The sequence below is a fragment of the Piliocolobus tephrosceles genome, chromosome 10 (genome assembly GCF_002776525.5).
Source record: "Piliocolobus tephrosceles isolate RC106 chromosome 10, ASM277652v3, whole genome shotgun sequence".
Lineage (NCBI taxonomy): Eukaryota > Metazoa > Chordata > Mammalia > Primates > Cercopithecidae > Piliocolobus > Piliocolobus tephrosceles.
The window spans coordinates 45,485,609-45,548,055 of NC_045443.1; the positions used below are offsets into that span (position 1 = coordinate 45,485,609).

Genomic DNA, 62,447 nt, shown 5'->3' on the forward strand with positions numbered 1-62,447 from the left:
GAAAGAATTCCCTATCTAATAAATGGTGCTGGGAAAATTGGCTAGCCATAAGTAGAAAGCTGAAACTGGATCCTTTCCTTACTCCTTATACGAAAATTAATTCAAGATGGATTAGAGACTTAAATGTTAGACCTAAAACCATAAAAACCCTAGAAGAAAACCTAGGGAATACCATTCAGGACATAGGCACGGGCAAGGACTTCATGTCTAAAACACCAAAAGCAACGGCAACAAAAGCCAAAATTGACAAATGGGATCTATTTAAAGTAAAGAGCTTCTGCACAGCAAAAGAAACTACCATCAGAGTGAACAGGCAACCTACAGAATGGGAGAAAATTTTTGCAATCTACTCATCTGACAAAGGGCTAATATCCAGAACCTACAAAGAACTCAGTCAAATTTACAAGAAAAAAACAACCCCATCAAAAAGTGGGCAAAGGATATGAACAGACACTTCTCAAAAGAAGACATTCATACAGCCAACAGACACATGAAGAAATGCTCATCATCACTTGCCATCAGAGAAATGCAAATCAAAACCACAATGAGATACCATCTCACACCAGTTAGAATGGCAATCATTAAAAAATCAGGAAACAACAGGTGCTGGAGAGGATGTGGAGAAATAGGAACACTTTTACACTGTTGGTTGGACTGTAAACTAGTTCCACCATTGTGGAAAACAGTGTGGCGATTCCTCAAGGATCTAGAACTAGAAATACCATTTGACCCAGCCATCCCATTACTGGGTATATACCCAAAGGATTATAAGTCATGCTGCTATAAAGACACATGCACACGAATGTTTATTGTGGCACTATTCACAATAGCAAAGACTTGGAATCAACCCAAATGTCCATCAGTGACAGACTGGATTAAGAAAATGTGGCACATATACACCATGGAATACTATGCAGCCATAAAAAAGGATGAGTTCATGTCCTTTGTAGGGACATGGATGCAGCTGGAAACCATCATTCTCAGCAAACTATCGCAAGAACAGAAAACCACACACCGCATGTTCTCATAGGTGGGAATTGAACACTGATATCACTTGGACACAGGAAAGGGAACATCACACACTGGGTCCTATTGTGGGGAGGGGGTCGGGGGGAGGTATAGCATTAGGAGATATACCTAACGTAAATGACGAGTTAATGGGTGCAGCACACCAACATGGCACATGTATACATATGTAACAAACCTGCACGTTGTGCACATGTACCATAGAACTTAAAGTATAATAAAAATAATAATAATAATAAAAAGCTGTTAGCAGTCAGACATCAAAAAATTGATTATTTGATACATAGCTTTTTAATAGAGATTGCTTCCTGTCGAGGAATTCCTTACCCAGAAAAGGAAGTGCAACAATGAGCTCTTGCCCTTGGATATAACTGGGCTTACCACATACCCCATCAACCAGAGACGACTGAACTAACTGAAAGGTTGAATGGGCTTCCTGAAGGCTCAGTTATGGTACCAGTTGGGAAACTACACCCCAAAATATAGGGTCCTGTGTTAGAGGATGCAAGACATTATTTGAATCAAACTATTATATGTTATTATCTCTCCCATATATCGGCCTGAGAATCAAGGGGAGAAAGAGTGAGTTGTTCTCTAACTACCATTACCAATAACCCATTCCAGCAAACTTGAGGTTGGAGGTCTTATTCCCCAAGAGGAAGTGCTTCAACGAGAGACATATCAGTGGTTCCAGTGAATTGTAAGATGAGACAGCCACCTGGCCATTTTGGATTCCTCATGCCTCTGAATCAACAGACAAAAAAAAAGCGGGGGTTATTCAAATGGCTGATGTGACTAATCCTGATTATCAAGGGGAAATCAGGTGGTTGCCACTAAGTGAGGGCAAGTATGACTATACCTGGAACTCTGGGAATCCTATGGAGTTCCTCTTAGTCCATCCATGCCCAGTAGTAAAGGTTAACAGAAAACTATACATGCTCCCCTCCTAATCAAAGGCAGAACAGTTGAGGACTCACACGCTTCAGGATTGAAGACTTGGGATACTTCACAGGTAAATAATTCTGGCCAGATTCTGGCTGAGGGAAGGGGAAATATGAAATGAGTAATGAAGAAGAAAGCCATCGACATCAATTATGGCTTCATGACCAATTAGAGAAACGAGGACTGCAGTAAGTTTGCATATTTCCTCTTTGCTTATTGATGTATATATTTATTTGCATATGCTAACAAATTTTCCTTCTTTTTTTCTCTTCTGTTTTTTATTTTGTATATAGGTTGTCATAAATAGCTCTTATTATTTTGAGCTGCATTCCATCAATACCTAGTTTACTGAGAGTTCTTAGCATGAAGCCGTGTTGAATTTTATCGAAGGCCTTTTCTGCATCTATTGAGATAATCGTGTGGTTTTTGTCATTGGTTCTGTTTATGTGATGGATTATGTTTATGATTTGCATATGTTGGACCAGCTTTGCATCCCAGGGATGAAGCCAACTTGGTCATGGTGGATAAGCTTTTTGATGTGCTGCTGGATTCGGTTTGCCAGTATTTTATTAAGGATTGTCACATCGATGTTCATCAGGGATATTGGCCTGAAGCTTTCTTTTTTTGTCGTGTCTCTGCCAGGTTTTTGTATCAGGATGATGCTGGCCTCATAAAATTAGTTAGGGAGGAGTCACTCTTTTTCTATTATTTGGAATAATTTCAGAAGAAATGGTACCAGCTCCTCTTTGTACCTCTGGTAGAATGCAGCTGTGAATCCATCTGGTCCTGGGCCTTTTTTGGTTGGCAGGCTATTAATTAGTGCCTCAATTTCAGAACTTGTTGTCTATTCAGGGATTCTGCTTCTTCCTGGTTTAGTCTTGGGAGGGTGTATGTGTCCAGGAATTTATTCATTTCTTCTAGATTTTCTAGTTTATTTGCATAGAGGTGTTTATACTATTCTCTGACAGTAGTTTGTATTTCTGTGGTGTCAGTGGTGATATCCCCTTTATCATTTTTTATTGTCTACTTGATTCTTCTCTCTTTTCTTCTTTATTAGTCTGGCTAATGAGCTATCTATTCTGTTAATCTTTTCAAAAATCCTGGATTCATTGATTTTTTTTAAAGGATTTCTTGTGTCTCTATCTCCTTCAGTTCTGCTCTGATCTTAGTTATTTCTTGTCTTCTGCTAGCTTTTGAATTTGCTCTTGCTTCTCTAGTTCTTTTAATTGTGATGTTTGGGTATTTAGATCTTTTCCACTTTCTCCTGTGGGCATGTGGTGCTATAAAATTTCCCTCTAAACACTGCTTTGTCTGTGTCCCAGAGATTCTGGTATGTTGTGTCTTTGTTTTCACTGGTTTCAAATAACTTATTTATTTCTGCCTTCATTTTGTTACTTACCCAGTAGTCACTCGGGAGCAGGTTGTTCAGTTTCCATATAGTTATGCGGTTTTGAATGAGTTTCTTAATCCTGAGTTCTAATTTGATTGCACTGTATTCTGAGAGACTGTTTGTTATGATTTCCATTCTTTTGCATTTGCTGAGGAGTATTTTACTTCCAATTATGTGGTCAATTTTAGAATAAGTGTGATGTGGTACTGAGAAGAATGTATATTCTGTTGATTTGGGGTGGAGAGTTCTGTAGATGTCTATTAGGTCTGCTTGGACCAGAGCAGAGTTCAAGTCCTATTCTTGTTAATTTTATGTCTCATCGATCTGTCTAATATTGACAGTGGGGTGTTAAAGTCTCCCACTATTATTGTGTGGGAGTCTAAGTATCTCCATAGGTCTCTAAGGACTCGCTTTATGAATCTGGGTGCTCCTGTACTGGGTTCATATATATTTAGGATAATTAGCTCTTCTTGTTGCATTTTTCCCTTTACCATTATCTAATGCCCTTCTGTATCTTTTTTGATCTTTGTTTAAAGTCTGTTTTATCAGAGACTAGGATTGCAACCTCTGCTTTTTTATTTTTTCTTTCCATTTGCTTAGTAAATATTCCTCCATCCCTTTATTTTGTGCCTATGTGTATCTTTGCATGTGAGATGGGTCTTCTGAATACAGCACACTGATGGGTCTTGACTCTTTATCCAATTTGCCAGTCTGTGTCTTTTAATTGGGGCATTTAGCCCATTTACATGTAAGGGTAATATTGTTATGTGTGAATTTTATCCTGTCATTATGATGCTAGCTGGTTATTTTGCCCATTAGTTGATGCAGTTCGTTCATAGTATCGGTAATCTTTACAGTTTGGTATATTTTTGCAGTGGCTGGTACCAGTTTTTCCTTTCCATGTTTAGTGTTTCCTTTGGGAGCTCTTGTAAGGCAGGCCTGGTGGTGACAAAATCTCAGCATTTGCTTCTCTGAAAAGGATTTTATTTCTCCTTCACTTATGAAGCTTAGTTTGGCTGAATATGAAATTCTGGGTTGAAAATTCTTTTCTTTAAGAATGTTGAATATTGGCCCCCACTCTCTTCTGGCTTGTAGGGTTTCTGCAGAGAGATCCACTGTTAGTCTAATGGGCTTGCCTTTCTGGGTAACCTGACCTTTCTCTCTGGCTGCCCTTAACATTTTTCCTTCATTTCAACCTTGGTGAATCTGATGATTATGTGTCTTGGGTTGCTCTTCTCAAGGAATATCTTTGTGGTGTTCTCTGTATTTCCTGAAATTGAATGTTGGCCTGTCTTGCTAGTTTGGGGAAGTTCTCCTGGATAATATCCTAGAGAGTGTTTTCCAACTCGGTTCCATTCTCCCCATCACTTTCAGGTACACCAATCAAATGTAGATTTGGTCTTTTCACATAATCCCATATTTATTGGAGGCTTTCTTCATTTTGGAGTTTAGCACTACAGTTTAATCTTTAAGGAACAGGTATTCAGTGGGACTATGACAGAATATGAGGAGTAATTAATACAACAGCAGTGGATACAATGACTGTTGGAACTGGTACAACTTTTAATTTTAGGGAAAGGGTAAAAACTTCACTTATAAGAAGGATAAGGTTTTAAAATGTGCATGACCATTTTATGGTTCTTATTACATATACCTAGATTTGTTTCTGAGATAATTTAACTAATATAAATTGTGGTCAAATAACTCGTAGTCAAATAAATTGTGGTCAAATAACTAATATAAATTGTGATCAAAATGTGTATATTTCTTTGCCCATTTTATCATTGTATTTAAAGATATTTATTATTTTAACCTTGCATAACTCTTTTTTTGTATTTTGGCATACTTTTACTTCAAGCCTTTTGGGGGGTGCATATACCTTTTTTGTTTTTTTTCTATTGAGATGGAGTTTTGCTCTTGTTGGCCAGGCTGCAGTGCAATGGCGTGATCTTGGCTCACTGCAACCTCCACCTCCCAGGTTCAAGTGATTCTCCTGCCTCAACCTCCCAAGTAGCTGGAATTACAGTTGCCCGCCACCACGCCCAGCTAATTTTGTTGTATTTTTAGTAGAGGCAGGGTTTCACCATGTTGGCCAGGCTGGTCTTGAACTCCTGACCTCAGGTTATCCTCACTCCTCAGTCTCCCAAAGTGCTGGGATTACAGGCATGAGCCACCACATGCAGCCCGCATATACCTTTTAAAGAAAGTTTAGCTTTTCGAGTTTGCACAGTTTCATGTCCTGATTTTAAATTTATTTATTAATTTAATTTTTTTACTTTTGTTTTAGGTTTGGGAGTACATGTGAAGGTTTGTTACATAGATGAATTTGTGTCACGCGGATTTGTTGTACAGATTATTTCATTATCCAGGTATTAAGCCCAGTACCAAATAGTTATCTTTTCTGTTCTGCGTGACTGAAACTGTATACCCATGAACAGCAACTACCATTTCCATTCTATGTTCTGCTTCTATCATGTTGCCTATTTTAGATATATTGGTTTTGGTTTTGGGGTTTTTTTTTTTTGAGACTGAGTCTCTCTCTGTCTCCCAGGCTGGAGTGCAGTGGGGCGATCTCGGCTCACTGCAGCCTCTGCCTCCCAGGTTCAAGCGATTCTCCTGCCTCAGCCTGCAGAGTAGCTGGGATTACAGGCGTGCACCACCACGCCCAGCTAATTTTTGTACTGTTAGTAGGGATTGGGGTTCATGATGTTGACCAGGGTGGTCTTGAACTCCTGACCTCGTGAGCTGCACTCCTTGGCCTCCCAAAGTGTTGGGATTACAGGTGTGAGCCACTGCGCCTGGCCCACATATACCTTTTAAAGAAAGTTTAGCTCTTCAGGTTTGCACAATTTCATGTCCTGATTTTAAATTTATTAATTTATTCCTTTTAACTTTTATTTTAGGTTTGGGAGTACACGTGAAGGTTTGTTCCATAGGTGTCACAAGGTTTTGTTGTACAGATTATTTCATTACCCAGGTATTAAGCACAGTACCCAATAGTTATCTTTTCTGTTCTGCATGTCTGAAACTCTGTACCTGTTGAACAGTAACTACCATTTTCATTCTACATTCTGCTTCTATCAGTTTGCTTATTTTACATACATTGTATAATTGGAATCACACAGAATGTGTTTTTTTGTGATTAACTTATTTTACTTAGCATAATATCCTCACGGTTCCTCCATGTTGTAGCAGACAGGATTTTCTTCTTTTTTAAGACTAAATACTACTACATTGTATGTATATACATTGGATTTTCTTTTCTTTCCTTTTCTTTTTCTTATTTATTTATTTAGAGACAGAGTCTCACTCTGTCACCCACGCTGGAGTACAGTAGCACGACCATGGCTTACTGCTGCCTCGACCCCTTGGGCTTAAGTGATCCTTTTGTCTCAGCTTCCTGTGTAGCTGTGACTAAAGGTACATGCCACCATGCCCACCTAATTTTCTAGTTTTTCATTTTTGTAGAGCTGGGATCTCACTATGTTGCCCAAGCTGGTCTTGAACTCCTGGGCTCAAGTGATCCTCTTACCTCAGCCTCCAGAAGTGCTTGGATTATAGGTGTGAGCCGCCACAGCTGACCCAATACTACATTTTCTTTATCCATTCATCTGTCAATGGACATTTAATATGTTCATTCTTTGTTTTCACTATTCCTTGACCGTTGGCAGGCACATGTGCCATTTGTTGCCTATGTTCAAAGTGAACAGCCTTCACTTCCTGTTTCTTGAGGCTATAGATGAGGGGGTTCAGCAAGGAGGTGATCACACCTCTATATAGTATGCAAGTATGAGATTGTGCATACTGTATAGAGACCGCTTGCTCCAGAACTGATCCTAAAGGTGGACTGATGTGCTTGAGTAGAGCTGTCCCATAGAACAGAAGCACCATGGTGAGGTGGGAGGAGCAGGTTTTGCCTTGGCCCCAGAGGAAGAAATACCTAGAATGGCAAACATAATTTTTGAGTAAGCAAAGAGGATCAGAGGAAATGTCACAAGTCTTGAGAAATGCAATAGATCCAGCTAGCAGAATGGTGTTAGCATGGAATCAGTGCAGGACAGAGGGAAGCATGAAGGCCATTCACAACTGAAGTGGCGAATGATATTGGGACCACAGAACTGCAAGTTTGGATACCAAGATTGTTCACTTGTGAGTTCAGAAACCCCATCTTGTTTGTTGTATTGACTGTTGCAGTGCAGAGAGGTTGGTTCATGACCGTGGTAGAAAGCAGAGGGTGGCAGATGGCAGCATAGCAGGCATAGGTGATGGCAGAGAGCAAGCAGCCCGTGGTGCCCCAAGAAAAAATGAAAAAGAAACTCTGGGTGATACAGCCCCACACCAAGATAGTTTTTTATGAAACAGGAAATTCTGCAGCATCTTGGGCAATGACTGAGGAGTAACATATATCTAGGAAGAAAAAGTTCCCAAGGAAGAATTACTTGGGGGTAGGGAGGCAAGAATCAGCATTGATTACCAATGGCATCATCAGATTCCCTATCAGGGTCAGGAGATAAATCACCAGGAACAGCACAAAGAGTGGGGTCTGTATCTGGGGGCCACTGGACAGCCCCAGAAACACAAATTAATTCATCAATAATGCTTTTGATGATTTCTTAGAGATACTATCCCTAGAAAGAAATATTCATATTTCATCTGGTAGGACAATGATCTGAGTCCCTTTCAGTGATTTTAACCTATAAAGAATTCACCTTGGCGGAGCGCGGTGGCTCACACCTGTAATCCTAGCACTTTGGAAGGCCGAGGTGGGCGGATCACGAGGTCAGGAGATCGAGACCATTCTGGCTAACACAGTGAAACCCCGTCTCTACTAAAAATACAAAAAAATTAGCCAGGCATGGTGGCGGGCGGCTGTAGTCCCAGCTACTCCGGAGGCTGAGGCAGAAGAATGGCGTGAACCCGGGAGGCGGAGTTTGCAGTAAGCCGAGATGGCGCCACTGCACTCCAGCCTGGGCGACAGAGCGAGACTCTGTCTCAAAAAAAAGATTCTCTTAACATTCTACATTATTCATTTGGAGTGGCATTTGTCCTTTGTTTTCTGAGAAGATGAATGTTCAGTACAACAGTGAAGCCAGATTAAGAGAATCTGCCCTTTTGAGAAATTAGAAATAGTAAGGTAGGTACCAGACTACAGGAAAAAGGTAAATAATGACTAAACTTTTTGAGGATATAAACACTGGGTTCCGTAAATTGCAGACTAGAAAGCCATGTGCTATTTTTCTGTAGCATTTTAAGAAGCATTATAGGCATTTGTTCATGTTTATACAAGTATGAGGTAAATCTTGGGAGACAACATGGACTTTCTAATACAAAACATTAACCTAACCTTTTTTTTTTTTTCTAATATGATTGGTAAGCTGATAATTTACCAATTACCAGGGACTGCTGAAGATGTAAAGGACCTTAACTTCATCAAAACATTTGATTTTCTACCTGAGTTTTATTTCTCATCAGACAAGGACACATGAAAAAAATGAATAAGAAATCAATGTGTTAAGATGGTGATGATGTGACTTCTTTTTCTTGCCATTAAAATTTTTCTCCCGCAAAAAAAAAAAAAAACAAAAAACAAAAAAAAGAATCACCTTTTAGCTTCAATCTGGATATTAAATCTGAGGACAAAGGAATATCAAATTACTCTATTAAATACTGCAGCTTTCCTTCTCTTGCCAAGTTCTCCTAAGCCCCATATCCAGCTCATCTTCTTTTCCTCCATAACACTTGATGCTTTCTAACAGATACTTGACTTAGTACATTAAATAATTATCTCTGCCTTCTAGAATTTATATTATACTATATTATACACAGGCAGGGAAATTTGTCTTTTTTTTTCCCCTAGGGAGTGTATGGTAAACGCACCTGATAGCAGTAACTTAAGCATACCCTGAGAATGACCCTGTATGGCAGACACACCTGAATGTGTGTTCCAAGCTAGGGAATCTGGAAATGGCCAGCCCAGAGATTTGTTCCTTGTCCATGAGGAACAGGTGAGCCTCCGGCTTGTCCAGTAGAATGTGGGCCATACAGGGGATCAAGGTCTTTGTTTCGGGTTAAGTGAAGGTTGCCAGATGGAGACTCTTTTGCGGTGGCGGCGCGGGGAGGCGGGGGAGTTGGGGGCGGGGGTTGCTAAGTGACATTGCTATATAAACTGCAGGCCTTTTGTAAGCAGTTGCAGTTCTTCTGCCCAGTCCGCCATTGCTGTATTGTACCTAAGATGGTTCTCCTGCCCAGCCTGCTGCCATTGGACAGTGCCGTTATCTTGTCTAGCCCATCGCCACTGGACTCTCTCCCCTGTATGTAAGCCCCCAGTAAAACTCCATGTCTCTTTTGCTGGCCCTGAGTCTCTTCTTTGGCCTCTTGAACCAGGTGCCATCCCCAATGGAGTTGATAGGGGTTCAGCATAACACTGATGCACTCCCCAATGCCAATAATTGTCACTGTCTTAAAAAATTTTTGAGTAAGAGATGATCAGGGAAGTGTCACAGTCCTAGAAACGCAGTAGACCCAATTAGAAGGCTCTCAGTATTTGACGAATGAAAGAACGAATACCTCCTCAGCTATAATGTCTTCCCCTAACCCTCATGCTACCAGCTCTCTGCTTAGAAGCAAGACACCTCGCCCAGTCTCTATCCTCTTGTACTCTTCCCCAGCCTTTCAGCTGGTAACATCCAAGATCAGGTGAGCCCTGGAGTTGAAATGAGTAGAAAGATGCCAAAGTAAGAGAAACTCTTTTGTGGGAGACCATTTTTCCGAACAATTGGAGCTTAAATTCTTAGCATGTTTCATCTGAAAGGAACATTCAGAGGCATATTATCTGACCTCTGTATTTTCACATAATTACAGTGTGGAACAGGGCCATGACATGACTTGCACAAGGTCACATAGCTAGATGGTTTCAGAGCCAAGACCAAGCAAGGTGTTCTGATTTCTCATCCAGTTCTCTTTTTGATGCTCCACACATGGGCAATAGATATTTGTGGATTTAAGCAGTTTTGCATTGAGCCAGGTGTAGACTGGGCAGAACAGGAGTGACCATAATATTTCTTGGTCCTGTGAGTTTGCAACATGCCTTAAGGTTCTACAGCAGCTACTATGGTGGTAAAGTGAGCACTAGACCCAGAGTTAGGAAGCCCTTGCTGATTACCTTGAAAAGTCTGTGAAAACTTTTGAAGACATAACCTTCCCCAATGCAAAATGGGTATAAAATTGGAGCAAATGTGATTAAAATCTTCATAAGATATGACATACTTTTAATAAAAGTTTTAAAAAATATGTATAAGACTGAAATAGAATATGGGTAAAAGAAAAATTTGAGATCTTTTGGTGTCTAGATTGTGCACAACTTTCCCCATGAAATATTTCACCTGTACTGTAAAATTATGTTTTCAGTAAATGCATTTTTTTTAGATAGGAAAAGTGCTTTCTGGCTCACAGTTCCTCTCAGCCGGACTTCCAAGCCTTCTTCATTATTTATTCTCTCCGGACATTCATTCTCCTCTTTCTTGCCAAGACATGCTGACTCATCCTTGTATTTTATATTGTTATCCCGTCAGAAAACAAACACTTTCTTTCCTTACCTCCTTTAAACCTCATTTCCTTATTCTTATCTACTTACATACTCATATGATAACTAGCATTTATTTTATGCATAATATATTTCAGACACCATAACAGAATGCTGTTGATCTCATTTAATTCTCACAAAAACTGATAATACAGATATTTCTGACCCCATTTCTGTGGGTCAGGAAGGTTAAGTGGCACACTCAGTCACACAGCTTACAAAGTGGTGGAATTGAGACTCACGCCCAAGGCCCTTTGACTTCAAATCCTATGTTTTTACTGCTTTGCAATACTGCAGAAGTGTGCTTATGGGAAAATCTTTCTTGGTTTGGAGATTGTGCATTTTCTTGAGGAGACTTAGGAGTCCAGGCAGAAATGTGAAGTGGCCCTGGGCATTTGAGCCATTGACCATGCCTGGAACTTCTTCCTCAAATTGTCCCAATGCTCACAAATATATGGGCATGAGGAGTCTGACCTCTTGGAAGAAAGATGGGGACTTCTGGGTCGCGGAAAATTCTAGAAAGAGAAGATTAAAGTAAAGCCAGATGGAGGATTGAAGGCAATTCAGACTTAAAGAAGTAGAACTCTATAGCGATGGGGAAAATGGGGTGTCAGAGAGGGCACTTCTAGTTTTCCTTCACTTGTTTTCCTACCTGAAACATCTGGTGGTGATGCATCAAGTAACACGGGAAGGACTGGGATTTATTCATACAAAAAACAGTCTTCTTCTTGTCCCTTTCCTAAAAATGGCAGTAGCAAATTTAACTTTTCATTTTTGATCTTTCGCTTTATCATACTCTTTCTAATATAGCTACTGTGCTATATTAGAAACACATCTGGAGGCACAGCATTGACCTCAACTGAACTCTAGAAACCCCCAGGATCCCAGACTCTAGTGAACTTTCCAAGTGTGTTCCGTGGAGCACAAATATGCTGCCCGCGAGCTGCAGGGGCCGCCACAAGCGCTGAGAGGCTAGTCCCGTGTGTCGGTCTATGCCTACCCCGCCTCATGTACTGTAATCACCATGGCTCTTAATTTATTTGTTTATTTATGTGACTTTTGCAGTGGGTTTTATTTTAATGAACAAATTATTTAGCTAATAAAGCAACTTTTAAAATGAGTCACTTAAGGAATCTTTGAACAGAAGTAAGGAGAAAGACTCTTTCTCTGGTCTCTATATTCACCACTCCACTCATCTTTCATCTCAAAGAAAGCTTTTTTATTTGTTTGTTTGTTTTTGTCCGGATCCTGATACATGAAAAAACAGAATAGAAAACCCCAATGGGCAAGTGGGTAGACAGATCAAACTTAGAGGACAGTCACTACCTGATTTTGTGACTTTGAGCAACAATCTTACCATCCTTGGTACAGTTTCTAATTATAATAAGAAGTTTATTTTAAAAAAGAAATTTATAACTAAGTCCCATTCAGATCCCCCCCAATTCGATGTAGGTCTGGCTCCCTTACCTCCTCAGTGAACAGGGCTGTCCCGGGTCCAAAATGCACACTGCATTTTGAGCTAGGCTGTCAGCTGCCTCCACAGCAGGGATGCAACGTGTGCAAGAAAACTCTCTCCAGCAGTAGTTGTCTTCCACAGAGGGCTCCAATTGCATTTCCCACAAAGCACACTTAGCTAACAGTCAATGCTAGGTCTGAAGTCATGCTCAAACTCAGAGCATTTCCCTTCAAGGTCACTTCTCGGTAGAGGCTAAGGTACTGTGGCATTCAGTGGAGGTTGTCCTGAGTCTTTTGGTCCCAGCTAAGAGAATCTGGACTTCTTATTTTACTTTTTTTGTCTCCTTCAGTCCTGCAGAAAGCTCATGTCTAGTTTGTGTGACCTGTCTCTATTTCTTCATCAATTTGTTGGTAATATTGCGCCAGGTGGGATGTTGAGTAAGTACCCAGAGATAGCACCATTCTCCTTGAGCATCTCCCGGAACCAACCGTGTTCTTTTTCTTCCCTTGTATCCACCTTTCCATCAAGACTTTCTACTCAGCTTATTTGTAGAAACTACTTATGTTTCTCCATTTAAAAACAGAGCAGGAGCACTTAGTAACTCCCTTTCCTCCAGAAGAAGCCCTAAAAATATAATCAAGTTTGAAAACCTTCCATGAATAATAAATTGACTTTAAAGGCCTCTACATATGAAAATACTAAGATTTAGATATTTCTGTTGAAGAGAAAGAGGAAAGTACAAGTTAGTGAAAATTTAACCTTCACCCATCTGTATTTTAATTCGTTTCTGAGATTGTCCCAATCCTTCAGAAAATAGACATAGGTAATATACCACATATTATGTAACATGCCCATAATCAAACACATTACTATCTATAGTGAAATGTCTGAGTACTTCTAAGTGGGATAAAAGGCTACAAATATCCTCACGTCAGTTAACTTCCAATTTTCCTCCAAATTAGTTTTGGAAAAAAAAAAGTTTGGTTTTTAGAGCATTTTGGAGAGTTTAGAATTAGAGATGAGGGTTTATAAACTTGTTCTAAATGCTTATATTAATGTTTTTTATTTCTATGTTTCTCATTACATTTCTTGATCTGTCTGCTCTTGCAATAGCACTATTCTGTCTTTTTAAACTTTTTATTTTATTTTATTTTAAGTTCTTGGGTATATGTGCAAGATGTGCAGGTTTGTTTAATACGAAAATATGTGCCCATGGTGGTTTGCTGCACCTTCAACCCATTATCTAAGTATTAAGCCCAGCATGCATTAGCTGTTTTTCCTGATGTTCTCCCTCACCCTGCCACCCACATCCCCCACCCACCCCTGCTGACAGGCCCCAGCATGTGTTGTTCCCCTCTCTGTGTTCATGTGTTCTCACTGTTCAACATGCATTATTTGACTTTCTGTTCCTGCATTAATTTGCTGAGGATAACGGCTTCCAGCTCCATCCATGTCCCTGCAAAGGACATAATGTCATCCCTTTTAATGACTGCATAATATCCCATGCTGTATATGTGCCACATTTCATTCACCCAGAAGAAAATTCTTCATATCATTGATGGGCATGTGGGTTGATTCCATGTCTTTGCTATTGTGAATAGTGCTACAACAATCATACATATGCATGTATTTTTATAATTGAATGATTTATATTCTTTTGGGTATATACCCAGTGAGAGGATTGCTGGGTCAGATGGTATTTCCAGTTCTAGGTTTTTAAGGAATGGCCACACTGTCTTCCACAATGGTTTAACTAATTTACATTACCACCAACAGTGTAAAAGCGTTCTTATCTCTCCACAGCCACGCCAGCATCTGTTGTTTCTTGACTTTGTAATACTTGCCATTCTTGGAATGAAATGATATCTCATTGTGGTTTTGATTTGCATTTCTCTAATTATCAGTGATGTTGAGCTTTTTTTCATAGGTTTGTTGGCTGCATAAATGTCTTCTTTTGAGAAATGTCTGTTCATTTCTTTGCCCACTTTTTAATGGGATTTGTTTTTCTTGTAAATTTGTTTAAGTTCCTTGTAGACTCTGGATACTAGACCTTTGTCAGATGGATAGATTGCAAATTTTTTCTCTCATTCTGTAGGTTGTCTGTTTACTCTGATGATAGTTTCTTTTGCTGTGCAGAAACTCTTTAGTTTAATTAGACTCCATTTGTCGATTTTCACTTTTGCAATTGCTTTTGCCATTTTTGTCAAGTAATCTTTGCCCATGCCTATGTCCTGTATAGTATCGCCTAGATTTTCGTCTAGGGTTTTTATAGTTTTGGATTTTACATTTAACTCTTTAATCTATCTTAAGTTAATTTTTGTATATGGTGTAAGGAGGGGGTCCAGTTTCAATTTTCTGCATATGGCTAGCCAGTTCTCCCAGCACCATTTAAAGGATTTTCTTTCCCCATTGCTTGTTTTTGTCAGGTTTATTGAAGATGAGATGGTTGTAGAACTTATTTCTGAGTTCTCCTTCTCTTCCATTGGTCTATGTGTCTGTTTTTGTACCAGTACCATGCTGTTTTGGTTACTGTAACCTTGTAATGTGGTTTGAAGTCAGGTAGCATGATGCCTCCAGCTTCGTTCTTTTTGCTTAGGATTGTCTTGGCTATAAAGGCTCTTTTTTGGTCCCATGTGAATTTTAAAATAGTTTTTCCTAATTCTGTGAAGAATGTCAATGGTAGTTTAATGGGAATATCATTGAATCTATAAATTGCTTTGGGCAGTATGGCCATTTTCACGATGCTGATTCTTCCTATCCATGAGCATGGAATGCTTTTCCATTTGTTTGTGTCTTCTCTGATTTGGTTTGCAGTTCTCCTTGAAGAGGTCCTTCACTTCCCTTGTTAGCTGAATTTCTAGGTATTTTATTCTCTTTGTAGCAATCGTGAAAGGGAGTTCATTCATGATCTGGCTCTCTGCTTGTCTGTTGTTGGTGTATAGGAATGCTTGTGACTTTTGCACACTGATTTTGTATCCTGAGACTGCAGACGTTGCTCATCAGCTTAAGAGGCTTTTGGGCTAAGATGATGGGGCTTTCTAGATATAGGATCATGTCATCTGCAAACAAAGACAATTTGACTTCCTCTCTTCCTATTTGAGTATCCTTTACTTCTTTCTCTTGCCTCTTTGCCCTGGCCAGAATTTCTAATGCTATGTTTAATAGGAGTGGTGAGGAAGGGCAACCTTGTTTTATACTAGTTTCAAAAGGAATGCTTCTAGCTTTTGCCTGTTTAGTATGATATTGGCTGTGGGTTTGTCATATATGACTCTCTTTATTTTGAGGTATGTTCCTTCAATGCCTCGTTTCAATTACTGAGAGTTTTTAACATGAAGGGATATTGAATTTTATTGAAGGCCTTTTCTGCATCTATTGAGATAGCAGTTTTGGTCTTTAGTTCTATTTACATCATGAATTATGTTTACTGATTTGCATATGTTTAACCAGCCTTGCATTCCTGGGATGAAGCTGACTTGATCATGGCAGGTAAGCTTTTTGAAGTGCTCCTGAATTCAGTTTACCATATTTTATGGAGGATTTTTGCATTGATATTCATTAGGGATACTGGCCTGAAGTTTCTTGTTGTTTTTGTTGCATCTCTGCCAGGTTTTGGTATCAGGCTGATGCTCACCTCATAAAATAAGTTTGGGAGGAGTCCCTCCTTTTCAATTGTTTGGAATAGTTTCAGAAGAAATGGTACCAGCTCCTCTTTGTACCTCTGGTAGAATTCAGCTGTAAATCCTTCCGGCCCTGGGCTATTTTTTGTTTGGTAGGCTATTTATTACTGCCTGAATTTCAGAACTCATTATTGGTGTATTCAGGGATTCAACTTCTTCCTGGTTCAGTCTTGGGTGGGTGTATGTGTTCAGGAATTTATCCATTTCTTCTAGGCTTTCTAGTTTATGTGCATAGAGGTGTTCATAGTATTCTCTGATACTTGTTTGTATTTCTTTGGGGTCAGTGGTGATAGCCCCTTTATCATTTTTTGTTGTGTTTATTTGATTCTTCTCTCTTTTCTTCTTTATTAATCTAGCTAGTGGTACATCTATTTTATTGATTTTTTCAAAAAAACAGCTCCTGGATTCATTGATTTTTTTGAAGGGTTTTTTGTGTCTCTACCTCCTTTAGTTCCACTGTGATGCTGGCTATTTCTTGTCTCCTGCTATCTTTGTTTTTCTCTTGGTTTGCTCTCGGTTCTCTAGTTCTTTTAGTTGTGATGTTAGAATGCCAATTTGAGATATTTCTAGCTTTTTGATGTGGGCACGTAGTGCCATAACTTTTCCTCTTAACACTGCTTTAGCTGCATCCCAAGATTCTGGTACATTGTCTCTTTGTTCTCACTGGTTTCAAAGAACTTCTTGATTCCTTCCTTAATTTCATTATTTACCCAGGAGTCATTTAGGAGCAGGTTGTTCAATTTCCATGTAGTTGTGTGGTTTTGAGTAAGTCTCTTAATCTTGAGTTCTAATTTGATTGCATTGTGGTATGAGATGGTCTGTTATAATTTCAGTTCTTTTGCATTTGCTGAGGAGTGGTTTACTTCCAATTACGTGATTGATTTTAGAGTAAGTGCCGTGTGGTACTGAATAGAATGTATACTCTGTTGGTTTTGTGTGAAGAGTTCTGTAGCTATCTATCAGGTCCACTTGATCCAGAGCTGATTTCACATCCTGAATATCTTTGTTAATTTTTTGTCTCAGTGATCTGTCTAATATTGACAGTGGGGTGTTAAAGTTTCCCATTATTATTGTGTGAGAGTCCAAGTTTCTTTGTAGGTATCTAAGAACTTGTTTTACAAAACTGGGTGCTCCTATATTGAGTACATATATATTTAGGAGAGTTAGCTCTTCTTATTGAATTGAACCCTTTACCATTATGTAATGCCCTTCTTTGTCTTTTTTTATCTTTGTTGGTTTACAGTCTGTTTCATCAGAAACTAGGATTGCAACCCCTGCTTTTTTCTACTTCTCATTTGCTTGGTAAATTTTCCTCCATCCCTTCATTTTGAGCCTATGTATGTCTTTACATACAAGAAGAGTCTCGAATACAGCACACCAAATAGGTCTTGTCTTTCTATCCAGCTTGCCATCCTGTGTCTTTTAATTGGGGCATTTAGCCCATTTACATTTAAGGTTAGTATTATTTTGTGTGAATTTGATCCTGTCATCATGATACTGGCTGGTTATTTTGCAGACTTGTTAATGTAGTTGCTTAATGGTATCTTTGGTCTGTGTACTTCAATGGGTTTTTGTAGTGGCTGGTAACAGTTTTTCCTTTCCATATTTAGTGCTTCCTTCAGGAGCTCTTGCAAGGCAGACCTGGTGGTGACAAATTCTCTCCGCATTTACTTGTCTGAAAAGGATTTTATTCCTCCTTCACTTACGAAGCTTAGTTTGGCCAGATATGAAATTCTGTGTTGGACATTCTTCAAGAATGTTGATTATTGATCTCCAGTCTCTTCTGGCCTGTAGGGTTTGTCCTGAAAGGCCTGCTGTTAATCTGATAGGCTTCCCTTTGTAGGTGATCTGGCCTTTCTTTCTGGCTGCTCTTAACATTTTTCTCTTAATTTTGACCTTGGAGAATCTGAAAATTATGTGTCTTGGGGGTGATCTTCTCATGGAGTGTCTTACTGGGGTTCTCTGGATTTCCTGAGTTTGAACATTGGCCTGTCTTGCTAGGTTGGGGAAGTTCTCCTGGATGATATAGTGAACTGTGTTTTACAACTTGGTTTCATTCTCCCTGTCTCTTTCAGGTACCCCAATCAGTCATAGGTTTGGTCTTTTTACATAATTCCATAATTCTCAGAGGTTTTGTTCATTTTTTTTCATTCTTTTTTTCTCTATTTTTGTCTGCCTCTCAGCAAGATAGTCTTCAGGCTGGGTGCACTGGCGTATGCCTGTAGTCCCAGCACTATGGGAGGCTGAGGCAGGAGGATCACCTGAGGTCAGGAGTTCAAGACCAGCCTGGCCAACAAGGCAAAACCCCATGTCTACTAAAAATATAAAAATTAGCCAGGTGTGGTGGCAGACACCTGTAATTCCGGCTACCCAGGAGGCTGAGGCAGGAGAATCGCTTGAACCCAGGAGGAGGAGGCTGCAGTGAGCCGAGATCGTGCCACTGCACTCCAGCCTGGGTGACAGAGCAAGACTCCGTCTCAAAAAAAAAAAAAAGAAAAAAGAAAAAGAAAAGGAAAGAAAGAAAAGAAAAAAAAGATAGTCTTCAAGCTCTAAGATCCTTTCCTCTACTTGGTCTATTCAGCTATTGAAATTGTGGGTGCATCGTGAAGTTCTCATGTCATATTTTTCAGCTGCATTAAGCAATTTATGTTCCTCTTTAAACTGGTTGTTCTGGTTCACTGCTCCTTTATGTTTTTTCATTGTTCTTAGCTTCTTTGCATTGGGTTAGAACATATTTCTTTAATTCAGCGAAGTTTGTTATTATGCACCTTCTGAAGCCTACTTCTGTCAATTCATCTGTCTCAGTACATCTAAGCACTACATCATGTGCTCAGTATACCATTTTATTTTTTTATTTTTTTGAGACAGAGTCTCACTCTGTTGCCCAGACTGGAGTGTAGAGGCGTCATCTTGGTTCCCTCAAACTCTGCCTCCATGGTTCAAGCAATTCTTCTGCCTCAGCCTCCTGATTATCTGGGACTACAGGCATGCACCACCACGCCTGGCTAATTTTTTTGTGTTTTTAGTAGACACGGGGTTTCACCATGTTGCCCAGGATGGTCTCGACCTCCTGACCTCAAGTGATCCGCCCGCCTCAACCTCCCAAAGTGCTAGGATTACAGGCGTGAGCCACCACACCTGGCCCAGTATACCATTTTAAAATCAGAAACTCTAAATGTATTTTTTCCAGTAACTGCAGATGATCAGATGATAAAACAAATGCTTTGAGGGTGAGAGAGAGTGAGCAAGAGAGAAACAAAATAGTCATTAAAGACTTTGTAAAGTGTAGAAGTGCTAGGTATTAGTCCCAACTCTGCCACTTACTGGGTTAGTGTCCTTAGGCAAATTAATGGTCTCTGCAACCCTTAGGTTTTTCATTTATATAAAGGGACTGCCTACCTTGCAAGATTGTTGTAATGAATAATTAAGATTATTTTAAAGTGTACAGAGCATATCTTAGCTATTGTGAATGATGCTGCAATGAACATAGGAGTGTTGATATCTCATATATGTATGTATGTGTGTGTGTGTGTGTATATATATGTATATAGAGAGAGAGAGAGAGGTCTCACTTTGTTGCCCAGGCTGGTGTCGAATTCCTGGCTCAAGTGATCCTCTCACCTCAGCCTCCCAAAGTCCCAGGATTACAGACATGAGCCACTAGCACCTGGGCAAGTGTGAATATCTCTTTGAGATCCTAATTTCATTTCATTTGGCTATATACCCAGAAGTGGGATTGCTGGGTCATATGGTAGTTCTTTTTCTAATATTTTGAGGAACTTTCATACAGTTTTCCATAGTGGCTGTACCATTTTGCATTTTTAACAACAGTGTATGAGAGTTCCTTTTCTCCACATTCTCAGCAACTTATCTTTTTTTCTATAGTAGCTGTGAGATGATATCTCATTGTAGTTTTTATTTTCATTTCCCTGATAGTTAATGATGTTGAGAATCTTTCATGTACCTGGCCCATTTGCATGCCTTCTTTGTAGAAATGTATGTTCAACTGCTTTGCCCAGTTTATAATTGGGTTATTAGTTTCTTTGCTATTGAGTTGTAGGAATTCCTTATATATTTAGGAAATTAACCCTTTATTTGATATATAGCTTGCAAATATTATCTCCCATTGCATAGGTTCATTCTGTTGATTATTTTCTTAGCTGTACAGAAGCTTTTAGTGTCAATTGACTGATGAATGGATAAACAAAATGTGCTTGGAATGGAATATTACTCAGCCCTAAAAAGAAGGAAATCTTACCATTTGTGTCAACATGGATTCACCTGGAGGACATTATACTAAGTGAAATAAGCCAGTCACAGAAGGACAAATACTGCACGGTTCCGCTTATATGAGGTATCTGCAATAGTCAAACACATAGAAGCAGATAATACAATAGTGGTTAACAGGGTGCCAGTGGGTGGGGGAAGTGGTGAGTTGTCGTTCAATGGATATAAAGTTTTGGTTATGCTAGATGAGTAAACTCTAGATATCTGCTCTATGACATAGTACCTATAGGCAACAATATGATATCACACACTTCAACATTTGTTAAGAGGGTAGACCTCACATTAAGTGCTCTTACACACATAAACAAACAAAAAATTTAAACAAAAGAGACATAAGGAAACTTTGCGAGGTGTCGGATATGTCTGTTACCCTGATTGTGTTGATAGTATCATGGGTGTTTGCATATGTCCAAACTCATCAAATTGTATACATTTGTATAAAGTGTTCTTTTTGTATAAATTATGTCTCAATAAATCTGTTAAAAAGATAATGTATATAGAACAGTGTGCTGGTTGATTATGTGATAAATGGTAACTCTTTTTTTTTTTTTTTTTTTTTTTTGAGATGGAGTCTTGCTCTGTTACCTAGGCTGGAGTGCAGTGGTGCAATCTCAGCTCACTGCAAACTCCACCTCCCGGGTTCACGCCATTCTCCTGCCTCAGCTTCCCAAGTAGCTGGGACTACAGATGCCCGCCACCGCGCACGGCTGATTTTGTGTATTTTTGGTAGAGACGGGGTTTCACCGTGGTCTTGATCTCCTGACCTTGTGATCCGCCCACTTCAGCCTCCCAAAGTGCTGGGATTACAGGCGTGAGCCGCCGCATCTGGCCAATAAATGGTAACTCTTATGTCTATTTTTGTGGCAAAAAATAAAAGTAGAGAAAGGAAGCTTACCACAAAAAATTATTGAATAAAGCAACAGGAATAAAGTAAAGCATAATTTATGACCATAAATGTAAAAATCATGGTAGTATTAAATACAAAGTTTTAGGTTTCCTTATTAAAAGGCACAGTTTTAAGAAACTAATGATATGCCACTTGAAGATAATCTGCATATAACAAAATAATAAAGAAATGTTAAAACTAAAATGATGGACAAAGATATATAAGGTGAAAGCATATAAAAAGAAAGAACAGATGGATATATTAACATCACAGCAAGTGAAATTTACGAAGAAAACATTAAACTAAGAAATAGTTCCATTTTATAATGAGGAGTGGTATCATCCACAATGAAGATGTATGCTATTTAGTATACATCTTCTATGCTATTTAGCACACTTTCAAAATGAATGAAGCAAAAACATGAAAATACAAGGAATATATCCAGAACCACAATTGTAGCAAATTTATCCATACCACTCTTCGTCTTTGATAGATGGGGTCAAAATCAACAATATTTAAGACTTAAGTGCATAGTGAGTAAGATAACACAAACTTAATACCAAAACCTAAATACCACCGCTTTTATTTTTTTTATTTTTATTTTTTTAGTATTATTATACTTTAAGTTCTAGGGTACATGTGCATAACGTGCAGGTTTGTTACATATGTATACTTGTGCCATGTTGGTGTGCTGCACCCATCAAACTCGTCATTTACATCAGGTATAACTCCCAATGCAATCCCTCCCCTCTCCCCCCTCCCCATGATAGGCCCCAGTGTGTGATGTTCCCCTTCCCGAGTCCAAGTGATCTCATTGTTCAGTTCCCACCTATGAGTGAGAACATGCGGTGTTTGGTTTTCTCTTCTTGTGATAGTTTGCTAAGAATGATGGTTTCCAGCTGCATCCATGTCCCTACAAAGGACACAAACTCATCCTTTTTTATGGCTGCATAGTATTCCATGGTGTATATGTGCCACATTTTCTTAATCCAGTCTGTCACTGATGGACATTTGGGTTGATTCCAAGTCTTTGCTATTGATACCACCACTTTTAATTGTTTGTATATGTGTATATATATGAACACCTCCAAATGCAAATGCAAATAAACTTAATGTAATTGTATGTAAAAAGAAGATGCATAGGTCAGGCGCGGTGGCTCACACCTGTAATCCCAGCACTTTGGGAGGCTGAGGTGAGCAGATTACCTGAGGCCAGGAGTTTGAGATCAGCCTGGCCAACATGGTGAAACCCCGTCTCTACTAAAAATACAAAAATTAGCTGGGTGTGGTGGCAGGCGCCTGTAATCACAGCTACTTGGGAGGCTGAGGCAGGAAAATCGCTTGAACTTGGGAGGCAGAGGTTGCAGTAAGCTGAGATCATGCCATTGCACTCCAGCCTGAGGAACAAGAGCGAGACTTCATCTCAAAAAAAATAAATAAATAAGTGCATCCATGAGGGGTTTTCTCATGAATGTAATGATCATTTAATATTTAAAAAATTTATAACTGGGCCGGGCGCGGTAGCTCAAGCCTGTAATCCCAGCACTTTGGGAGGCCGAGACGGGCGGATCATGAGGTCAGGAGATCGAGACTATCCTGGCTAACACGGTGAAACCCCATCTCTACTAAAAAACAAAAAACTAGCCGGGCGAGGTGGCGGGCGCCTATAGTCCCAGCTACTCGGGAGGCTGAGGCAGGAGATGGCATAAACCCGGGAGGCGGAGCTTGCAGTGAGCTGAGATCCGGCCACTGTACTCCAGCCTGGGTGACAGAGCGAGACTCCGTCTCAAAAAAAAAAAAAAAAAATTTATAATTGGTCCAATAAGAAGACATATGTGATAATCTCAGTAAATGCTGAAAATCTACTTTACAAAAATCAATATCTATTTTGATAGTATCTCCTTAAATCTAAAAAAGGATATCTATAGCATAATAAAAAATTGTCTATAAACTTATATCTAATATTATACCTAACAGTGAATTACCAGAAGCATTTTTATTAACGTCAGGAACAAAACAAGGACGCCTATTCAAACTATCATTCCTTTGCTATGATTATGAAATGATTGGCTTATGTTAAAAATATTTTGTTCTATTCAGGCCCATATAATTAATTTATTAAGAAATTAGATGACAATATAGATTCCAGAGAAGTGGAATCTATATAAAAGATCACATATTAGTTTTATAACTAAAACTACAATAACTCAAGAACTTAATGGGCTGGGCGTGGTGGCTTATGCATGTATTCCAGCAGTTTGGGAGTCTGAGATGGGAAGATTGCTTGAGGCCAGGAGTTCAAGACCAGCCTGAGCAACATAGTGACGCCCTATCTCTCTCAAAAAAAGTTAACAATTGACTGGATGTGATGTTACATGCCTGTAGTCCTAGCTGCTCAAGTGGCTCAGGCCGAAGGATTGCTCATGCCACTGAACTCCAGCCTGGGCAACAGAGTGAGACCCTGTCTCGCAAAGAAAACAATACAAAAGAATGTAATGGAAGTGTATAACAGCATATTAAACGTAAAAGAAAGAGGTTCAATGAGGATGGGTTAGAAGAAAATATCCAGACTGAACTGAGGAAAACAGGATAGAAGATACAGAGAAGAATATAAAATATGTGAGGGAATGGTGAGAACATATAATGTACGAATAATTGGAACCACAGAATGAGAGGTAGGAGAGAATTAGGCAGATGCAGTATTCCAAGATAATTCTCTCAAACTGACAAAAGTTACCATCAAGCTAAGATTCAGGAATAGCTCCAAGCTCCAAGTTCCAAACAGGATATATACAAAGTATCTCAAACCAAGAAACATCATAGTGAAAGAGGTGACAAAGAAAAATAATAAAAGCAGCAAGAAAGAAAAGATGTATTACCTTTTAGGTAGCAGTAATATTGAAAGTAATACTATCCAGAGGAAAATAAGTCATGTATGAAAAAGACATTTGCACATGCATGTTTGTTTATAACAATACAATTCGCAATTGCAAAAATATGGAACCCACCTAAATGTCCGTTAACCGAGTGGATAAAAAATGTGACTCTCTCTCTCTATATATATATATATACACACACATACATACATATATATATATACACACACACACCATGGACTACTACTCAGCCATAAAAAGGAAAAAATAATGGCATTCACAGCAGCCTCGATGGAGCTGGAGACCATTATTCTAAGAGAAGTAACTCGAGAATGGAAAATCAAATATTGTATTTTCTCACTTACAAGTCAGAGCATGTATCCTATGCTTTTGTATCCTATGAGGATACAAAAGCATAGGAATACTATAATGGATTTTGAGGACTTGAGAGGAAGGGTGGAAGGGGGGGTGAGACATAAAAGACTACATACCAGGTACAGTGTACACTGCTCTGGTGATGGGTGCACTTAAATCTAGTAAACTACCACTAAAGAACTTACCCATGTAACCAAAAACCACCTGTTCCCCAAAATGATGGAAATAAAATTTTTTAAAAACCTTTAACTTCTCAATGAAAACAATGGAAGTTAAAAGAAAAGGTATGTGAGCTTCAAAAATTCGGGAAGAAAATAACTGGCAAGAATTCTATAGCCAGTAAAAATATTATTTAAAAACAAAGGTTAAATCAAGACAACTTTTAGACTACAAATGAGAGAATTTATCACCAGCAGATTTAATGAGAGTCCTTCAGGAAAAAGGACAATGATTCAGTTTGGAAGAAGAAAAACAAGAAGGAATGAAGATCAATAAGAAAACTGTAAATATGTGGGTAAATCCAAACTAATATTGACTGTTGTGATGGCTGATTTTATGTGTCAACTTGGTGGGATGAGAGGATGCCCAGATAGCTGATAAAACATTATTTCTGACTGTGTATATAAGGGTGTTTCTGGACGAGATTAGTATTGGAATTGGTAGACTGAGTAAAGACAACCGTCCTCACCAATGTGGGTGAGCATCATCCAATCTGTTGCGGGCCTCAGTAGAACAAAAAGGTGGAGGAGGAACAAATTTGTTTCTGTTAGAACAGGGACATCTGTCTCTCCTGCCACTGGACCTCAGGGATTGTGGTTCTCAAGGCCTTTGGACTTGGATTGGAACTCATGATACCAACTCCCCTGGTTCTCAGGCCTTTGAACTTGAACTGAATTACATGACCAGCTTTCCTGATTCTCCAGCTTGTAGACAGCAGATTGTGGGGCTTCTTGGCTTTCCTGTAATAAATCTCCACACACACACACACACACACACACACACACATTTGCACATAAATAAGAATATAGATATATATCTATATATAGATATATATTCTAATACAACTGTATTAAACAAGAATAACATCTTGCATGTTTGAAATATATATATATATATATATATATATATATATATTTTAGCTTTTTCTTTGCAGAATCACCATGGCGGCTGGGACCCTGTATATCTATCCGGAAAACTGGAGGGCCTTCAAGGCTCTCATCGCTGCTCAGTACAGCGGGGCTCAGGTCCGCGTGCTCTCCGCACCACCCCACTTCCATTTTGGCCAAACCAACCGCACCGCTGAATTCCTCTACAAATTTCCTGCCAGCAAGGTTTTGGGTGAGGATGGATTCTGTGTGTTTGAGAGCAGCGCCATTGCCTACTATGTGAGCAATGAGGAACTGCGGGGAAGTACTCCAGAGGCAGCAGCCCAGGTGGTGCAGTGGGTGAGCTTTGCTGATTCCGATATAGTGCCCCCAGCCAGTACCTGGGTATTCCCCACCTTGGGCATCATGCACCACAACAAACAGGCCACTGAGGAAGCAAAGGAGGAAGTGAGGCGAATTCTGGGGCTGCTGGATGCTCACTTGAAGACAAGGACTTTTCTGGTGGGCGAACGAGTGACATTGGCTGACATCACAGTTGTCTGCACCCTGCTGTGTCTCTATAAGCAGGTCCTAGAGCCTTCTTTCTGCCAGGCCTTTCCCAATACCAACCGCTGGTTCCTCACCTGCATTAATCAGCCCCAGTTCCGGGCTGTCTTGGGGGAAGTGAAGCTGTGTGAGAAGATGGCCCAGTTTGATGCTAAAAAGTTTGCAGAGACCCAGCCTAAAAGAGATACACCACGGAAAGAGAAGGGTTCACAGGAAGAGAAGCAGAAGCCCCAGGCTGAGGGGAAGGAGGAGAAAAAGGCGGCTGCTCCTGTTCCTGAGAAGGAGATGAATGAATGTGAGCAGGCGCTGGCTGCTGAGCCCAAGGCCAAGGACCCCTTCGCTCACTTGCCCAAGAGTACCTTTGTGTTGGATGAATTTAAACGCAAGTACTCCAATGAGGACACACTGTCTGTGGCACTGCCATATTTCTGGGAGCACTTTGATAAGGACAGCTGGTCCCTGTGGTACTCAGAGTATCACTTCCCTGAAGAACTCACTCAGACCTTCATGAGCTGCAATCTCATCACTGGAATGTTCCAGCGACTGGACAAGCTAAGGAAGAATGCCTTCACCAGTGTCATCCTCTTTGGAACTAACAATAGCGGCTCCTTTTCTGGAGTCTGGGTCTTCTGAGGCCAGGAGCTTGCCTTTTGGCTGAGTCCAGATTGACAGGTGGACGATGAGCCATACACATGGCAGAAACTGGATCCTGCAGTGAGGAGACCGAGACGCTGGTTCGAGAGTACTTTTCCTGGGTGGGGGCCTTCCAGCATGTGGGCAAAGTCTTCAATCAGGGCAAGATCTTCAAGTGAACATCTCTTGCCATTGCCTAGCTGCCTGCACCTGCCCTTCAGGGAGATGGGGGTCATTAAAGAAAACTGAACATTGAAAAAAAAGAAATATATATATATTTTTTAAATACATATATTATATATATATAGAATCAAATATATTTTAAATATTTATTTTAAAATGCAATATTTTAATTTAAAAATGCATTTAACATATATTTAAATATGTTATTAAAATATATGAAATTAATTATATATTCTCTATATATTAAATACATAAATAGATATCAATATATAATTTAAATATATGCCAGCCATAACACAAAAGGCTGGAAGGGGAAATGGAGTTAAACGTTTGTAAGGTCCTTGCACTTCAGAAGTTAGCAAGAGTACGACTTTATATTAGGCTACGATAAGACATGTTGTAAGCTCTAGAACCACCAGTAAAAACAGTGGAAAAAGTATATTTACTAAGTGTAGAAGAAAAATGGGATAATAAAATTTCTTAGTAAATTCAGAAGAAGACAAGAAAGGAGAGAAAAAAACTAGATAGCACAAATGGGACTTATAGTCAGATGCTACATTTATATCAGAATATATGAATACTTGCATTAAGTGTAAATTGACTAAACATTTCAGTTAAAAGTTATATATTGTCATACTGCATTAAAAAACAAAACCCAACTATAAGTTACTTATGGGAAACATATTTAGCTGGATCTAAGATGGCTGATTAGAAGCAGCTGTGGTCCGTGGCACTCACAGAGAGGAATGAAAAGGGGAGAGTGAATTCAGCACCTTCAACTGAAATATACAGGTTCTTGCACTGAGACTGACTAGGCAAACAACTCAACAAATGGAGAACAAAGAAAAGTTGGGGGTGCAGTGGCAGCCCACCTAGGAGCAGTACAGAGCCAAAGGGACCCCCACTCCCAGTCAAGGAAAATGGTGCGTGATAGTGCAACCCTGCCTGAGAAACCTTGCTTCTCCCATGTATCTTTGCAACCCACAGATCAGGAGATTCCCTCATGAGTCTATGCCACCAGGGCCTCAACTCTGATACACAGAGCTGTGTGGAGTCTTGGCCAGGCAACTACTCAGGCACACACAGAGACCCAGGAGTTTTACATATTCCAGCCCCAGGATTCCAGGCAAGGTGAGAAATCTATCCCTACATATCCCTAGGAAGGGGACTGAACCCGGGAAGTAAAGCAGTTAAAATTCCAGCCAGCCAATGGCAGGGGCTGGAATCTGCCTGAGACAGGTCCAAGTTCCTGGTGGGGAAGGGAGTTTAGATCTCTGTGGTTCAGTAGACTCAGCAGTTCCAGCCTGCCAGCTTTGGAGAGAACAAATTGTTCAGATGAGGAAGGGATCCCACTCAAAGGCAGCACACCTGGTCTACCAAAAAGCAGCCAAACTGCTTCTTTAAGCGGCTGCCTGATCCTGTTCCTCCTGACTGGGTGAGACCTCCCAACAGGGGCCTCCAGACACCTCCTACAGGCACACTGTGGCAGCAACAGGTCCCTACTCACCGTGGAACAGAGCTTCCAGAGAAAAGAGCAGGCTGCCATCTTTGAAGTTTCACAGACTTCACTAGTGATACCTCCAGGTATAAGAAAAAACAAGGCAACTGGGGCCTGGAGCAGACCTCCAACAAACTGCAGCAGCCCTATGGTAAAGTAGTCTGACTGGTAAAAGAAAAACAAACAGAAAACAAAAACATCACCAAAAAAGACCTTAAAAAAACCCATTCAAAGGTCAGCAACCTCAAAGATCAAAGTTAGATAAGCCCATAAGCTCATGAATATAAGAAGGAATCAGTGGAAAAAGTTGAAAACTCAAAAAGCTATAGTGCCTCTTTTCCTCCAAATGATTGCAGCACTTCTCCAGCAAGGGCACAGAACTGGGCTGAGGCAGAAATGGTTGGATTGATAGAAGTAGGCTTCAGAAGGTGGCTAATAACAAACTTTGCTGAGCTAAAGGAGCATGTTCTAACCCAATGCAAAGAAGCTAAGAATCATGATAGAACAATACGGGAGATAATAGCCAGAATAGCCAGTTTGGAGGGGAATATAAATTACCTTATGGGCCGGGCACAGTGGCTCATGCCTGTAATCCCAGCACATTGGGAGGCTAAGGTGGGCAGATCACGAGGTCAGAAGTTCAAGAACAGCCTGGCCAACATGGTGAAACCCCATCTCTACTAAAAATACAAAACTTAGCCAGATGTGGTGGTTGGTGCCTATAATCCCCACTACTCGGGAGGCTGAGGCAGGAGAATCACTTGAAACCAGAAGGCAGAAGTTGCAGTGAGCCGAGATCATGCCACTGCACTCCAGCCTGGGTGAAAGAGCGAAACTCCATCTCAAAAAAAATAAAAAATAAAAGACCTGATGGAGCTGAAAAACACAACACAAGAAATTCACAATGCAGTCGCAAGTATTAATAGCAGAATAGATCAAATGGAGGAAAGAATCTCAGATCTTGAAGACTATGTTGCTGAAATAAGGCAGACAAGAATAGAGAAGAAAGAATGAAAAGAAGTGAACAAAACCTTTGAGAACCATGTTGTAAAAAGACCGAGCTTGTGACTGATTAGGGTACCTGAAAGAGACAAGGAGAATGGAACCAAGTTGGAAAATATACTTCACTATATCATCCAGGAGAACTTCCCCAACCTAGCAAGACAGACCAACATTCAAATTCAAGAAATCCAGAGAACCCCAATAAGATACTCCATGAGAAGATAAACCCCAAGACATATAATTATCAGATTCACCAAGGTCAAAATGAAAGAAAAAAATGTTAAGGGCACTCAGAGAGAAAGGCCAGGTCACCTACACAGGGAAGCCCATCAGACTAACAGTGGACCTTTCAGTGAAAACCCTATAGGCCAGAAGAGATTAGTGGCCAATATTCAACATTCTTAAAGAAAAGAATTTCCAACCCAGAATTTCATATCCGGCCAAACTAAGCTTCATAAGTGAAGGAGAAATAAAGTCCTTTTCAGGCAAGCAAATCTGAGGGAATTCGTCACCACCAGGCCTGCCTTGCAAAAGCTCCTGAAGGAAGCACTAAATGTGGAAAGGAAAAATTATTTGCAGCCACTACAAAAACACTCTGAAGTATACAGACCAGTGACACTGTGAAGCAACTACATTAACAAGTCTGCAAAACAACCAGCAAGCATCATGATGACAGGATCAAATTTACATTTAATAATACTAACCTTAAATATAAATGGACTAAATGCCCCAATTAAATGACACAGAATGGCAAGCTGGATAAAGATCCAAGACCCATTGGTATGCTGCCTTCAAGAGCCCATCTCAAGTGCAAAGACACGCATACACTCAAAATAAAGGGATGGAGGAAAATTTACCAAGCAAATGGAAAACAGAAAGAAGTAAGGGTTAGAATCTTAATTTCTGATGAAACAGATTTTAACCAACAAAAATCAAAAAAGACAAAGAAGGGTATTACATAATAGAAGGGTTCAATTCAACAAGAAGAGCTAACTATTCTAAATATACAGGCACCCAATACAGGACCATCCAGATTCATAAAGCAAGCTCTTAAAGACCTACAAAGACACTTAGACTGCCACACAATAATAGTGACAGACTCTAACACTCCACTGTCAATAGTAGATAGATAATTGAAACAGAAAATTAACAAAGATATTCAGGACCTGAACTCAACTCTGGGTCAAGTGAACCTGAGAAATAGCTACAGAACTTTCCACCCAAAACAACAGAATGTACATTCTTATCATTGCCAGATGACAGTTACTCTAAGATTGATCACATAATTGGAAGTAAAGCACTCCTCAACAAATGCAAAAGAATTGAAATCATGACATTCTCTCATGCCACAGTGCAATCAAATTAGAACTCAAGATTAAGAAATTCACTCAAAACTGCACGACTACATGGAAATTGAACAACCTGCTCCTGAATAACCCTTGGGTAAGTAATGAAACTAATGAAACTAAGGTAGAATTCAAGAAGTTATTTGAAACTAATGAGACCAAAGAGACAATGTACTAGAATCTCTGAGACACAGCTAAAGCAGTGTTAAGAAGGATATTTACAGCACTAAATACTCACATCAAAAAGCTAGAAAGATCTCAAGTTAGCAACCTAACATGTCAACTAAAAGAACTAGAGAACCAAAAGCAAACAAACCCCAAAGCTAGCAGAAAAAAAGAAGTAACCAAGATCAGAGCTGGACTGAAGGAGACAGAGACAAGAAAAGCCCTTCAAAATATCAACAAATTCAGGAGCTGGTTTTTTCAAAACATTAATAAAACAGACTCTAGCTAGACTAGTAAAGAAGAAAAGAGGGAAAAATCAAAGAAACACAATCAGAAATGATAACGGGAATGTCCCCACTGACCCCACAGAAGTACAAACAACCATCAGAGAAAACCATAAACACCTCTATGCACATAAACTAGAAAGTCTAGAAAAAAATTGGTGAATTCCTGGAGACATATACCCTCCCAAGAGTGAACCAGGAAAAAATTGAATTTGTGAATACACCAATAACAAGTTCTGAAATTGAGGCAGTAATAAATAGCCTACCAACAAAAAAAGCCCCGTACCAGACAGATTTACAGCTGAATTGTACCAGAGGTATAAAGAAGAGCTAGTGACATTTCTACTGAGACTATTCCAAACAATTGAAAAGAAGGGACTCCTCTCTAACTCATTCTATGAAGGCAGCATCATCCTGATACAAAAACTGGGTAGAGATACAACAAGAAAATGAAAACTTCAGGCCAATGTTCTTGATGAATATCAATGCAAAAATTCTCAGCAAAATACTGGCAAACCAAATCCACTAGCACATCAAAAAGCTTGTCTACCACAATCAAGTCACCTTCATTCCCAGGATGCAAGGTTAGTTCAACATGCAAAAATCAATAAATGTGATCCATCACATAATCAGAACTAGAGACAAGAACCACATGATTATCTCAATAGATGCAGAAAAAACCTTCGATAAAATTCATCCCTTCATATTAAAAAGAAAACTCAATAACCTAGGTTTTGAAGGAACATACCTCAAAATAATAAGAGCCATATATGACAAACCCACAGCCAATATCATACTGAATGGGCAAAAGCAGGAAGCATTCCCTCCTTGCAAACCAGCACAATACAATGTTGCCCTCCCTCACCACTCCTATTAAACATAGTATTAGAAGTTCTGGCCAGGGCAATCAGGCAAGAGAAAGAAATAAAGGATACTCAAATAGGAAGAGAGGAAGTCAAACTATCTTTGTTTGCAGATGACATGATCTTTTATCTAGAAAACCCAGTCATCTCAGCCCAAAAGCTTCATAAGCTGATAAGCAACTTTAGCAAAGTCTCAGGATACAAAATCAATGTGCAAAAATTGCTAGCGTTCCTATACACGAACAACAGGCAAGCAGAGAGCCAAATCATGAATGAACTCCCATTCACAATTGCTACAAAAAGAATAAAATACCTAGGAATACAGCCAGGAAGGGAAGTGAAGGACCTCTTCAAGGAGAACTACAAACCATTGCTCAAGAAAATCAGAGAAGACCCAAGCAAGTGGAAAAACATTTCATGTTCATGAATAGGAAAAGTCAATATTGTGTGGCTATACTGCCCATAATAATGTATAGGTTCAATGCTTGTCCCATTAAACTGCCATTGACATTCTTCATAGAATTAGAAAAAAACTATTTTAAAATTAACATGGAAGCAAAAAGAGCTCAGATAGCCAAGACAGTCCTAAGCAAAAAGAACAAAGCTGGAGGCATCATGCTATCTTACTTCTAACTATACTGCAAGGCTACAGTAACCAGAATAGCATGGTACTGGTACAAGAACGGACACATAGGCCAATAGAACAGAATGGAGAACTCAGAAATAAGACCGCACATCTACAACCATCTGATCTTCGACAGATCTAACAAAAACCACTAATGAGGAATGGATTTCCTATTTAATAAATGATTCTGGGACAACTGGCTAGTCATACACAGAAAATTGAAACTGGACCCATTTCTTACACTGTATACAAAAATTAACTCAAGATAGATTAAAGGCTTAAAAGTAAAACCAAAAACTATAAAAACTAGAAGAAAATCTAGACAGTAACATTCAGGACATAGACACAGGCAAAGATTTCTTGACAAAAATGGCAAAAACAATTGCAACTAAAGCAAAAATTGACAAATGGAACCTAATTAAACTAAAGAGCTTCTGCACAGCAAAAGAAACTATCATCAGAGTGAACAGACAACTTACAGAAAAGGTGAAAATTTTTGCAGTCTATCCATCTGACAAAGGTCTAATATCCAGAGTCTACAAGGAACTTAAACAAACTTACAAGAGAAAAAGAAACAACCCTATTAAAAAGTAGGCAAAGGACATGAGCAGACACTTCTCAAAATAAGACATACATGCGGCTGAAAAACGTATGAAAAAATGCTCAACATCACTGATAATTAGAGAAATGCAAATCAAAACCACAATGAGATACCATCTCATGCCGGTCAGAATGGCTGTTATTAAAGTCAAATAATCAACAGATGCTGGTAAGGTTGCAAAGAAAAAGGAACACTTTTACGCTGTTGGTGGGAATGTAAATTAGTTAATCATTGTGGAACACAATGTGGCAGTTCCTCAAAGACCTAGAAGCAGAAATACCATTTGACCCAGCAATCCCATTACTGGGTATATACCCAAAGGAATATAAATCATTCTGCTATAAAGACACATGCACATGTATGTTCACTGCAGCACTGTTCATAACAGCAAAGACATGGAATCAACCTAAATGCCCATTAGTGACTGTATAAAGACTGGATAAAGAAAATGTGGTACATATACACCATGGAATACTATGCAGCCATAAAAAAGAATGAGATCATGTCCTTTGCAGGGACATGGATGGAGTTGGAAGCCATTATCCTCAGCAAAATAACACAGGAACAGAAAACCACACACTGTCTTTCCTCACTTACAAGTGGGAGCTGAATGATGAGAACACATGGACACATTGTGGGGAACTACAATGTGGGGCACTACATTGTGGGGCACTAGAGCCTGTTGGAGTGGTGGGTGGGGTGGGGAGAGCATCAGGAAGAATATCTAATGCATGCTAGACTTAATACCTAGGTGATAGGATGATTTGTGCAGCAAACCACCATGGCACATGTTTAACTATGTAACACAGCTACACATCCTGCACATGTATCCCTGAATTTAAAATAAAAGTTGAAGGAAAAAAAAAGACAAAATAAATCTCCAAAAAATGAAGACACTGATATTGGCAGTAAAATAATGTAAAATATATTCCAAGCAAACACTAACAAAAAGAAAGTTGTTATAACTATATTAATATCAAAATAGATTTACTCAAAAATTAGTAGAGATAATAAGATACATTTAATAATGATAAAAGAGTCAATCCAACAAGAACATAAGCACTTCTAAATTTGTAAGCACATGTTACAGATTAGATCATTGTTTGGCAAATATCCACTACTTCCCCTGACCCACAGGAGAAATACACTTCCCATCTCATTGCAGTTGGGCGTGGCCATGTGACTTACCATGGTTAGTGGAATATAAGCAGAAGTAGTGGACTACCTGCTCTGAATCTAGGCTTTAAGAGGTGTTGCATGTTTCCATTTATCTTTCTGAGAATTTCCAGCCTCCATGATGAAAAGCATATGCCCCAGGTAGGCACTGCACCTTCAGCCCAGGCCCCTGACAGACATGTGGAGCAGACCATGGTCAAGAACTGAGTCCAGCTGATAGAAAAAGTAGACCAATGGCTGGGCGCGGTGGCTCACGCCTGTAATCCCAGCACTTTGGGTGAATTGCTTGAGGCCAGGAGTTCGAGACCAGCCGGCCAACATGGCAGAACCCCATCTCTACTAAAAATAAAAAATAAAAAAATAGCTGGGCGTAATGCCACGTGCCTGTAGTCCCAGCTACTCAGGAGGCTGAGGCATGAGAATCGTTTGAACCTGGGAGGTGGAGGTTGCAGTGAACCGAGATGCCACCACTCCACTCCAGCTTGGTTGATAAGCAGAGTGAGAACTGTCTCAAAAAAAAAAACAAAAAAAACAAAAAAAAAAACAAAAAACAAAAAAACGCATGAGTATCTTGACCTCCTTGTATAAATCATTGCACCCCTCAACTACTCACTCTTTTCGTATGTACATGAAACATTTTCTAAAGTCACCATATACCAGGACATAAAAAACCTCAACAAATTTCAAAAGATTGAAATCATATGGAACATAATGTTCTCTAATTTTAGTAGAAATCAGTTTTAAAAGGATACCTAGAAAAACATTAAATGTTTGGAAAATAAGTAATAAACGTTCAAATAACCTACAGGTCAGAGAAGAAATAGCAATGGAGGTTAAATGTGATGTTTTCAGCTACCTGGCTGCTATGAGTTTGGCATGTTCAAATGTAGAAATACTATAGCCATCCTCTCTCACTGTTTTATTCATGTTTAATTATGTTACCAGTTACTAGTTAGAAAGTGGCTCTCTTTTGCAGTGATATTTACAGTTAAAAGACCTTTCCACAGTAATAGGCCATTTTAATTGTTACGGCAAATGAGAGCCAATGTTGAAGCCTAATTATTTCTTGGGCTAGGTGGAGACTGAAAGACTTCAAAGTGCTGTGTAAAAATAAAGGTAATTAGCAGTAACTGCATTATTAGATGCAAATGAAAGACTTTTCATTAAACAACATTATTTTCAGTATTTTACTGAAATGCCATTAAATTGTTTTAGAAAACAGCAAATGGCATACAAAAAGAGTCAGTTGTTAAAAAGAAAAACAATGATGACACTGACTCAAATGTTCATCTGTTATGCTTAGAATCAAATGAATAAAATTGACCGATGTAATATAAAGCAAGAAGATACAGCCTTGTATTATTAAAGCTAACATAGACACTTTTGTAACAGAAAGTGATGGTATCCATCCCATTGATGTAGTTAATTTGAGTTTTATGAGTTTTGAAATATTGTGTATGTTTAATTTGTTAGTTTGGTTTGGTTTCACAGTGTATTATAAATCATAAAGGCAAGGAAGTTATATCTTATTTTGTTTGAATGTATTTTTTTGATTACATGACTCCTTTTATATGAGATTCTTAAAGTAGTCAAATGCTTAGAGACAGAGGTAGAATGGTGGTTACCAGGGGCTGTACAGAGGGGAAAATGGGGAAGGTTTTTTTGTTTCAATTTTTATTTTACTTACAGAAGGTAAATGTACAGATTTGTTACATAAGAGTATTTCATGATGCTGAGGTTTGGAGTATGGATCCTATCACCTAGGTATTGGATAAGGAAAATATAATGCATATACACCATGGAACACTAAGCAGCCATAAAAAGTAATGAAATCATGTCCTTTGCAGCAACATGGATGGAGCTGGAGGCCATAATCCTAAGCAAATTAACGCAAGACCAGAAAATCACATGTCACATGTTCTCACTTCTAAGTGGGAGCTAAACATTGAGCATATGGACATAAATATAGGAATGACAGACACTGTAGGCTGCTAGAGGGCAGAGGGGGAGGGAATTTAAAAAACTACCTGTTAGGTACTATCCATATTTTTATGTTAAAATTGCATGAGGAAATGATGAAATTCCCCTTTCATTTAAAAGGGGAATGTATAACTTTTGGTAAGTTACATTTCTTAAGCATCCTGTGCATAATGCTGTAGAAAAACAATCATTATTTTCAGGAAAAAAGGTAAACAAAGATATGGTGAACATTTGAGTAAACCTAAACAAAAGCTGACTGTATAACTAAAATGCTAATAAAAATGTCTAATGTGTGGAGGAAAAGGAAAGAACTAAAATACTGGATTGAAATAGCATATAAATTGACGTTTTGATTTAAAGTGTCTTACAGCCTTTATATTGGCTTGGAAGAGGATAAAGATGCTAACTTTAGACTTTGTTAGGTGATGTTAGTAGGATAAAAAGGATAGCATAGCCAATAAAAGAAGAGACGAGCAGAGAGAAAAATGGAATAGGAAAAAGAGCCAGAAAGAAAAGGAAGACGAAGATGTGGGAAAAATAGAAATGGATCTGAATACACCAATAATAATAATTATTATTATTACCATTATTATTTGAGATGGAGTCTCACTCTGTCACCCAGGCGGGAGTGCAGTGGTGCAATCTCAGCTCACTGCAACCTCCACCTCCCAGGTTCAAGCAATTCTCCTGCCTCAGCCTCCCAAGTAGCTGGGATTACAGGTGTATGCCATCATGCCTGGCTAATTTTTGTGTTTTTAGTAGAGATGGGGTTTCACCATGTTGGCCAGGCTGGTCTCGAACCCCTGACCTCAGGTGATCCACCCACCTCGGCCTCTCAAAGTGCTGGGATTATAGGTGTGAGCCACTGTGTCCGGCATGAATACATTAATAATTATTATAATGATTATTGATGAAACTCTCCTCTTAAAAGAAAATAATTTTAAGACTGGATAACATAATCAAAATGCAGCTATATGTTGCTTACAAAGACATCTCAAAACACGAGAAGAAATACTGTTCAGTGAAAGAAGCAAATCATAGTAGAAAACATGATATGATTCTAGTTACATCAATTTCAAAAATAAGAAAAGCTCGAAAATCTTATTTAGGGATAACAAATAAGTGGTAAACTATAAATAAAAGCAAGGAAATGAGTACTGTGCAATTTGGGAGAATGGTCACCTCTGGGGAGAGGGAGACAGCAATATAATGGGGGTCACACACAGGGCTTCTAAGGCTCTGGAAGTATTCTGTTGCTTCAGTCAGGGGATGAATACACAGTTGATTGATGTATTTTTATTCTTTGCACTGTAAACACAATTTTGTAAATTGTAACACATGATAGCATTTATAGTTAAAAATAAAGATTGAGAGGGGACTGGAGTCCTCAAGAAAAAATGGGGGAAAAATAGTCTTGTGGCAAAATGTACAGAAGCAAGAAGTCACCTTCCAGAGCTCCTGACAGCACAGTGCAGGCCACCAGGTCAGGAAGCAGATAATTTTCAATGGAAAGCACCTGCACATGAAGTCCCATCTCATGTGGACCCTTGTGTCTGCCATTGCCTAGCCTGTCCTCGCTCTCTGGGACAAGATTTGGCCATTAAGAGTACACATATATGAACAAACAGGATACTTCAGATGAAATTGTTTCAGACGTTTAGTTCCAAGCCTTTTGTACTTAGGTTTGGGCCTTGAAGTGAAGAACTATAGAGCTCACCATCTTGTCCTAGACATTCTGAGTTTAGCAAAGATGTAGAAAGGGACTTGAATGATGCTTTGGGGCTTTCCAGCATCACCAATCATTATGGAAACACAAATCAGAACCACAATGAGATATCTTACTTCAGTTAGAATGACTATTATTAAAAAGAAAAAATAACAAATGCTGGTGAGGATGCAGAGTAACGTGAAGTCTTACACATTTTTGATGTGAATGTCAATTAGTGCAGCCATTATGGAGTCACCTCAAAAAACTGAAAATAGCACTACCATACAATCCAACAATCCTGCCAATGGAGATTTATCCAAAGGAGAGGAAATCAGTATATCAAAGGGATACCTGCACCCCCATGCTTATTGCAGCACTGTTTACAATAGCGAATACATGGAATCAACCTAAATGTCCACCGATGAATGAATAGATAAGAAAATATGGCATACATACACAATGGAATACTATTCAGCCACAAAAAGGAATGAAATCCTGTCATTTGCAGCAACATGGATGGAACTGGAGATCATTATATTAAGTGAAATAAGCCACGCACAAAAAGACAAATATCACATGTTCTCATTCAAATGTGGGAGCTTAAAAAGTTGATCTCATGGAGATAGCAGAATAATAGTTACTGGGAGGGATAATAGGGGCTGGGAGGGCTGGGTGGCAGGGTGAAGAGAGGTTAGCTAATGGGTACAAAGATTCATTTAGATAGAAGGAATAAGTTCTGATGTTCTATGCTAGCATAAGGTGACTAAAGTTAACAACAATGTGTATGTATTTCAAAATGGCTAGAAGTAGAATAGACTTGAAATGTTTCCATTACATACAAATGATAAATAGGATAAAGGTAATGAATATCCTAAATACCCTACTTGATCATTGCACATTCTACATTATGTAACAAAATATCACATGTACTCCATAAATGTACAAATATTGTGTATCAATAAAAAAAGGTAAATAAGTAAATGCCTCATACAAATAAAAAATTAACAGAATGCATTCAGTAGGAAAATAGAAAATGGTATGCTGATGATAAAATAGGAAATGTTAATAAACATTTCAGAAAGCACTAAATGTTATTTATGATGAAAAATAAATGCAAACAAATGAAAGAATTAGATCTAATCCCTATCAAATTGAAAAATATTAAAAAATGATTTTAAAACAATTCTTAGGCCTGGCAAGTAGTATTTCTAGACTCTAATATTCTCCCAGCTGGACTGTAATTTAAAACAAATACTTACGCAAACTCAAGAACAATATAAATCAAGATCATAAAATACTGATAACAGAGCAACAGAAGAGACAATGAGAATGAGAAGATGAGGGGTTGCAGTTTGAATGTAAGCCATGCTTTCACCAACAAAATTCATACATCCAGGATATATGTGGAAGGCTGGTGGGGTGGCCCACGATGGAGAATTACTGCATGAGGGTCTGCAGTAGGTGACAAGCATGCATGCCAGCTTGTGCCAGTAACTTCCCTAGTCTCCTAAGGGAGGACAGATTGTGTATAGATTGGTCGTTGGACCCATCCCTCAAAGATGCAGATGAGGAAGGGAGTGTTTGTAAGATGCAGACAATATATTGTTAACAACAATTTATATGACCTCATTTGTATCCTGTATTAGAGTTTGGTGTGGGGAAGGCCACCCTTTCCACTATGCCCATAATCTGGATTTAAACAGATCCACTTTAAGAGTTTATCTTAAAAATACAAAGAAAGGAGGAAAGGGTATAATGATGTTGTTATTAACTCTTCCCTATTTAAAAAAGTCCCTAAGTCCTGTTAGTCCTCACTCTATCTTGAAATTGGATCACTTAGAGGAGAACCAGATGCTCCACCTGAGGTATATGATTGACTACACTCTCGTGAATAAAACCCCCCTTTCCCTTGGAAAAAAAAAAAAAAACTTTCTTGACAGTTTTTAGAATAACTGACCCAAATGATAATTTCTATTGATATATAATCATTACACTTATTGTAGAAATATACTTTGAAATGAAGTATACTTTTTTCTAAGAAAAGTGGGGTTTTTACACTCACATCTTTAAAAATTGTAAAATATTTCTCTTGTTCATCTGCTACCCATTCCCCCACTATAGGGGGAATTTCTATAGAATTTATTATACACTAATTGTATGGAATTTATTATGCACTTAAGATTAAAAGTTTATAATAAAAATATAAAACAAACCAATAATGATTATTACTTCAAGTTTTAATAAATCAAGAAAATGCCAAATAAAAAGAAAATCTTGTTTTGTTTAATACTTAAGGATAGAAAGACAATGGTACCTGGTAAGTATTTCATTAAAGGGAACATGTGAGCCAGCCTTCACATTGGGTTTTGAGCTTATTGTCCCCCAACCCCATATATCTTTTGGGACAAGAAATAAATGTGTTTGATTAAATGCATATGCACATCACTCTGAGAAAGAGGGGCCAATACATAGTTCCCGCACACAAAAGGGCAATGATGTCACTCGAAACAGTGTGTGTGTCAAGGCCACTTGGACAAGGGGTTCAGGAAAGGCTTGGCTAAATGGGCCTGGCAGATGCTGAGTGTACTCATTGACTTGGTATCCCCAGGGTTGAGTGAAACATCATTCTGAGACAGCACAGACATTCATCACCTTGGATCGTAAGGAAGTCCCCATTCTAGTCACCAAGCAACCAGATTCTATGCAAGACATTCACAATGTTATTATAGCACACCTGAAACAGTTATTTTCCTTTGAACAAGTTACGGCAAGTTCTTGACAATCTGTGTCTTTGCTTTCTGGCAACCAGAAAGTTAGTCAACTCTAATCAGACACATCAACATTTTAGGGGCGCCCAAGTCAGGTGGATGAAGCAGTCTTCCTTCATTACCATCTTCAATCAGTAACTAGTTTACACTCTGAGGAGTATTTCACACTCTCATTGTTTAAAACCCTTGGGAGTTCTATACTTTCAAAACTCTTAAGCAAAACAAGCAGGTTTGGACTCTGTCTCCCCACACAATACCATTCCAGTGCCTATTTCTCAGTGTTTATTTTCTTACCAAATACAATAAAATAAGTCATCTCACACTTGAATCTTCTATTACCCAGACCCTAGCGGTTATGTTCATCAAACAGCAATTTTCTTAAGTGATGGAATTAACTATTTATGTACTTCATCCTCTTGAGTATTTTTTCTCATTGCCTTCAGACCAAATGTAACATGAATCCTCCATACAGGGAGGGGCATGTTTACTGCTTCAGCATTTTACACAGAGCTGCCTTCACCTCCTGGTTCTTGAGGCTGCAGATGAGTGGCTTCAGTGAGGATGTCATCCCACTGTACTGAATGCAGATCACTTGCTCCAAGATGGAACCCAAGAGAGGGATCATGTACCTAAATAAAATCTTACCATAGTACAAAAGCACCACGGTGAGGTGGGAGTAGCAGGTGGAGAAGGCTTTGCCTTGGCCCTCAAAAAAACAAATGGCTAGGAGACAGAGATGGTGTTAGAATAAAAGGACCAGTGACAAGTCACAAATCTTAGCAATGTACATGACGCAGCAAGAAGGACCTCATTGGCAGCTGGATCAGTACAAGACAAAGGGAAGAGTGAAGGCAGCTCACAGCAGAAGTGAGGGATGACACTGGGGCCACAGAAGTGTAAGTTGTAAATGAAAAGATTCTTTGTCAAGGAGTTTAGTAATCCCACTGCCCATGCTGCAATCACCATCCTGACACAGGGAGGCTGATTCATAACCACACTGTTGAGCCAAGGGTGACAGATGGAAGCAGAGTGATCACAGGCCACAGCAAGGAGTAAGCAGGCTTCTGTGCTCCCAGAGAATATGAGAAAGAAACTCTGGGCTATACAGTACCACATAGAGATGGTTTACCTATGAGTTAATAAGTTCTGCAGTATCTTGGGCATAGGGATTGAAGGAAGGCAGAGATCTAGTAATAACAGGTGACCCAGAAAGAAGTGCATGGTTGGTTTAAGGTGATAATTGGTCCTGATCACCAGGATCATCATCAGGTTCTCCGTCAGTGACAACAGATAAATCACTAGGAGCATACAGGTCATGGTCTGGATCTGAGGATTTCTAGATGATTCCATAAGGACAAACTCAGTAATGATGATGATACTTTTCATAATTAGAGATACTAGCCCTAAGAAGAAATATAACACAGTTGAGTCATTCCAGATGCACAGGACTGCCTCTTCTGTAAAAAATGTTACTTTCAGCTTAAGGATAGAAACAAACTATGAAACCAAGGAGTTTCTGGGTCACACCCATCATCCTCATCATTACTTCAATCCTGGATGAATTCAGCATTCCAAAGTCCCTCTAACAAGTATTTAAATGCCAGACACTACCAGGCTCTGAGGATACAAAATTGAATAAGACATGATTCTTGCCCCCCAAGAACTTATAATTTAATTGGGGTGGACAGACATGTAAAGAAACAAAATAAATGCTATAATAACCTAACAGACAGGATATGGTGGTAGCACAAATGTGAATCAGTTATCTCTGTATGACCTGGTAAACCTTTAGAGAGGAGGTGATGCTTAGGCTAATTTTGACTGATACTTACTCTCCCTGGGGAAGACAGCACCCCTGGAAGAGGAAACAGTGTGATCAAATATAGGAAGGCATGAAATCAGAGTATCTCTCTGAGGAAATTCATTAGCCTGGTATAGATGGATGCAAGGTGATGCGAGGTGGCATATGATTCCAAGCACGGGGTCACATGATAAGATTGGTAGTTTAGAAACATTTGCCCTGGACATGTGGAAGACAAGCTGGAGGCAATGGAGCATATAGCTAGAGCAGTTTCATTCATTCATTCAGTAGATAATTGTCGAGTATCTACCTACTATGTACCAGGCACAGGTCTAGACTCCTAGTGTACGTCATTGAATATACCAGACAAAAATGTTTGTCCTTGCAGAGCTTACACTCTAATTCAGAAAGACAGAAAATAAATAATAGATATAATAAATAAATATCATATGTTAGAAAGTGCTATGGAAAATAACAGATCAGGAAAAGGGAGACTGTTAATGGGGACAGGGTAGAGGAAGGCAGTGAGTTTTGCAATGTAAAATAGAGTGGTCAGGAAAGGACAAATGAGACAGTATCCCTTGAACCAAGATTTGAAGGAGGTAAGGTCACAATCCATGAGAACATCTCATCTGTGGAAGAAGAATTTGGAGAGTATAGCAGTAACTCTGGTCAGAGGTAGGCTAACAGAGACTGTAGCACTGAAGGCAAGCTAGAAGAGACAGATTTGAGAAATGTCATTGAATTGTATGCTAAAGGATTTCATCCCCAATTAGATATTTAGAATAAAGAGAAGTGAATAAAAAATGATCCTCAGGTTTCTGGTTTTGGTGATGGAGGGGCCCCGTTTACCAAAATAGATGGCCCAGGAAAATGAACATGTTTGTGAGGAAGATGATAACCTGTTTTGAAAATGTTGCCTTTGATGAGCCCATGGATAAGGAGGGGATACCTAGGAGGCACTTGGATGTAGGGTCCTGACAGTCAGAAGAGATATTTGAGCTGAATATATGAGTTAAAGAGTCATTGACAAGCTTACTCAGAGAAAACCCACTCAAGAAAGAAGATGCTTTGGGATAGAGTTCCATGTGACAGAAGCATTTAACAGGAAAGAGAGGAAGAGAGGCTCACAAAGGATCCCTGCACTCATTCAGTATGTCAACCATGAACCCAAGTCATTCTGATCTGAAGGATGCCTTGGAGGTCATGGAGCCCAATGCCCTGTCTTCCTAGGTGGGGAGACTGAGGCCCAGTGAGGGGAAGTGCCTCGTGACCCTTCATGCCAGCTCCATCACTCACCAACTGACCCACCCCCTGTTCCTCTTTTATGCCTATCCTGTTAAGAAACCTCAGGCCTCAGCCCAGGGAATTTTCTCCTCAGGGAATCCTTTACATCCTGCACACTATAAGTTTGTTTTGTTATACTTGTTTTTCTTTTATGATGTTTATTGTAATTGTAAAAACAAAAACAAAGCAAAACATTTTGAGTATGTAAGAAAGGTCTCCCCATCCTCCCTCAGCCTGTCTCCATCCCCTGCTGTCAATCTCTGTCTTATTGCCCTGCTTTGGCTCCACAGCACTTACTACCTGACATTTTATAGTGTATTTATAATTGTCTCGTACACTGGAATGCAAGCTCTAAAACTTCATCTATTTTTATTAACGTTTTTCTTTTTTTCTTTTTTTTTTAATACTTTAAGTTCTAGGGTACACGTGCACAATGTACAGGTTTGTTGCATAGGTATACATGTGCCATGTTGGTTTGCTGCACCCATCAACCTGTCATTTACATTAGGTATTTCTCCTAATGCTATCCCTCCCCAAGCCCTACACCCCCTGACAGGGCCCATTGTGTGATGTTCCCCACCCTGTGTCCATGTGTTCTTATTCTTCAACTACCACTTATGAGTGAGAACATGCAGTGTTTGGTTTTCTGTCCTTGTGATAGTTTGCTTAGAATGATGTTTTTCAGCTTCATCCATGTCCCTGCAAAGGACATGAACTCATCCTTTTGTATGGTTGCATAGTACTCCATGGTGTATACATTTTCTTAATCTAGTCTATCACTGATGGACATTTGGGTGGTTCCAAGTCTTTGCTATTGTGAATAGTGCTGCAATAAACATACCGGTGCATGTGTCTTTATAGTAGCATGATTAATAATCCTTTGGGTATATACCCAGTAATAAGATCGCTGGATCAAACGGTGTTTCTAGTTCTAGATCCTTGAGGAATCACCACACTGTCTTCCACAATGGTTGAACTAATATACACTCCCACCAACAGTGTAAAAGCATTCCTATTTCTCTACATCCTCTCCAGCATCTGTTGTTTCCTGACTTTTTAATGATCGCCATTCTAATTGGCGTGAGATGGTATTACATTGTGGTTTTGATTTGCATTTCTCTGATGACCAGTGATGATGAACATTTTTTCACATGTCTGTTGGCTGCATAAATGTCATCTACTGAGAAGTGTCTGTTCATATCCTTTGCCCACTTTTTGATGGGGTTGTTTGTTTTTTCTTGTAAATTTGTTTAAGTTCTTTGTAGATTCTGGATATTAGCCCTTTGTCAGATGGGTAGATTGCAAAATTTTTTCCTATTCTGTAGGTTACCTCTTCACTCTGATGATAGTTTCTCTTGTTATGCAGAAGCTCTTTAGTTTAATTAGATCCCATTTTTCTATTTTGGCTTTTGTTGCCATTACTTTTGGTGTTTTAGTCATGAAGTTTTTGCTCATGTCTATGTCCTGAATGGTATTGCCTAGGTTTTCTTCTAGTGTTTTTATGGTGTTAAATCTTACCTTTAAGTCTTTAATCCATCTTGAGTTAATTTTTATATACGCCATAAGGAAGGGATCCAATTTCAGCTTTCTACATATGGCTAGCCAGTTTTCCCAGCACCATTTATTAAATAGGGAATCTTTTCCCCATTGCTTGTTTTTGTCAGTTTTGTCAAAGATCAGATGGTTGTAGATGTGTGGTGTTATTTCTGAGGCCTCTGTTCTGTTCCATTGGTCTATATATCTGTTTTGGTACCAGTACCACGCTGTTTTGGTTACTGCAGTCTGGTAGTATAGTTTGAAGTCAGGTAGGGTGATGCCTCCAGCTTTATTCTTTTTGCTTAGGATTGTCTTGGCTTTGCAGGCTCTTTTTTGGTTCCATATGAACTTTAAAGTAGTTTTTTCCAATTCTGTGAAGAAAGTCATTGGTAGCTTGATGGGGATAGCATTGAATCTATAAATTACCTTGGGTAGTATGGTCATTTTCACAATATTGATTCTTCCTATCCATGAGCATAGAATGTACTTCCATTTGTTTGTGTCCTCTTTTATTTGATTAATCAGTGGTTTGTAGTTCTGCTTGAAGAGGTCCTTTACATCCCTTGTAAGTTGGATTCCTAGGTACTTTATTCTCTTGGTAGTAATTGTGAATGGGAGTTCACTCATGAATTGGCTCTCTGTCTATTATTGGTGTATAGGAATGCTTTTGATTTTTGCACATTGATTTTATATTCTGAGACTTTGCCGAATTTGCTTATCAGCCTAAGGAGATTTTGGGCTGGGATGATAGGGTTTTATAAATATGCAATCATGTCATCTGCAACAGAGGCAATTTGACTTCCTCTTTTCCTTTATTTATTTCTCTTACCTGATTGCCCTAGCCAGAACATCCAACACTATGTTGAACAGGAGTGGTGAGAGAGGGTATCTTGTGCCGGTTTTCAAAGGGAACGCTTCCAGTTTTTGCCCATTCAGTGTGATATTGGCTGTGGGTATGTCATAAATACATCTTATTATTTTGAGATATGTTCTGTCAATACCTAGTTTATTGAGAGTTTTTAGCATGAAGGGCTGTTCAATTTTGTCAAAGGCCTTTTCTGCATCTATTGAGATAACCATGTGGTTTTTGTCTTTGGTTCTGTTTATGTGATGGATTACGTTTATTGATTTGCATATGTTGAAGCAGCCTTGCATCTCAGAGATGCAGATGACTTGATTGTGGTGGATAAGCTTTTTGATGCGCTGCTGGATTCAGTGTGCCAGTATTTTATTGAGGATTTTCGCATCGATGTTCATCAGGGATATTGGCCCAAAATTCTTTTTTGTTGTTGTGTCTCTGTCAGGCTTTGGTATCAGGATGATGTTGGCTTCATAAAATGAGTTAGGGAGGATTCTCTCTTTTTCTATTGATTGGAATAGTTTCAGAAGGAATGGTACCAGCTCTTCTTTGTACCTCAGGTAGAATTCGGCTGTGAATCCGTCTGGCCCTGGACATTTTTTGTTGGTAGGCTATTAATTATTGCCTCCATTTCAGAACCTGTTATTGGCCTATTCAGTGATTCAACTTCTTCCTGGTTTAGTCTTGGGAGGGTGTATGTGTCCAGGAATTTATCCATTTCTTCTAGATTTTCTAGTTTATTTGCATAGAGGTGTTTATAGTATTCTCTGATGGTAGTTTGTATTTCTGTGGGATCGATGGTAATATCCCCCTTATCATTTTTATTGAATCTATTTGATTCTTCTCTTTTCTTCTTTATTAGTCTTGCTAGCAATCTATCTATTTTGTTGATCTTTTCAAAAAACAGCCCCTGAATTCATTGATTTTTTTAAGGGTTTTTTGTGTCTCTATCTCCTCCAGTTCTGCTTGATCTTAGTTATTTCTTGCCTTCTGCTAGCTTTTGAATGTGTTTGCTCTTGCTTCTCTAGTTCTTTTAATTGTGATGTTAGGGTGTCAATTTTAGGTCTTTCCTGCTTTCTCCTGTGGGCATTTAGTGCTATAAATTTCCCTCTACACACTGCTTTAAATGTGTCCCAGAAATTCTGGCAAGTTGTGTCTTTGTCTCATTGGTTTAAAAGAATATCTTTATTTCTGCCTTCATTTCATTATGTACCCAGTAGTCATTCAGGAGCAGGTTGTTCAGTTTCCATGCAGTTGCGTGGTTTTGAGTGAGTTTATTAATCCTGAGTTCTAATTTGATTGCACTGTGGTCTGAGAGACACTTTGCTATGATTTCTGTTCTTTTACATTTGTTGAGGAGTGTTTTACTTCCAATTATGTGGTCAATTTTAGAATAAGTACAATATGGTGCTGAGAAGAATGTATATTCTGTTGATTTGGGATGTAGAGTTCTGTAGATGTCTATTAGTTCTGCTTGGTCCAGAGCTGAGTTCAAGCCCTGGATAGCCTTGTTAACCTTCTGTCTCATTGATCTGTCTAATATTGACAGTGGGGTGTTAAAGTCTCCCACTATTACTGTGTGGGAGTCTAAGTCTCTTCGTAGGTCTCTAAGGACTTGCTTTATGAATCTAGGTGTTCCTGTATTGGGTGCATTTACATTTAGGATAGCTGGCTGTTCTTGTTGAATTGATCCCTTTACCATTATGTAGTGGCCTTCTTTGTACTTTTTGATCTTTGATGGCTTAAAGTCTGTTTCATCAGAGACTAGGATTGCAACCCCTGCTTTTTTTTGCTTTCCATTTGCTTGCTAGATCTTCTCCATCCCTTTATTTTGAGCCTATGTGCATCTTTGCACGTGAGATACAGCACATCTATGGGTCTTGACCCTAATTTGCCAATCTTTGTCTTTTAATTGGGCATTTAGCCCATTTACATTTAAGGTTAATACGGTTATGTTTGACTTTGATCCAGTCATTATGATGTTAGCTGGTTATTTCGCCTGTTAATTGATGCAGTTTCTTCATAGCATTGATGGTCTTTATAATTTGTCATATTTTTGCAGTGACTGGTACCGGTTGTTCCTTTCCATGTTTAGTGCTTCCTTCAGGAGCTCTTGTAAGATAGGCCTGGTGTTAACAAAATATCTCAGCATTTGCTTGTCTGTAAAGGATTTTATTTCTCCTTCACTTATGAAGCTTAGTTTGGCTGGATATGAGATTCTGGGTTGAAAATTATTTGCTTTAAGAATGTTGAATATTGGCCCCCACTCTCTTCCGGCTTGTAGGGTTTCTGCTGAGAGATCTGCTGTTAGCCTGATGGGCTTCCCTTTGTGGGTAACCTGATCTTTCTCTCTGGCTGCCGTTAACATTTTTTCCTTCATTTCAACCTTGGTGAATCTGACAATTATGTGTCTTGGGGTTGCTCTTCTTGAGGAGTATCTTTGTGTTGTTCTCTGTATTTTGTGAATTTGAATGTTGACCTGCCTTGCCAAGTTAGGGAAGGTCTCCTGGATAATATCCGGAAGAGTGTTTTCTAACTTTGTTCCATTCTCCCCATCACTTTCCAGTATACCAATGAAACAGATTTGGTCTTTTCACATAGTCCCATATTTCTTGGAGGCTTTGTTTATTTCTTTTCACCCTTTTTTTTTCTAATCTTGTCTTCGTACTTTGTTTCATTAATTTGATCTCCTTTCACGATATCAGTGATCTCCAATCACTGATATCCTTTCTTCCACTTGATAGCATCGGCTATTGAAACTTGTGCATGCGTCATGAAGTTCTCCTGCTGTGGTTTTCAGCTCCATCAGGTCATTTAAAGTGTTCTTTACACTGTTTATTCCAGTTAGCCATTTGTCTAACCTTTTTTCAAGGTTTTTAGCTTTCTCTCGATGGGTTAGAACATGCTCTTTTAGCTCAGAGAAGTTTGTTATTACTGACCTTCTGAAGCCTACTTCTGTCAACTCATCGAAGTCATTCTCTGTCTTGTTTTGTTCCGTTGCTGGCGAGCAGCTGCAGTCCTTTGGATGAGAAGAGGTGTTCTGGTTTTTGGAATTTTCTGCTTTTCTGCTCTGGTTTCTCCCCATCTTTGTGGTTTTATCTCCCTTTGGTCTTAGATGTTGGTGACCTACAGATGGGGTTTTGGCGTGGGTGATCTTTTTGTTGATGTTGATGCTATTCCTTTCTGTTTGTTAGTTTTCCTAACAGTCAGACCCCTCAGCTGCAGGTCTGTTGGAGTTTGCTGGAGGTCCACTCCAGACCCTGCTTGCCTAGGTATCACCAGTGGCTGCTGCAGAACACCCAATACTGCTGCCTGATCCTTCCTCTGGAAGCTTCATCCCATAGGGGCACCCACCTGTTGGAGGTGTCTGTCAGCCCCTACCGGGAGATGTCTCCCAGTCAGGCTACACGAGGGTCAGGGACCCACTTGAGGAGGCAGTCTGTCCATTTTCGGATCTTGAACACCATGCTGAGAAAAACCACTGCTCTCTTCAGGGACGTTTAAGTCTGCAGAATTTGTCTGCTGCCTTTTGTTCAAATATGCCCTGCCCCCAGAAATGGAACCTAGATAGGCAGTAGGCCTTGCTGAGCTGCAATGGGCTCCACCCAGTTCTGGCTTTCTGGCGGCTTTGTTCACACTGTGAGCTATTCAAGCCTCAGCAATGGTGTATGCCCCCACTCCTGGCCCCACCGCCCCCGTCAACCTGCAGCGTTGCAGATCAAACTGTTGTGCTAGCAGTGAGCAAGGGTCTGTCAGCATGGAACCTGCTGAGCCAGGCACGGGAGGGTATCTCCTGGTCTGCCGGTTGCTAAGACTGTGGGAAAAGCAGAGTATTTGGTCAGGATTGTACTGTTTCTCCAGGTACAGTCTGTCACGGCTTCCCTTGGCTAGGAAAGGGAAATCCCCCGAACCCTTGTGCTTCCCAGGTGAGGCGATGTCCTGGCCTGCTTCAGCTCATCCTCCATGGGCTGCATCCACTGTCCAACCAGTCCCAATGAGATGAACCAAGTACCTCAGTTGGAAATGCAGAAATCACCCATCTTCTGTGTCGATCTCACTGGGAGCTGCAGACCAGAGCTCTTCCTATTTGGTCATCTTCATTTTCCTTTTTAAAAAATTTTTGTGGGTACCTAGGTGTATATATTTACGGGGCTCATGAGATGTTTTGATAGAGGCATGCAGTGCGAAATAAACACATCATGGAGAATGGGGCATCCAGACTTCATCTATTTTGATCATTGCTATATCCCTAGCATTTATTAGAAAAGTGCCTAGAATGTATAAGGAGCTCGGTAAATACTTGTTGAATGGCTAAATGACCAAATGAATTTGTTTCATGTCCCTCCATGTTTTGAGTAAGTTCCATGAGGGCAGGGACTCTGTCAGTATTTTTTATCATTTTATCTTCAGAGGTAAGCATGGCGCCTGGCATTTAGTAGGTACTTACTGAAGTTTTATAGAGTAAATGAATAAAAACATCACAAAGCTACCTTTTGCACAAGTCTATTCTGTTTTAATGCATTTTAGGAGATCATAAAAATATGTATATAGTTTTGAGATGGAGTCTTGCTCTATTGCCCAGGCTGGAGTGCAGTGGCATGATCCTGGCTCACTGCAATCTCTGCCTCTTCAGTTCAAGCGATTCTCCTGCCTCAGCCTCCTGAGTAGCTGGGATTACAAGCGCCCACCACCATGCCCGGCTAATTTTTGTATTTTTATTAGAGACGGGGTTTCACCATGTTGGCCAGGCTGGTCTCAAACTCCTGATCTCAGGTCATCCGTCCCCCCTTGGCCTCCCAAAGTGCTGGGATTACAGGTGTGAGCCACCACACCAGGCCCAGGAACATATTTTGATTATTGAATAAATAAAAGAACAAATATATAAACGAATGCATGATTCATACGCAACCCCATTTGTGAGACTGCAAGCTGTTCTGGGAGTAAGATGTCATATATGCTGTAATACCTATGGCCCTGTTCTAAGGAAGGGGCCAGTTTGAAGCTGCTGTGGCTCTCTTGGATGGATGGTGATGGGGCCGTATAAAGAGTCAGAGGACCTTGACATGAGTCTCAGCTCTACAACTGGTCAGGCATCTGACTTTGGGTAAACAGACAAATTTAAATCTTCATTTTCTCATCTGAGATATCTTTTGAGGTTTACATGACACACTATTATAAAAATGAATTATTTTAAACCATAAAGTCTGGTTTCTGGTCCTAGTTCCAACACTAATTGGATTAGCTTGGAAACTTTGGACTACTTAGTTCACCACAGAGAGGGTCTGTTACATTATTGAAATAAACTAGGGATAATAACATGTCTTTAATAGAATATAATTGATTGCAAAACAAATGCAACTTATTAGTGTATGAACTCCCTATTTCTAATAGGAACTAACTTAACTAGTTCTTAGTTGATTCTTCTTGGCTTAGTCTAAACACACTGCTAGGCACAAGACAAGATAGTCTTCCCATTTCTGCCTAACAAATGTTATTGCTCTTTTATTTGTCTCCTGAGTATTCTTAAATTTTCCTCTTTCAATATTATTCTACCATATTTGCCTTATGAGATTTCTCATCTAGCACTGAATGACTTCAGAAGTCTTATTCGTGGCCCCTTTGCCTTCAGGTTCTCTCCTTCTGCAATGATTTCTAGCTTCTGCAATTTCTGGGACAAAACTAAAACGGTAACATAAATAGTCTGAAATCCTGTGCATATACTATCAATATAATGAAAAATTTCCACTCTACTTATAATCAAAGACTTGTACATTGAAACCAGATGGTGACACCAGGCCTACATCTATTTATATGAAAACTATTTTAAATTATAATACCTAGTGCTGGCAAGAGTTGGTGAGACTGATATATCCTTCCATGTTGTTGGAAGCATTATATGTTGATACAATACTTTTGGCAAGATGAAATCTCAAATTTCTTTTGAAAATATATCCTAAGCAAGTGATTGAAAAGAAGAGAAAAATAATCTTTGTGTGAAAAATTTATATTTCAGTATTTTTTTTCAAGATAGTTACACTAGGATCCACCCAAAGGTCTAATAACTGAGGAATAGCTACTTACATTTCAGTAGCACATAATGGAATATTTTCTAATGATTAAAATAATAATTACAGAGGAGAAGCAAAAACAGAAAATATTCTTGATATGCTATCTAGTAAAAAGATCAGAAAACACAGTTAGTTTAAATTCATTTGATTATATAAAAATGTGCACACCATAGGGGCTTATATGGAACTTAAAATGGAAAAATAAACAGCTGAGTTGTTAGGGTGGTAACAGAGCGAACAATTCTTTTGATTTTACTTTTTTTTTTTTAAACACAGTTTTGCTCTTGTCACCCAGGCTGGAGTACAATGGCAACATCTTGGCTCACCGCAACCTCTGCCTCCTGGGTTCAAGCAATTCTCCTGTCTCAGCCTCCCGAGTAGCTGGGATTACAGGTGCATGCCACCATGCCCGGTTAATTTTTGTATTTTTAATAGAAACAAGGTCTCACCATGTTGACCAGGCTAGTCTTGAACTCCTGACCTCAGGTAATCTACCCATCTTGACCTCCCAAAGTGCTGGGATTACAGGCATGAGCCACCACGCCCAGCCTGATTTTACTTTTTTAAAAATAAGTTTTTATACTTTTAATGAAAAATATCTTTTTTGGTGGAGTAATATAAATTCACATTCTACCTTTTTGCTTCAAATTCAGCAATTAACTAAGCCTAATTCCAACAAGGAATATGCACCTCTTCTTTTACCATTCTATTTTTGCCCTACATACCCTCTAATAAAATTGCATTTGGCTGAGAAGCCATTTCTTTAAGAAGGAGGCTTGATTGCTCAGTTGGAGAATAAAAATGGCTCAACAGTTTGATTTTTCTATTAGTTTTTCTGCCTTTTGCCTGCCCTCTGTCTAGCACTCTTCAATCCCAAATCTGTGGTCTAGGAAACTTGTCTGAAGAAGAGGACCATCCTGAGGCCAGTGAGGAGTTTGGAGGCTTGGATTTCTCTGCATTGAAAGGTCCCTAGTAGAGAAGGCAAAAGAAAAGCTTTTGAAGAGAAGAGTGTCTTGAAGTGAAGCATGCTGTGTTCCTGTGGAGTGGGAAGAAAGTGGTATCAAAGATGTTCTTTTCCTCCTTCTTCCCACACTCTAGTGGCAGACTTTGTGATCTCCCTGAGTAAATCTTTGTAGACATATGTTGTTTTGGCTTTTAAGGAATGAAAACTTTTTTACATGTTTTATGGCAAGAATATGAACGGGGATTATAGAGTTTGCTTTATCCTGAAAAATTCTATGGAACTGCGCAATTAGTCTCTGCTTTCTACCTATTTTGTATTGCTTGAGGATGGGACCTTGAACTAAATGACCTCTCAAATTAATTTCAGCCGAAGATCTTGGCATTTAGTTAGGAAATCCCCACCAGAGAAAATGAGAATACTCCAAACTCACTTTTACCCATAATTCACGATTGCTCCTCCTTGGCTTCCATCCGACTCCCCATCTAGCAACTATGGCCCTTCACCCCCACTAATTTATTCCAAAGGAATCTTAGCCTTTTGTCCAAAATCTGATAAATGAAGGAAAAGGACAAACAATTACAGATTGATAAAGCGACAAACTGTTCAAATTCCTAAAATATCTTATTCCAGCTCTGTTCATGACCTATTTTTGTGAATTTGGCAAGGCACTTTCTCCTTCCTCTTTTTTAGCCAGTTCTCTGTGCTGTGCAATGAAAAGTTTGGAGCAGTTGCTTATTAACATTCTTCACATGTGGCAGTATGGGAAGGACTGACAAGGCCTGTTGACTCCAGTTCTTCCTGGAGATGAGCTACTGCCTACTGCCTCACTTTGAGAAACAAATGATGTGGGATGCTCAAAGAACTCACGCAGGTCTCTGGAAAATCTGGTTTTCTTTTCCAACCAGTTGATAACTGTATGGTAGTGCATTTAAACAATATTCAACATGTGTTTAGTTTTGGGAAAAGGCTAGTGTGTTGGCATGCATGGGCTCTGGTTTCAGTCAGTACCTGCTAAGAGGCTTGGGTCATCCTCTTTTTCTTCCACCTCATTACTCCTTTACCATTCCTGGTTCAGAGGATGGTTCCTAGCCAGTTCATGTGACTTTCTTCACTTTTTCTAGTCTTTTTCTACTTAGTATCCATGCACCAGGCTGGCCCTTGCAGAAGGAGAGAGAGTAATCTGGGCCCCAAGTTGCTGGGGATTAATCCATACTCATGGGGAAAGTAGTAGTATCCAGTGATCTGGGCCCCTGAGATGGGCATCCACTCCTGCCACTTTTGTGGTCTAGGGAAAGACCATGGAGTGAGGCACTGAAGGCTTGCTAACCCTTCTGCTAGCCAGGGACCAGCATGGGGCCTCCTCAGGTTTGATCTTCACTATACACTTGCATGCACACATACTCACACCCACATTCTCTCACACAAATGCAAACAGACAAGCCTTCCTTCTAGAATCACAGGAGTCTATGGAGATAAAAGATCACATGGATCACTTTATTTCTGTCTCCAACTAATACATGAGCCCCATTCAGCATCTCCAATATGTGTCCATCCAACCTCCATTTGAATGTCATCAAGAACTCATTCCCATCAGTGGCTGTAGAAGTGATTCAAAGTTTGTTTGCCTCCATCCTACCTAAAATCCTGATATTACATGACCTATGTGACCATATCCATGAACACCCAAACTTCAGTATTTTTTTAAATACCAAAAACAAACAAAAATCAAAGCAAAAAACAAAAACAAACAGCTCCCTTGACTTCACATCCTCTAAACATACTGCTTTATTTTCTCAATCTCCTTCACAGGAATACTTCTCAATAAAGTTAACTGTGGTTGATCTCTCTACTTTTTCACCTATCATTCTCTTTTCAATTTATCTAGCTGAAACTTCTCTCATCAATATTATCAACTACTTTTAAATCCAATGTTACAAAATCCAGTGGTAGCTTTTCTGTTCTTTTATTTGAATTTTCAACACTACTCAACACAGCTGACCTCTCTATTCTTGAAGCACTCTCTTCTCTTGGCTTTTGTGATACAAAATTCCTCCTTGTTCAATGGCTGCTGTGCCTCAGTTTCTCTTGGTGGATAATCCTCAGCTTGAACTAGAAATGCTGGCATGCTGCAGGGCTTCTTTCCAGAATTTGTTCTCCTTAGATGTTCTCAAAAACATTTTCCTTAGATGTTCTATGCCAGTCTTACAGCTCTGAATACTACATACACCCCAAATATTAGCCCTGACCATTTCCTAGAGCTTCAAAATAATATATATAACTGGATACTTGACATTCCACTCTGATATCTAATACAGACTTGGGCTTTTTAGTCAAAATGCAACCAACCAGCCAAACTAACAAATCCTCAATTTTTACCTTCCTAATATGCATTTCCCCAATTATCCTGACTTCAGTAAATGATGTACCGTCATCTACCCAGTTGCCCAAGAAAAAATCTAGACTTACCTCAAGCCCTCTCTTTCTTTTCTGGTCTATATCTAATGTAGCAGCAAGCCCTATAACTGTACTTCCAAAATACATTCCAAATTTCTCTTCTCTTTTTCTCTGATCAATCTTAGTAAAAAATACCATCAGATGTCACATGGAGTCTTGCAATAGCTCCTAATCATCATCCCTGATTCTACTCTTGTTCTTCTATAATTAGTGCTCCATAAAGAAACCAGAGTAATCCTTCAAAACTCTCCTATATCACTGAGAATCAAACACAAATTCCTGATATCATGGTCTAAAAGTTACTATGGGATCTGACTGCGGACAGCCTTTTTTACCCATCGCTTGCTAAGCTTCAGTCATGCAGCCTTCTTTCTGTCCCCAGTTAACTCAAGTTTTTTCTGTGCCAAGGCCTCTGCATTAGCTCTTTCTTCTGACTGGAATGTCCTTCCTTCTGAGGATGGTGGGCTTCTTTTGTCATTCAATATTGACTCAAGCACCACCTACCCCTCCAAAACTCATGTTGAAATTTAATCGCTATTGTATCACCATTAAGAGGTGGGGCCTTTAAGAGGCAATTAGTCCTTAACAGGTGGTTTGGCACAGTGGCTCATGCCTGTAATCCTAGCACTTTGGGAGGCTGAGGCCGGTGGGTCACCTGAGGTCAGGAGTTTGAGACCAGCCTGGCCAACATGGTGAAATCCCATCTCTACTAAAAAGACAAAAAATTAGCTGGGCATGGTGGCAGGCACCTGTAATCCCAGCTACTTGGGAAGCTGAGGCAGGATAATCACTTGAATCTAGGAGGTGGAGGTTGCAGTGAGCTGAGATTGTGCCACTGCACTCCAGCCTGGGCAACAGAGGGAGACTCCGTCTCCAAAAAAAAAAAAAAAATAGAGAGAGAGATGATTAGGGTCCACCCTCATCACCCTCATGAATAGATTAATGCTGTTATCATGGGATGGGTTTCTGATTAAAAGGATGAGTTTGGTATGATCTCCCCTCAGTCTCATGTGCATGCTTGCCCTTCCACCATGTTGTGTGACACAGCAAGAAGGCCCTCACCAGATGCAACTCCTCAACCTTGGATTCCCAGCCTCCAAAGTCATGAGTCAAATAAATTTTTTCTTCATAAATCACCCAATCTATGGTACTATGTGACAGCAGAAAAATGAACTAAGACATCCCAGAAAGAAGCACATGGGTGTGCAGAGGTGGAATCAGTTCTGGTCACCAGTGGCATTACCAAATTCTCTATCAGGGCCAGGAAGTAAACTCCCAGGAACAGCACAAAGAGCAGAGCCTGAATGTGGGCATCAGTAGACATTCCAAGGAGGATGAACTTGGAGATAATGCTGTGGTTCCTCAGAATCAAACAGAAAACGTTCCCTTGGAATAAAATAAATGTTTTTAAAACTTCATTTTCTACTTCCCTATTTCCTCTGAGTCTTAATTCTTTTTGCACATTATTTCTTGACCTTGGAATTAAGGTTCAAATTCTGGACCATCTTCACTAAATCTATAGACACGATTAACATCTTTGATTATGTTATATTCTATATCCTCAACCTTAGTCCAGTCTGATGCCATTAGGTCTTTCAAAAAATTGTTTTTATAATTTCAGCTTTTGTTTTAGATTTAGAGGTAAATGTGCAGGTTTCTTACGTGGGTATATTGTGTGATGTTAAGGTTTGGGGTACAACTGATCCCATCACCAAGGTAGTGAGTGTAACACCCAACAGTTAGTTTTTCAACCCTTGTCTCCCTTCCTCCCTCTCCTTGTAGTGGTCCCCAGTGTCTATTGTTGTCATCTTTATGTCCATGAGTACCCAATATTTAGCTGCCTCTTATACATGAGAACATGAGTTGCATAGTTTTCTGTTCCTGCACTAATTAGCTTAGAGTAATGGCCTCCAGTTGCATCCATGTTGCTAAAAAGAACATGATCTCATTATTTTTTATAGCTGCACAGTATTCCATGGTGTATATGTGCCACATTTTCTGTATCCAATCCAGCATTGATGGGCACCTAGGTTGATTCCATGTCTTTGCTAGAAAAATAATATTTAGATGGAAAACAGACCATAGCATTTGCCAGTGCAGGAAGAAATTGCTAATGCAGCAGCAAAGGGGCTGATTGAAGGCGTGAATTTATTGCAAATGGGAATTCCATAATGATCCAGAGAATAGTGGAGGTCATGTTGGAAATAGGGATTCCTTATCCCTGCAAAATGAAGGAAAGCAAAGCATGTATAAAGTGGTACAGGGAAGGTAGGAATTGTAGTGTCTGGAAGGGAAAGACATTCTCTATTTATTCCTCTGTGCTGTCAATAAAGTGCAAGGTAAGTCATCAGTAAGAGTGTGCTAGGGAGGCTAATGTAGGACTGATAGTACTGTGGAAGGTCTATTCAATATTTTTATTATTAATTTGAGTCCAGTGGTCATTGTTGTGTGATTTTTCTCCAGTTTGGTATATGCGAAGAGTAAGTTGCCTTTATGTCCGACATGTGAGGGGATAGAGGAAGAGATGACTTAAGAAGTGAACTTAGTCTGTGTAAAAAGAGAAGTGATGATATGAGTGGCATGAGAATGAAAATGTGGCAGACACAAAGATCAGCCACATTTTCATTCATTTCATCAGCATTATTCTCAATGCATGTGAGGAATGGTTGGCTTGGGAACACCAAATCATATTAATTAGGAAAGATGTGACTGTGTTAGAATAATGTGGTTGAAATTGAGGTTTTTGAAGTTGGTGTATGTAAAGGAAACAGGGACACAAGGAATTCATTTGGTGTTATTTTAATTAAGATGAAGATTTTTCTGTTTTTTAGTTCTTTCTCTTTTAGAAAAGAAGCCACATGATGTTAAAAAAATTTAATATGTTACAGTTTTAAATTTTAAAAAGTAGAGCCCAAGTAACACAGCCCAGAGATAGCCTAGATGTTTGGTTGTAAGATGGCACCTGCCCTCATTTTCTCCAGGAAAAAAATGCCTGAATCTTGCATCCTTTTCATTTCCTGTAGCTCACTGTCCTGATAGGTGGACAGAATTTAGAGATCTTATAAGAGCAGAAATACCAATGCTCTGGCATCCATAGAAGTGGGATATTGGTTGAGATAATCTATTGAGCCACAGGGAACTCAAATTACCTTCTTAATGTCCTCTCTTCTATCTTTTCTAGACTGGCAAGTGCCAGAATTCTAATTTCAGCTTCCCTGAAGTTTCATTACCCTAAAGAAATGTAGGCTCTTTGCTCCAAAGACCAGAGAAGGCAGCAGGATATATGAAAATAAAGATGGACTTGAAGACATGCTTGGGATTAGGACATAGTCCTAGTTCTGTTTCTCATTAGTTCTATGATCTTTGGAAGGGTTTTAAGCCTTTCTTATCTCAATTTTTCCAGCCATGAAATGGCATGTAACATCTCTCTTGCATGGTTTTAAGACTTTTATTGGCCGGGCGCGGTGGCTCAAGCCTGTAATCCCAGCACTTTGGGAGGCTGAGACGGGTGGATCACGAGGTCAGGAAATCGAGCCCATCCTGGCTAACATGGTGAAACCCTGTCTGTACTAAAAAAAAAAAAAAAAAAAAAAAAAAAATTCCAAAAAAAAAAAAGACTTTTATTTAGATAACTTATGGGCAGTGATCAGCACAATTAGCCAATTGGTTATGATTAGACTTTGATGTTACCCATTGCCTTAATTTTAATATTTCAATATTCCCAAGCAAAAGAAGAGTCAATCCTGAGAGCAGATCAGAATATGTTAGTGAATAGAGAAATAAAAACAAGATCAAGGTGGGATAGATGATGGGGGGTGGGAGAGAATGACCCTACTATGACAGCAGAGCTCCAGGAACGCTCAATGACAAAGAAAGTACACAGCAAGGGAGACATGGAGGACAGGAAGGGATGAAAAGAACTGATAAGTGCCTGAGGAGCTGGCCAGGGACATCAAGGCCGACCTAACTCTTGTTATCCCCAATGGAGAGAGCCTCAAGGTACTCTGACCCATTAACAAATGCCCCAATAAACCTTCACACAGGAGGAAAAGAACAACAACTACCTTTCTCTAGGAAGACTTTTTTGGTCGATCTAGATGTCAGTATTAGAAAAAAGAAATATATTAAAAAGACAGTTGGTGTCGGTGCGGCTGCTGGGGTCGGATTCCGCGGTCCCAGCCCTTCCCCACCGCAGACGCTGAGGAGTTGCAGGTTTCTTCGCCGCCCCCGCCGTCTCCCTCTTCTCCCTCCTCTTCAGACGCCTCTGCAGCATCTTCCCCGGGCGGCCCTGTGAGTTTGGGCTGGCCAGTTCCGAGCAGGAGCAGCGGCCGAACGGTGGACCCGCTGGAGGAAGCGGAGCTGCAGATCGGAGATGCAGCCTTTTCATTAACCAAACTTCTTGAAGCCACATCTGCAGTATCAGCTCAAGTGGAAGAGCTTGCCTTCAAATGTACAGAAAATGCACGTTTCCTTAAAACGTGGCGAGACCTCTTGAAAGAAGGCTATAATTCTTTGAAACCTGATGACTAAATTGGCATACTTCGTTGTTTAATAATGATTGCAATCATTCATACTTCTTATGTCATATTTGTACATGTACCACACGTATAGAATGACCTCTGTCCAGCAGTTCTGTATATACTCAGAATGAAATTTTTCTTGGTTTTCTTGGCTTCTGTGAAAGCGGAATACCAATGCTGTTTTTGTTGCGGACCAGTACTAGTTTGTCCTTAAATACTTTATGCCTCTGAACTTTCACAGAATCCTTTATGAAAGTCAACTTCATCAATACATGGTTAATATTAATAGAGCCACAGTGCTACCATTAGCAAACTAGGTAGACCATTATTTGTTTTGCAACAAGATGCTAAGCATGGCAGAGTTTGAAGTTGCGTTTCATCTTAAGGACCATGGGAGGTAACTTTAAGGTTGCCAGTGGTGGATCCAGCTCCATTAGGCTAAGTTGTCTACAGCTAACGATTGTGTCTTTATTCTATAGTCCCAGCACCTAAAACAGGTTCACACAACACTCACTAAATGTTTGTTGAATAAAAGAGTTAACAAACAAAATTAAAAGCTTTTTCTTTTCCTATATTTAGCATGAAGACTGTCATTGTTTCTTTAGAAAATGTGTGAATCTGAACTTTATTGACGAAGAAAAACATTCTTTTTTTTACAGAGATTTGGACTTTGATGATAGGTTTTAAAATATATGATAAATATTTTTTGTACTTTTTTTTTAAGACTTTACTTCAGAAAAGGAGACTGTCTAGAAAGAATGCATATTTTTTCCCTATTTATTTCTGTGGTTACTGCTTTTGGAGTTTAACCATGTTTGTATTTGATATTTGTATATGTTTGATGGCTATTTTTAAGGTGCCTTATCAGATTTATGGCTCTGTGCTATTACTTTTTGAGCTTTGCAATTTGTGTACATAATAATTCTAAAGAAGTTACTTTGTTTGCAATGCATCAAATTTAAATGATGTGGTTTTTTTTGTATTATTTGACCTTAGTGACAGAGTTCTATTTTGTATCCTGTATATTATGTTGCTTTTGGTATTTTGTGCTGTGTGTCAACTATTAAGCGAACTAATTCTCCACCATATATGACTTCTGGACATCTTTGATATGACATCTTAATTCTTTGTAGATATGAAGATATGTACAGAACTGTATTCTAACACCCAGCAATGGGGCTATGAGAGGGGACAGATGGATGGGCAAAGAATAGTTTTGTTTAATATATTAGTCATAGTTCTTGATTAGTTTTTTAGTTAAAGATCACACATAGGGTGTGATTTCTATATCAAAGATATGCTTATTTCAGTATTAGAAAAATATTCTTACATGTCCTGAAATATGCTTATTTCAGTATTAGAAAAATATTCTTACGTGTCCTGAAAATTGCAATTTTTTAAATGTGTAAAAATAAATTCTTGTTAAAAGCACATTTATTTCCATTTCTTTGGATTCATTACCTTAAAACTTTTTACTGACATATTTCAAAGATACAGGAGAGGTAAATGAGTTCAAGAAAATCCATGTATTTCTACCATGCAGATGTACTCAATGTCAGGATTTGGCTGTATTTTCTTCAGATACACATATATATGTAATTGCAAATATTAGATACATTTGAAGTTCGTTTTGTTACCTCTTTGTTCCTGTCCCTTTCCTCCCTCCCTAGAGTCCCCAGAGGTAACCACTAGAGGTGGCATATATTCTAGCGTGTGTTTTTATATTTTTAATACAAATACATTTTTTTAAACGCTATAAAATATTGTTTTATGTATGTGGTAGCCAGCCTCCAGATGGCACCAGTGATCCCTGGCCTCCTGGTGTTCATTCCCCCGGTATAGCCTTCTCCTGCATTTTACAGTGCTGACTTTTGTAACTACCAGGATATTGAGCAAGTGCAGTGTGTGATTTCTGAGGCCATATTTTTTACTCCTTTTTTTTTTTTTTTTTTTTTTTTTTTTTTTTTTTTTTTTTTT

General features: G+C 39.3%; 2 pseudogenes across 1 annotated transcript; both read left to right on the plus strand.

The window, feature by feature from the left end:
* Positions 1-25,645: 25,645 nt before the first annotated feature.
* On the plus strand, positions 25,646-26,976 carry LOC111542058 (annotated as a pseudogene). The gene has a single exon (XR_002731424.2). The product of XR_002731424.2 is annotated as an elongation factor 1-gamma-like (transcript).
* A 14,793-nt stretch (positions 26,977-41,769) lies between these two features.
* LOC111541772 lies at positions 41,770-60,480 on the plus strand (annotated as a pseudogene).
* The last annotated feature ends 1,967 nt before the right edge of the window (positions 60,481-62,447 follow it).